At 39.1% G+C, this 64162-nt stretch overlaps 3 protein-coding genes and 1 non-coding gene across 15 annotated transcripts in view; 2 read left to right on the forward strand and 2 right to left on the reverse strand.

The window, feature by feature from the left end:
* cabin1 (calcineurin binding protein 1) overlaps positions 1-11472 on the forward strand; it is a 48237-nt gene extending 36765 nt beyond the window's left edge. For all 9 annotated transcript variants that reach the window (XM_047800418.1, XM_047800425.1, XM_047800423.1 and 6 more), the window contains 5 exons: positions 2411-2485; positions 7098-7389; positions 8654-8806; positions 8904-9091; positions 9489-11472. In XM_047800418.1, the coding sequence (XP_047656374.1) occupies positions 2411-2485; positions 7098-7389; positions 8654-8806; positions 8904-9091; positions 9489-9638 (858 nt within the window). In that variant the 3' untranslated portion in view covers positions 9639-11472. The remainder of the gene's footprint in view (positions 1-2410; positions 2486-7097; positions 7390-8653; positions 8807-8903; positions 9092-9488) is intronic.
* Positions 11473-19317: 7845 nt separating this feature from the next.
* Positions 19318-23222, forward strand: tbx16 (T-box transcription factor 16). The gene is made up of 8 exons (XM_047800038.1): positions 19318-20258; positions 20379-20481; positions 21004-21168; positions 21444-21590; positions 21683-21753; positions 21852-21952; positions 22062-22272; positions 22371-23222. Exons 1-8 carry the CDS (start codon positions 20047-20049, stop codon positions 22804-22806), a joined length of 1446 nt encoding a protein of 481 aa, XP_047655994.1. The 5' UTR covers positions 19318-20046; the 3' UTR covers positions 22807-23222.
* A 9693-nt stretch (positions 23223-32915) lies between these two features.
* On the reverse strand, positions 32916-39981 carry klhl22 (kelch-like family member 22). 4 transcript variants are annotated; one of them, XM_027167485.2, is made up of 8 exons: positions 39904-39981; positions 38641-38910; positions 38258-38423; positions 37726-38037; positions 37041-37450; positions 36725-36917; positions 36359-36592; positions 32916-34449 (listed from the first exon to the last, which is right to left on the reverse strand). In XM_027167485.2, exons 2-8 carry the CDS (start codon positions 38853-38855, stop codon positions 34105-34107), a joined length of 1875 nt encoding a protein of 624 aa, XP_027023286.1. In that variant the 5' UTR covers positions 38856-38910; positions 39904-39981; the 3' UTR covers positions 32916-34104. The 4 variants fall into 4 exon arrangements, with proteins under 4 accessions (XP_027023286.1, XP_027023288.1, XP_027023285.1 ...); XM_027167487.2 differs by having other exon boundaries at positions 38641-38906; positions 39904-39926; XM_027167484.2 differs by having other exon boundaries at positions 39510-39914.
* Positions 39982-40831: 850 nt separating this feature from the next.
* On the reverse strand, positions 40832-40904 carry trnak-cuu. The gene has a single exon. It is a non-coding gene; the product is annotated as a tRNA-Lys (tRNA).
* Positions 40905-64162: the final 23258 nt, after the last annotated feature.

A 64162-nucleotide genomic window follows, 5' to 3' on the forward strand; every position in this document is an offset into this window, starting at 1 on the left:
ATGGTTTCTGTTTCAGGACATTCTAAATTATAGTGTAAGCTATGCGCAGCGCTTATGCAATGCCACAGATTGATTTTTCCTGTTCTCTCAGCTCTGTGGTCTTTGTGTTGGTTTAGTCTTTTAAACAACAATTGCGGTCCTCACAGGCAAAACCCCGGGCTGAAACCAGGAGTAGGCCTCCAGAGCAATTACTTTGTTTGAACAATGAATCTAACAGGACCTGACAGGGCAACAAGAATTACCCGAGCGTCATGTGGTCCAGTATTTTTGACCGCTTGAAAACTGGATTTGTGTCCGTATTGAATTTTTTTTTGCCACTTATTGTCAGTCACATGGTGTAGTTTATTTACAGGTTTGTTTGAGGCGTATATAAGAATAGGAGTTCCTTCAGCCCTACAGTAACACTTAATGGTCAAAGTATCAAGAGTTTCTCTGTTCTGGGGACATAAATAAAGTGGTTAAAAAGAGTGTTCTGCTTAGGATCATCGGCAGCCCTGTGTTTTAGCGAACACCGCTATCTCTCCCACAGTAATTCTCCTATTAGCCTTTTTAGCTTAGTCAGATGCATTAGGCCCATTATAGCCCGAGTGCTACTGAGAGCACAGGGACGTGCACCAACATGTTTGCATTCGTTTTGTCTATTCTCTCTCTTCTCGCTCGCTCTCTTCCTCCCACACACCGTTAAAGGAGAGAGCAGCACGCTCCCGGTAGCTGACATAAAACAGACACTAGGGACGCCCAGACACCCCTCTCTGTTACCATGGACACGGGAGCTCCAATAAAGAGGTCTTATTAGGTCAACATGTTCCAAAACTTATTTGGGCCGTGTGTCAAAGAATTAGAGAAACCAAGGGATTTATTTTATTTATTTACTTATTTTAACTTTTGTGTTGATGATTTGCTTGGTTGACCCGACAAGCCACAAGGCCCTATTTAATGCAGCCCCGGTGGTGTTTAATACAACGACTATATAATAATTTAGACCACAACCATGATTATTACCAATTAAGCATAACATTAACACTATTAGCTGTAAACACATGGTTGCTCACATGCAATGCTGTCAGTCTGAGTAAAAATGGTCACTTCACGTCTTATTGAACTGATTGCAGTCCTTCATTAAAGTAAGTGTCCTGCAACTACAAGCCTTCATCAGTTGATTACAAAGAGCCTTTTTTTTTCCTTCTTTTTTTTTGACAACACACCGAGTCATGCTGTTCCTCTCTCTGAGTGCGGTTTTCATTTCACTACAGCTATTTTAGATAATTAATTCTTTTAGTTTGTTAATAAAGTACAGTACAAATTATGATCGAGTTTTATTTGCGATATTAGTAATACGTGCCATTTGTGATATTAGACCCCAAACAGCCATAACATTTAAAACAACCTAATATTTTGTGGTAAAACAAAACAGCTCTGACCTCTTGATCCATGGACTCCACAAGATGAAGATGTGTTGTAGTACCTGGCACCAAGATGTTCCCATCAGGTCCTTTAAGTCCTGTAAATTGTCATGTGGGGCCTCCGTAGATCGGCCTTATTTGTCTGATACATCCCACAGATCCTCGAATGAATTTATATCTGGGGAATTTGTGGGAAACTTCAACACCTTGATATCTTGATATATTCCTAAACTTATTCCTGAACCGTTTTTCCTGCAAAATGAGGTGATGGCCATTAAGGTGGTGTACTTTTACATCCACACACATGCCAGGACCAGCCTGCCTCTGCCGGCTTGCCTTCTTCCCATATTTTGCCTCCTGGTGCCATGTCTTTCCCTGGACAGTGACGAACATCTCACACTTTAACATCACTTCATGTAAAGACACTGATTCATCAGACCAGGCCACATCCTTTCATTGCGACCATGTCCTTTGTAGGTAGTTTTTCTGGTAGACGGGGTCAGCATGGGCACTGTGACGCTGAGGCTACAAATCCTTATACACAGCAAGCTCTGATGCACTGTGTTCTGACATCTTTCTGTTTACACCAGCTTGAACCTTTTCAGCAATTTGTCCTATATTAGTTGTAGTATCAGACCACACGCGTCAGTGAGTCTTCGGCACCCATGATCCTGACACCAGTTTACTCGTTGTTCTTCCTTGGATCACTTTTAGGTAGGAACTCACCACTGCATTCCAGGAACACCTCACAAGACCTGCTGTTTACTAGACAACAGACTTCTAGACCGTTTTTCCTGCTTCCGAAACGTGACCTCATAAAGAGATGATCAATGTAATTCGCTTCACTTTTCAGTGGTTTTTATGTCACGGTTTATTGTGCGTCAAGACAGAAATCAGATATTCCTGAACATGTTCGAAATGGGTTAAGTTTCAGTGCTCTGAAGTTCCCTGGTTGTATTTTAAACATCAGATGGTTCACAGACTCACCTGTTTGTATTTCTCTGCAGGTGGACGAGGACGTGGCGTTGGACCAGGCCGTGAAGTTTTGCCAGATTCAGATGGCAACGACAGCACAAAGACAGGTAACATGCTAACATTCAACTTTGCTAGGAAATATTCTGTTGTGTGTGTGTGTGTGTGTGTGTGTGTGTGTGTGTGTGTGTGTGTGTGTGTGTGTGTGTGTGTGTGTGTGTGTGTGTGTGTGTGTGTGTGTGTGTGTGTGTGTGTGTGTGTGTGTGTGTGTGTGTGTGTGTGCAAACCCTCAATTCAGTGAGCTGAGCCGTGCTTCTTCCCCTAAACAGTCCTGTGTCCTTATAGTGAGCTGCATTCTCTCTCGCTGTTCCAGAGTAATACCCCATTTAGCAGCACATACACTCCTGTCTGTCTGCCTGTTCATTTCTTTCTGTCTGCCTAATTCTTTCTTCGTCTTTCACTGTCGTCTTCTCTCTGCTAGTCTTTCTGTGCCTTCCTTCCTTCCTTCCTTCTCTGTCTTTGTTTGCTTTGCTTCATTCTGTCTGTCAATCAAAGGAAAGACAGATTCTCTTTCTTTCTGTATGATCTTTTCTGCCTTTTTCAGATGGCAACGTCAGCACAAAGTCTGTGTTACTCTCACTCTGTCTTGTGGCTGGCTGTCTTCCATCTAATCTTTTTCTCTCTGTAACTTCTCATCCCCCACTCTCGTGTTTTATTTTCTGTCATTTAAGCTCATTCGATTTCTTTCTTTCTTTGTCTTTCTTTCTTACTTTCTTTCTGTCTTTCTCTCTTTCTTTCTTTTTTTCAACGTCTTACTCTTTCTCTTTTCCCGTCCTCAGTCCTTCATTAATGCATCATTAGCATTCAGCAGCCTGTTAAAGCAGCTCCCAGGATGTCTCTGTATTTCTCTCTTACTCACTGCCTCACTTGAATGTCAGGCCTCGGGTTTCAGCTCCAGCATCATCTACATCTAGTGTAGAAATCAGACAGAAAACCTGCCTCATGCTAGTGATGTCCATTTTAATGGAGACGCATTTACGACATGTTATAAATAGTCTGCATTTTAATTGCTCCTAAACACCAACCAGATTTCTGAATCATGATTAAAATATAAAATGTTACTTGGTGAATGTTTGTGAACTGCAAATAGACATTAAATCCTACTTGGGATGGCTGTATTCAGGTCATTTCCTCCCGACTGTCATCACAACAGGTGCTTGTTGCATTTCTTTTCTTTTCTACATATCGAGAAGGAAGTTTAACAGGAACTGTGGCTGCCGGTGGGAAGCGTGGGCTTGGAGGTGGTTTGACTGAAAGAGAGAGTTGAGTGGGTGTGTGCGCATGAAAAAAACAAGGTCTCCGAGACGACACAGAATGCACAATATATCCATTATATCGCTTGTTTCAGAATATCCCTTTTAATTACAGTCTCAGTTCTGTTCAGAAGGTTGTGGTTTCAAATCCCAGCACCACCAGTCTGCCACTTGTGTGTGCTTGAGCACGTTCTTTAATCCTCAACTCTTAGCTATATCCTGTCTTAAGTAGAAAGTTTGTTCTTAGCGTTAAGACAATATAATTAAACCGCTTTACATTTTATCCAGTGCAGTCGACATGATAATCACGTCCGATGAAATCAACAGCTTTTAAGCCTTTTTAAATCCTCATATCCATAATTGCTGGGGGGACTAATGACTATCTCCCGATGGTCCTGTTTCTGTCAGTCAGGGAAGGACTTCTGTCTCTCTCAGGTATGGCGATTTTTGTTGTGGGAGAGGTGTCGTTTACTGTGTTTTTAGAGACGTGACGCGACATACAGCTAAGTACTGTGACCCATTCTCAGAATTCATTCTCTGCATTTAACCCATCCAAAGTGCACACACACAGCAGTGAACACACACAGCAGTGAACACACACAGCAGTGAACACACACAGCAGTGAACACACACAGCAGTGAACACACACGCACCGTGAACACACACCCGGAGCAGTGGGCAGCCATTTATGCTGCGGCACCCAGGGGGCAGTTGGGGGGGTTTGGTGCCTTGCTCGAGGGCACCTCAGTCATGGTATTGCCGGCCCGAGACTCGAACCCACAACCTTAGGGTTAGGAGTCAAACTCTCTAACCATTAGGCCACGACTTCACCAAATTTTAATGGATGCTTTTTAGATCTAAAATGCTTTTTAGATTTAGGGGAGATTTATAGGGGGACACTGAGAAAAAAAGTTTAGTCGAGAGGGGACAGATTGTCTGACAGGATTAAAGAACAGGTTTTAATGAACAGATAATACTGAGAATGAACTATTAATTGACTATTAACATGTTGATGTTTATTGAAGTATGGATTGAAATTAGGATTTTATTCCACAGCCTTAAAACAAGTTATTTCTCGTTGTTCTCACTCTACTAGGCTCTCCAAACATCATAACCCTATCCTTGATAAATATCCTAATAAACTCGCCGTGTTACTAAGAAACAAACCCCTATATCATGAAGAATGGCTGCCACAAAGTGCCGTCTCCTACAAGAGTGGCATTATTTGCAGTACATATTACGTGTTCAGGTCACAAGGCTTTTATAAAGCAGTGAGGCTTTAGGGAGTAAGACTTTGTCATACTACCCATCAAAATACGGTTGCTTAGTAAGTTTGACATATATTTAATGTTAATTATTTAAATAAAGCAGTGTACATTAATGTGTTCTGAATGCTCAATGTAGCCTGCCTATAAAGTATCTGTTAATAATGGGAGAAGTATCTGGTGTATCCTCTAAACAGACACCGCACGCTGTGGACGCAGTGTTTTTGCAGTTCATTGTTGTCCCGCAGAGTGGTTTTGTTTATACGAGACATTGACTCATATCAATGAGCCTCCGTACTTGAGCATTAATACATTACATCATTGTCGAGTTTCTGACCTGATAACGATTATGTAAGCATGAAAACACAGCCATGATGCTTCTACCTTAACTGTCTCCATAGTAACAGGCTGGCAGCGGAGATGTGTTGCATTGCTCCACATTTATCCCTGTACCTTGAGTTTGTTGTGCGTCTAAAGCAAAGTCTCTTCTGTAAAGTTCAGGAGATTCAGCCTCATTTGAAATCTAGGCTCTTACGAAACACTTTCTCCTGTACCAGAGTTTATCTAGTAGGCCCTCTAGTGGCTAAACCACAGCACAGTGGTTTTAGTGGTTTTCAGTTCCTCTAATGGTTTGTGACTTCATCCAGAAGAATGAACAGCTCTTGAGTGTAAATCGAGAATAAATTACACGGTACACGCTTCTAAACTTGGCTGTGACTTTTACATTAATAATAATTTAACTTCAACTACTTATGAGTGTTTAAGTTGTTCTGGTTTTTTTTGGGGTTTTTTTTGTTTGTTTTTTTAACCACAGCCAAAGGTTCTGTTCTCTAGTAAGAGCATAAAAGTCAGACAGGATGAGGAAAAGGAGTGAGGGGAAAAATAATCAAGTGCGTGGTCGCTTGATCAGCTATTGGCTGAGTTTGGTTGCGGTTGCCGTGGCAACAAGCGGTCCTGTTGTTGTCGGGCTTGTTTGTGGTCATCTAAAGACACACATTCTCCCTTTTCCACACATACACATGCACACAGCCTCAGGGCCCTGGTACTGATTTGTCTGTGCCTTGTGTATTGAGGCATTGTGTAGGGGACTGATGAAGGACAGGCACACAGGTAGGCCTCCAGCCAAAAGCTGATTTGTTGCTGTTGAAGTTTATATTGGCTTGGTCATTTTTTATTATTTTAGCTGTTAATTTTTAGAATGTGGGCAGTTCTGACTTTGAGAAGTTGTTTACTTTGACAGACTCTGTGACACGTATGTTTTGTTTCTTTTTTTTTTTATGTGCTTGTATACAGATCCTTCTGTACCAGTTAACCTTTATTTTTTTGTATTTTTCTGAGGAAGAGATTAATCTGCCAGAGATTAAAGTCCATGGAAGATGTTTATGACGACTCTGTTGATGTTGTTTAAAAATTGTAAGGAATAACACTCGAGGTTGTGCGATAAACAGAAAAGTAATCAACAGTAGTTTTTGTTTTTCCAATAACAAGACTTCTTGAAGTGTCTTATTTATTTTAAACCGCAGCACTTTGCCAGCGAGTACAAGTTATTCAACAAACAAAACAATACAATAGCTACTGTTATAGCAGCTATAAACAGTCGTACCCTCACTGCATTATAAGTTTACAACAAATAGGATTAAAATACAGCTTGAAAAATTTCTTTGTCTTGATTCAAGAAAACTTTAAGGTACGGCTTTACTTCAAATTAAGTATTAGCTACAAAGTACTAACACTGGAAAGTTCGTCCAAAGCTGCTAAAAGTTTCCTCTCCCCCACCCCCCTTTTTCAGGTCATGTGCAGCTTCCAGTGTATTGTCAACGATGTTACTATAGTGAAAGTAATATAACGAGAGCAGTCCTATCAACCTGCTGGTATAGAACAGTAATCCCTTTTTTTTACCAATCAGATTTGAGATTTCAGCAGCGTAACTGATTTGTGTTTGTGTGGATAGAAGGTTTCATTTACATATTTTCTATTTGGATTTGCTAATAACATAAATGAATGCTGCGTGAATGTCTTCACACTGAACCATGGCACAGATCTGCCCCCCCCCCCCCTCTCTGTTTTAATGACCCGATGATGCAAATCCATTTCATCGCATATAAAGTAGATAATTAAGACTCATTTTCCTTTTGCTTTCGCAGAATTCCACTGATGCACCTGCCACCCCCAAGTTCAGTAAAGAGCAGAGAGACATCTTCTTCCCTCAGTCAGTCTCCACTCAATGCTTTCACACACACACGCAACCTTTACCTGCCCTGGAGCATGAGACCAAGCTGAGCAAGAATCCACGGCCTCTTCACACACACTCGCATTCTCACACCCCCGGCACACCCACGCAGATGTATTGCCCTCCTCCGGGCCAGCAGGACCAATCACAGGCCCAGACGACACCCAGTCAGCCAGCAGCAGGCATGGCATTCTTACCTCACACAGGTACACACCACTTTTCAAAGTATGAAGTGTTTTGACAAATAATCTAGTAATGTGTCGCTCCAACAGTAATGGTGGTTAATGCAGTTTTGAAAATTTTATTTATGAACACTGAGTCACAGACAAATAGTGGGCTGCACTTCCATCATCTACTCATGTCAGTGTGTGAGGGTGTGTGTGTGAGGGTGTGTGTGAGTGTGTGAGGGTGTGTGTGAGTGTGAGAGAGTGTGTGTGAGTGAGAGAGTGTGTGTGAGTGAGAGAAGTGTGTGTGTGTCTGTGTGTGAGTGTGTGTGAGAGAGAGAGTGTGTGTGTGAGAGAGAGAGAGAGAGATAGTGTGTGTGTGTGTGTGTGTGTGTGTGTGTGTGTGTGTGTGTGTATGCGAGAGAGAGAGAGAGTGTGTGTGTGTGTGTGTGTGTGATAGTGTGTTTAAAACAAAGTGTGTGAGATGAGAAATGTGGGCCGCACACACACACACACACAGATAGTGTATAGGTGTATATGAGCGTGAGTGGAGTCTCCCTGAGATTGCCACGTTTTTCTGAGCTCCACGCTTAGTTGCTAGGGAACCAGAGATGGAAAAGGAGTAGGATATTTCATTAGGCGTTTGCAAGTATCCATGATACACACTGCGTAGTATGTGTTTTCTGTGTATGTGTGTGTTTGGGAGGCCTACTTGAAATGTGAGTATGACAGAAACACAGACACACAAATAATAACAGCTGCTATTACAATAACATCACATTCAACTGTGTCGTATGTTCAGTGGGGGTTTATTCAATACTGGAGTCTCACAATATTTATTTGGTTTCTTTTCTGATCTTATTCAAGAACTGTGAAGATTATGTAACAGTTAAAAGAAGGAAAATCAAGAAACTGGTTAAAGGAAAGGGCTACAGGATAAAACATTTGTGCTGTGCTGTTAAAGGAAAATAATCCATTTTGTCCTGTTGTGTTTTACAAAATATTCAAGCAGCTAAATAATACTGTGATGAACTCTCTTGTTGTTTAGTGCTTTCTAACTTCTTTCTCAGAAAAGTCTATCGTGTTGCACGTTATTGTGATCTTGTTATTAGTGCGTCAAGCATAAACTGATCGCATATCATTCCTGTACATATGATGTCTTGGCCACCACTACACTGGGTGAACTGCAGTCAGAGCAGAAATTAGAGCTAGATCAGAACTAGCTGAGTTTATGCACTTGAAACTTTTTATCTGATTGAAAAAGATGTATTTAATATTAATTGTGTGTATGTGTGTGTGTGTAAAGACAGAGAAACCTCTGCTCCAGAAGGTCTGGCATATAGACAGCAGGAGTCTCATTTGTGTCAGCAGATGAAGATGGCCACAGTTTCCCAGAGTCACAACACACAGGACTGGAGCAGTCATGAAGCTGCTACCTGCTCAACACACGCAGACACGGGTAACTTGTGTGTGTGTGTGTGTGTGTGTTTGTGTGTGTGTGCGCGCAACATTTGACTGTAAACAACATCCTGAGTGTTTTGTTTATGCCTCTGCAGAAAGTTCTGATCAGTCGAAGCAGGGTGATTCAAGTCGGATCCGCTCCCGAATCCCCCCCAACATGCCCAAGCTGCTCATCCCCTCCACCGCCGCCAAATTCCCCCCAGAGATCACGGTCACGCCTCCGACTCCCACACTGCTCTCACCCAAAGGCAGCATCTCGGAGGAGACCAAACAGAGGCTCAAAGTAAGTCCACACCGCGGCATCAGACTGTCAGAATAGCAGAATCCATCCTGCTTTACTAATGCTGCTACTGATCTTATAAAACACTGGTGCTGAATTTATAGGAATATAATCAACTACAGCATGATGTGATGTAGCTCAGCATGAAGCCATGTGACCGTTAACATACCAGAGTTGATTATATTTCAATAAAAGCACGTCACAGTGTTTTATTCCTCATCTGATTTTTTTTTTTTTTTTTTTAATCGGCAAATAAATCCAATGGCTACAAATTTGTATTAATCTGAAGGAGTATTTACAGCATTGTTGAGTCTGACTTCAGCGCTGTGCTAACAAATTTAAACCCAAATCTAATTCTGTAGTAGTACCTCCTGTCATTTCCACTCTTTCTCTTTTGCAGAACGTGATCCTGGCATCTCAGTCGGCAGCTAATGTGAAGAAGGACACGCTGACTCAGCCGGCGCTGGAAGTACAGGAGACGTCCAGCCAAGAGTCGTCCCTGGACAGCGAGACGGACGAGGAGGACGACTACATGGACGTTTTGAATTAGAAGGATTTCTGACCGTCTCTCTTTCTTTCTCTTTTTTTTTTAAATCTTCCTTTTGTTTAGTAGCTCGTTTATTCGTCTCGAATCGACGGAACATTTGCATCCGTGCACTTTGTCTCTTCGTCCTGCAGCATTATGCACGTTCTTAAAGCAAAAGGGCTTTTTCCTCGATGCTCAATGATGTCCTCTCGCTACAAGTGCACTGTGTTCTCCCTTTCTAGCTTTTTTTGCGCTTTTGTTAATTTATTTTAATCTCCGGAATGATGCTGCCAAGATTCACTCCAGTCCAAACAATAAACCGTGACCAGCGACTTCGAAACCCCGGTGTGTTCCATGCGCCTGCATCAGAGGCTTTAAGAGCAGGGGTCCTATGCACACAGTTAGTCTAATGCAAGGCATTTATAATTACAGCCACGGGGCATTAGATCAGAAAGTGTTTCCCTTTTCCCCTTATTTTTTAAATGAAATGAGTTTACATCGAATAAGGTGCTTAAACTCATGACATTCCGACGTGGATGTGTGCTCTGATGCCATCAGCTGTAGGTGGACATTTCCTACCCACAGTGAAGCCTCTTGCTTTGAGCATGGTTGCCTTGCTTGTGTGACGTGTCCAGTCCAACAGCAGCATGAGTTTACACTTTCCTGTAGCGCCAACCACCTTTTAATAAAACGAATTTCTACTACTCTGTTTTTCACCAAAGTTTACTTTCGACCAATATGTGTATCCTCGAGTTCATAAAGCGAGCCACTTTGGCCTCTTGTAGTCCATTTCTGAAACCCCTCTTTTCATAAAGAGACTTCTTTTTGGGGTTTTAACATTTCAAACATGTTTTTCTGATCAAAGCAGCAGCTCTGTGACTGTAGTCAATTTTGTGTGCATTACGTGGAATCGTTTTCCGTCTTCAGACGCAGTTTCTTTCGTGCCGAGTCGTAGCTAAGCATGAGCGTTTTAAGCACGCGGGTTTGAGTCCTGCCACCAGCACTGAGCCGGAGATACACGTATAGTCATGTTCTTATGTAACCTAATTACACAAAGGTATGTCATTGTTTGCTTTAAAGCAATGCACCTTCTCATGATCAAGTGTCTGGCTTCATACTAATGTCAACAATAGTGGAATTTATATTTTAATACATGAAACGGGGGAGAGAGGTTACATTAGCACGATCCTGGATATGTGGCATTGCAAGTCGGTGCATCACTCTTGAAGCTGTAGAGCATCACATGCATGTTTAAAGAATAAATGTATATTTTTGAAAAACAGAAAGCACAAGATATGTCGTGCTTTGCCTTCCCCTGGACAGAACATCTGGAGATCACGTTGACCTCCTTCCTATACAGCTGAATGTTGTTATTGTTTTTTTTTTGTTTTTTTTTAAATCATCATACAGTACTTTTCTACAAATGGATGGATTCATTTCCTCCTGTATTTTTCTGGTTATTGAATAAAAATAGTTTAATTTTTTGCAAAAATAAGGAAAAAGCTTGTCAAGAGAAAAAAAAAACCATGAGGAAATGCAACGGATGTCAGACTCGTACGTACATCAGACCAAACTACCTGTTAATGGATGATGATGTTTGTATTTTTCTCTACATTGTAAGAGCGTTGTGTTGGTAGGGTTGTGTTTTGGGTTTTTTTTTTTTTTTTTTGTATGGCTCTGCTTGGCCTTGTAATGAGAATGTAACTTGGTGAAGGACGGATGGTACGAGCACTGAGCTTGAGCTCTCCCTGCTCACACTTGTTCTCCTGAGGGTTGATTATTTCTCTCAGTTTTTGACTTGCTGCATTAAAAACTTGTCTCAAAACCAAAAATAACACTTAATGACACTTTTACCCTGCACTGAGTTTGACCCTTTTTTGTCTTTGGCACTCATAAGAATGTACCTGTGCCTCACACACATCAATACATGATACATTTCTGCTTTTAAAGTCAACAGAAAAAAAACACACTTATAAACTTATAAATATAAAAATAGGGTTGTTTTTTTTTTTTTAAACGAGGGACAAATTTTTTTATTTTTTTTATCCCTTAACATTCAGCGTATTTCAGACTGTCTTTAACTGTCATTCAGACGCGTGTTAATCTAACTATTATTTCTATCACAGCGCTGTTGAAATGCATGAATCTGATATCGGTGGTGTTTCTATAGTAACAGCTCCTTCAATACGACTTACATGACAGATGCTCCATGTAATCTACAACTAATAATAAGCAGATTGATACTGTGCTGTTATTTAGCAATGAAAGAAACGTACAACAAATAGTTGACATGTTGTATGTAATAAGACTGTTTTCCTTCTACAGAAGGAGTCTCCAGTGTCAGCACCGACACCACAGGAAACTTTAGACAATTTTAACATTGGATATTGTCTCAAAGCTGCTTTACAGAACATAAGAAACATAATACAAAAAGTGTAATATTAAACAAAGAACAATAGTTCAAGATTAATATTAGAATTGTATGTTAATGTGTTTGTTTTTATCCCCAATGAACAAGCCTGAGGTGACTGTGGTGAGGAAAAACTCCCTTAGATGGAAGACAACCAGACACAAAAGTGAACCTCATCTTCATTTGGGTGACATTGGAGGGTGTGATTGTAAATATATAGTCCAGCAATTGTGTATTAATGAGGAACTTCTTGTCCTCAAAGACCACATGGAGATAGCATCTAATCTTAGAATGTCCGAACACTTCGTAACGTGGAATCCAACTCAAGCTGGAACATCTTTAGATGCCCTAGGATCATCACAGGGTTGGACGGTTGTCAATGAAGGATCAAAATCTTCATGACACGGAACACAACTGGAGCTGGTACAAAGTCTGGATGCGTCGAGATGGGTAGAAAGAGAGAAGCGGTGGAGAGGAATGAGCACAGCTGCTGTTCAGAATATTATCAAGCACTAGATGATAATGTACATTTGATAAGATGTACTAGAGCACAAGATTATGGGAAGTATTATGTGCATAATGTGACCAAAGAAATAGGTTTTTAATCGACATTTAAACTGGGAAAGTGTGTCTGAGCCCCGAACACTATCTGGAAGACTATTCCAAAGTTTGAGAGATAAATACAAAAACACTCTACCACCTTTAGTAGACTTAGATATTCTGGGAACTACCAGAAGTCTTAAGTTTTGTGATCTCAGAGACAGTGAAGGATTGTAACGTGTTAGAAGACTAGTTAGATAAGAGCCTTGTACGCAAGTAGCAGCATTTTGTAATCAATTCTAAACTTAACAGGTAGCCAGTGTAGAGATGATAAAATTGGGTTTCATTCATTCATTCGTTCATTTTCTACCGCTTATCCGAACTTCTCGGGTCACGGGGAGCCTGTGCCTATCTCAGGCGTCATCGGGCATCGAGGCAGGATACACCCTGGACGGAGTGCCAACCCATCGCAGGGCACACACACACACACACTCTCATTCACTCACACTCACACACTACGGACAATTTTCCAGTGATACCAATCAACCTACCATGCATGTCTTTGGACCGGGGGAGGAAACCGGAGTACCCGGAGGAAACCCCCGAGGCACGGGGAGAACATGCAAACTCCACACACACAAGGCGGAGGTGGGAATCGAACACCCAAACCTGAAGGTGTGAGGCAAACGTGCTAACCACTAAGCCACCGTGCCCCCCCCCCCCCCAAAAAAAAATAATTGGGGTTATATGATCATATTTTTTGTCCTATACAGTCTGTAGGTCATGAATGCATGAACTACTGTAGCTTCTCAGCATCAGATACAGATAGGATGTTTTTTAGCTTAGCAATAAGGTGGAAGAAGGCTGTTTTTGTATTATGATATGATTTTATAGACATGTTGCTGTATAATAAAACACCCAGGTCTTTCACTGTTGAGCTAGTAGTTACAGTAAATCCCTCTAAATGGATCTTTGGGCAGATATTTCTGTGGAGCGAAACGTGTTTATTGTCTTGTTTATTATAGTAAGTACTTTTGTATCCCAAGGAAACTTCTTAAAGCTTTTAGGTTAGCTGTTACTTGTTCTAAGGGAAATCTCTGGTAAATCTGCATGTAGTACTGAGTGACAGTATGAGTTTCATCCAGTAACCACTGATTTAGACTCCATTTCCTATCCAGAAAACCCCCCTAAAATATTAGCACATTTTGACACTTGTGCTGCTGAGAAACGTTTTCCTTGAAGGCAATCTGAGAATAAACAACCCCAACAATTTAATAGCTTTAGTGTGAAAAGGTTTGGACCAACCTCTTTGTAACTGTGACCCAAAAAAAGCTTGCTAAGCACTTCCCTAAATTGGAATCCTCATTTCCCTTCACTTCTGTTTGGATCTTCCAAATCTGACCTGGATAAATGTCAAGCTGTACCTTCGAACCGCTGCTGTGACCACATATAGACTGTCTTGAGCTCATTCCAGGATTTATAATATTCTTAGTAAACTATTGAAATGAACGTGAAAAGCTCTTACAAATAAAAATTTACTGAGTTGAGTATATGAAGGGTTCGGTATAGTCTTTGGAGTATCCAATATTGTCTTTGGTTGATTCTAAGCTGAATGTTTAATGAAGGAAGAGAAGGAGACGGTTAGAAAGAGCTGTTTTGAGCTCTCTTGCTCGCTCTTTCTGGCTCTCTGGCCTGTTGCCGTTCTCCTTTTGCTACTGGACCACCCCGTCTGCGTTAGGCAGGCCGTGTTAAAGAGAATGACCATCGGGGTGTGAAGCCCTCAGACTTGAGGCAGGACATTAGGGCCCATTAGCAACTCCTAGAGGATTCTTATAAAGTGCTGCCAATTTGTCATTTGCTCTCTTTGGCAAGCAAGCTTCAATTTATAGACACCCAAGGTCAAATGTGCCAATGTGTCAATCTTCACTAAAGGAACATGCTATAACCTAGTGTTGGATTACGATTTGTGTATTTATCACTGATTATAACGCGATGCACTGGGATCTTGTCTCGTCTTAAAGTGCATCTTAAACGGCAGAAACATTCTGGAGCACATCTTGTGCTGGTTCATGTGCCTTTAGATGCTGATTTCCAAAGTACCGTGTGTCCAGACACAGCCAAGCTCTACCGTCCTGTTGATGGCTCGTACCTGAGGGCCGAAAGTGGCCAATTAGAGCATCAAAAGGGAGCATTGCATGGATAATGCCAGTGAAAGGTGTGAGATTTCTCGTCGGGTGATGGAGGGGGGGCTTTATGGAGGCCTACAGCCGTCTGATCACGGCCCAGAAGTGCCTGTGTATTGGCAGCTGTTAAGCTATTGAGTGCTGATGGTATCCATGTGAAGCACAGCAAATGGTGAACCTGTCGATAACTGTAGACTTTAGCCAAAAGGAAACAAAATACTTTTTTTTTAAATGTGCTTCGAATCCAGTCTTTTAAAAAAATGGGCTATTGTTAAAGAAAAAAAAGGATAGCTTCTTAATTTTAGTCATTGTTTTACCTGCTAAGCGTTTATATAATGACGATAGCAGGTTAGATAAACTGGAACAAATGCATATAAATCATTTAACTGCCTATAATAAGCAGTGTTATGACTCACTCATGACCATGGCTTTGAAAAAAAAAGCTGCTGATCTGAGGCCTGAGTTTCCTCCATAAAAATCAAAGTTCCTAAACAGCATGAGACAAAAGCTAAGTTGGACTGTGTGTGTGTGTGTGTGTGTGTGTGTGTGTGTGTGTGTGTGTGTGTGTGTGTGTGTGTGTGTGTGTGTGTGTGTGTGTGGGGCTCTCTTGATCTCTGTGGGGTCTTCAACAGGAAGCCGCTAGTAATGTTTAGATATGACACCTCGGACAACTTTACATTTCCTCTAAAGGCACGCCATGTGTTTCCAGCAACGCATTAATGATATTTTAACCACATCAAAGAGCATATGCATAATTTTATGACAGTCTTCACAACTTGACGAGGTTAGCTGGATGTCGACTAGCTGAAGGACCCAAATTTGACCTTTTGGAGATGGAATTACGGATTGTGAAGTTGGAGTTAAAATCTTGATATGAGGTTTTGAATAAACAGAAAGATTTCAAGAATCACATTTATCAAATCACTACAATTTCTTCATCATCATCATCATCATCATCATCATCATATTCGTCTCTAAGACGTTCAGAAAATAGTTGTTTCTTTCTCCCCACCTCATGCTCCATAACTGTAGAATCGTGTGTAATTTCTAACTAGACAAACACCCCTTAGGTGTTAATAAGCTACTTAACCTGGTCAAGTGTCCGAATCATCGAGCCTGAGCTGCTAATACCGACAGCACTGCACGTGCTTCGATGCTTGTACCTCCTCTGTACTGTTGTAATCCTGGATTTCTGTTTCTTTTTTTTTTTGCTCCAGAGACCAAACCTGCATGCTATAACATTCGATTCCTGCAACAGTACAGTGGATCTGTGAATGTGATGCTACAATGGCTGAAAATCTCTTTTAAAATCTCATATCTAATGATTCCTCAATCAAACGCCATAAGTTCAAACTCCATAAGATGGCCTGAAGAAGAAACCTGGAGAGGAACCAGACTCAAAATGGAAACTTGGAATAGTGTGACTATAGAAATACAAGTAAGCATGTTGAAAGGATGTTCACGCTGTCTATGAATGAGTGTTTACTAAATCAGCAACAGATCCAAATCTACATTATGCAGCTAAGATGATCCACTGAAGCACGGTGTACACTTCAATACAAACATATTTAATATGGTTGAACAACCAAAATTTCAAATTCATTCTCCTAAAATGTTCAACACTTCACACACCAGGACTGAAGTGTGTCTGTGTGTGTGTGTGTGTGTGTGTCCACAGTGTGGAGTGACGCCAACAACGCATTACGTGTGCTTATTACCAGCTTTTCTCAGGTGAAAGAACTCAAACTATCACACCTTCATTAGAGAAAAAAGAAACGAGAAAGAAGGGTCCCGAAGAGGCCACTTCATGAAGTCTGTCATAGAGGTGTGAGAGGATCTTTGGCCATTCTCTGACACTCTGTATGGATGAGTTTGTCTTATAATACCAATATGCATCCCCTTAGCCTGGGCTGCATTCAATACTTTCGCAGCTAGAGAAGGCTTTCAACTCGTAAACACACAATCCTGTTGTAATCGCGACTCCCTTTATGAGTAGTTTGAGTCTCGTTTCTGTTGTATAACCTTCAAAAAAACCCAAAAAAATACAGGTCCATCATTGTCTCTATTTGCTATTGATTGTAACTGAGTGGAGCTCTTAAGAAACCAGGCGAATCACATTAAATTCCCTTAAGGGCGTTCAACCGACTCAAGTCGAAAGCTGTCAAAATGGTAACCCGCTCAAATTCCCTTCATACTAGCCTTGGCTTTTGAAGACTGTTTTTTTTTTTCAGTAGTATCGCTAAAAACTAATCCAAACCTGATCTAAGGTTCCTCAAAGGTTCCTTGGAAGATTTTCTGGTTCTAGCATATTAAAGAGGATTAATATTTTGTATGGTGTTATAACATAGATTAGTGACATACACGCCATGTCAATACGTTGACTATGAATGATGTATAAATTCGTGTCTTTTTTATAATCGAGTTCTAGGATAGATTTGTTCCTCAGCTGTAAGGTGAGGTTTATAAAGCCCGATAAGGACGATGTGTTTTTATGGTTTCACATTTAGACCTTACGGAATTGTGAACTGAAACTACTAAAGTAAATATATTAAACATACAATGCTGATAATATGCAAAAAAAAAGTCATCGTGTAACCTGGAAAAAGCTGCTTTCTCCCCCGACCCCCTTATCTCTCTTCATCTGTCAACCTCGTCACCGTTTGTAATGGTCCTAATGTAAGTGCTGTTGAAACGTACACCTCGCTCCATCACCATTTTACACGCCACAGCTGCACTTTGGTGTGGGGAGATCAAAATCTTTGACTTATAATCTACAGCATGTACAATACATCTATTAATTACCTAGAGGAAGATTTCTGAGGGATTCTCAGTGGCACGGTTGTAAGCGATTTATTCTTTCTACTCATTTACACGATATAGATAAAAAGTTTTATCTAGAGCCATGATGCTCATTTTCAGTCACGATTCTCTCTTTATATCTAAATGTTATTTGTCTTGATATTTGATATTTGTCACGACCCGCCTTGACATTTATTCTCCAGTTCTTATAGTTATTAGTCAGTTTGACCGGATGCTGGATGAAACCTATAAATAACAACATCTCAAGAAAATTGTGCTTGAGTGAAACATTAAAAAAAAAACCTCTGGAATTGATTTAAATACACATTTAAATACCAATTGCCAATATTTCAATAGCTGGATTATGTTCATGGGATTAATTAGTTTTATGGGGTTATGGGTTTATAAAATATTTGAGAATCGCTGATGTAAATGATTCTTTTGTAAATGATTTATACGACTTTATAAAGAACACTTAAGATTTCCTTGAGCAACCCTTTGCTTTTCAACAGAGCAGCTTCGAGAGATTTTCCGTGAAATAGTAAACTCGTGACCAGAAAGATTTGTAGTTTTAAAAAGTAAATTTCACCACTACACATTTTGGAACATGTCTATGAAGAGGCTCCAGACTCCAGACTGACTCCAACGCTTATTTCCTCATTTGTGAATACAGTAAGTCAAGCACACACATCAGGTTGCTTTCATTTACAAATGAATACGAATAGTTAGTAATGCCTTCTGAAAGATTATTCACCCTGATAAACCCACTCACACTGTTTATGTGTTTGTTCTCTGTAGCTGGAGGCCTGATTGTGCGAACAGCCTGCGAAGTATCGGGCCATACAGTCAAAGTTCTTTCAGTGCCTCACTGCCATTTCCTCCCTCAAACCTCTTCCGCTGCGGCTGGATCCGTTCCCTGATTATTCTTTGAGTTACATTCGGTGTCGTCCGTCTTCTCGTTCTTCATCTGGTTCTCCAAATCCATCTCAGTGTGGTCTGTCTTTTTTCTCTGCATGAATAGAAAACTTAAACCCACATGAGGAATGTGGTGGTGCTCCTAATGAGATTAAGTACCGAAACATTGTCACGTCTAGACACACTGAATCCACAATACACAACACCCCACAGCTCCTCCACACACACACACACACACACACACACACACACACACACACACACACACACACACACACACACACACACACACACAGGACAAGCTGTCCTTCAGGTAAACTCACCTGAACGTTTGCCTCAGGGCCTGAATTCTGTCATGACTCTATTAATGCTTTATGTCTCTCACCTTCAGTCCCTATAATGGATGTGATTTTTTTTTTACTCCAGCTTCAGCCGTAAAATGAATAGTGAAGAGTGTAAAATAATGAAAGAAATAAAAACGTTATTTCATCTAAACTTTTTCCTTTATTTCAGTTGAATTCGTTGTCTCAAAGCAGCTTTACAGAAGTGTAGAAACAGAAGAGCAAAAACAAAATAAATATAATAAGAAGAAGAAAAATTTGAAGAATAATGTTTCTCCTTTGGACATAGAAACATCATTTATCATTATTTATCTAAACAAACTGTACGTAAATATTTAATGTGTCTACTGATTCATGACAATATCAACCTTCTGAATCTCTAGTATTGTAATATCAGGGTAATCATTTCACATTATTTTCCATATAGTTAATCTATGAATAACCAACCAAGGAAATGTAAAAGAGCAAAATATTTTAAAGCTAATAGTGTATTTCTCAATCGTTTCTTTCCTGCTCTAAGCAATCTCAAAGTCTTCACTGCTGATACAATGACCTTGTATCCGTTGCACCGGTGAAAATGAATGGATAAGTCTGTGTGAATTAACAAACATGTCCCAAGTGTACACACTATTCTGTTTGTGTGAATGTGTAAATATGCCATTTAGACCGTGGCTCCTCTATGCCCTCACTCACTTTAACTAGCAGCATTAGCGAGATTTCATTGTTGACTTGTGCTCTAGGAAGCCCTGTGCATATTTGCTTAAAAGTCTTTTAGCAGTTCATAAAGACGGCCTGGTCCTCTTCCTGTCGGGACTCTATCAAGGCTCTGCTAAGTCTCTTTGATTTTACCCATCCTCCAATCACATCGTGACATTGACTCATCCCTGGGCCACTTCAAAGGCTGTGAACAGGGGCCCAAGCTCCGCCCACTAGCAGTGTCCCCTTAAATCTGCCCGATGTCCTCTTTGCTCCTCAGAAAGGTGAACGCCCTCTCCCTCTCTATATCTCTGGACTTTAAGTGTTTGCGGATCCAACCGAAGCTTCTGGAAATCATATGGACAGTTTGGTGCTGTGACTGAAAACGCTTCTGCAAATCACCGACTATTCCATTTCGGTTCGTCTCGTTGCAGACGGACAATCTTAAGCAATGCAAGCTATTAGAGGTAAGTTTTGTTTATTCACTGTTCATCGTGTTAAGTGTTCTTGTTATAGGAGTTAAAAATCCTACTATGAGCCTTCACTGAATGTTAAGAGGGCTCAATCTCATGCTTGCTTTTTTCCTTGTTGCCTTTCACTCAGACCTCAAACACAACTTCAGTATTCCACCTCCTTCTGCAATGGCTGGAGCAACAGATTCCTTTCACAAAGGGAACATCAGGATAACTCTGGAGGACCCTGAGCTCTGGAAATCCTTCCATGAGATTGGTACAGAGATGATCATCACTAAGCCTGGCAGGTAAAACACTTGGAACTAAAACAAGTCCATCCATTAGGTGCTTTTGAAGCTATGGATATTTCCTGTGTAGAATGGTGAATAAACGATGACCAGAATGTTATGTTTGTGTGTCTATCGCAGGAGAATGTTCCCGCATTGTAAGATAAATATTTCAGGACTTGTGCCCTATGCAAAGTACATCCTCCTGGTAGACATCGTGCCTGAAGATAGCTTCAGATACAAGGTAAGAATTGACTTTTGACCTGTCGATTACTCAAGCTTAAACCTCTATGGGCATGCATCCGTATCCTTATCAAGGATCTTACTTGGTTTTATATATGTCTAGTATTTAACCAATTTATAAGATGCAGATTTGGAAAGATGGATTGATGAATTACCCAGAATTAAATGGCCACAAAAATGTCTCTTTTTTGTTCCACTGGGCATCAGTATGCTAAAAAAAAAAAAATGGGTAGACAGTAAATTAGTGATTGGGGCAGTTGGTGCTTGTCTGTGTGTCCAGAGTCTTCTCACCACTGATTACACAACTCACACTCCACTTCAAAGGGTCCAAACTCTTCCTGTTTTTACAGGAGCAACTGGGGGTCCCCCTCCCCAAACTTACACTCCCCCTCTAGCCTTACCTTTAGCCCTTCTGTCACTGGGAATGCTGTGAATCCTCTTGTCCTTGACAGTTAACTTTGCCCTCAACTGAATGTGACCATGATCGTTATGACAAAACTAACATCTGTATTCTCGTGTCTAGTGGAATAAAGATAAATGGGAAGTAGCCGGAAAGGCTGAGCCACAGCCACCATACAGGACCTACCTGCACCCAGACTCACCAGCTCCAGGAAGCCATTGGATGAAGCAGTCAGTCTCCTTTCTCAAGCTCAAACTCACCAACAATGCCCTTGACCAGCACGGACATGTGAGTATCTTCTTCTTAACTAAGATCCGGGGATCTTTGGTTAAAGTCTTGAGAAATGAACTCGATGTAGTCAATGAATTTTTGAGTGGCATTTATAACTTTTGATTAAAGCAGACGTTCCAAATGCATAAGAAGGGCAGTTAATTATGCTGATTTGTTGTTACATCTGCTTTTTTACATGGTTATTGAATCAAAAGTGATGTTCATGGCAAATAATGGATTACATATTACGAAGGTTAGCCAGTGCATGATGCCTTTTTACTTCTGTGGTACAGATCATCTTGCATTCCATGCATCGTTATCATCCTCGCTTCCATATCGTGCAAGCTGATGACCTGTACAGTGTACGGTGGAGTGTGTTCAAGACTTTCGCCTTCCCCGAGACCTCCTTCACGGCCGTCACAGCATACCAGAACACTAAGGTTTGTCTCTCATTACACACAGTACTACATCAGGCATGGGTGCAGACAACTCTTTTGTATGTGGCTCATGGTTTTTTTGCTTCCTTTTACAGATTACTAAGCTGAAAATTGACAACAACCCCTTTGCCAAGGGATTCAGAGATGAGGGCATGAACTCAAAAAGGTGAGCAACTGCGACAACAGATCTGCACCGATTATCGATTCCTGTTTTTTGTGAGGAAAAAAGACAACAAATGTTTTGCTTCCTCTTGTCCTACACAGACGAACAAACAGAGGTCCGTCTGATACCGAGCGCCTGGCTAAAAGGCTGAACTCTATGGTCAGGGACTCAGATCAAGATGGATCAAGATCAAGCCCACCAGGTATGGGTTTGAAGCTGTCAACCCCTAAAGATAATTTAGCATTGTTCATTATTAGCTCATTATCATTTACAGCGCTCTGGATACTAATGGGAAGTTTAAAACCTTTCAGATCTGTGCCGCTCTTCCTATGAGGGTCTGGCAGAAGCACGGGCTGGATGCAAGGATGGAGTTAAGGATGAGCCAAATTCTCCATGGGAAGGAGCATCTGATAGGGAAAACAGTCACAGCCTGGAAAGAGACTCCCCTCTGGGCTCTAATGCTCGAGACGTATACAGCTCTGAACAGCTTGTGCCAGGACACAACACATACCAACCTTACAGGTACCTATTGATCATTCATTTATTAAGGCACTGTTGCAAATGTATTTATTTTTAAGTGTACCAAGAAGGCTTAAATGTTTTTATGGATCTTTTCTCAGATTTCCTGATTACAACAAGTCCCCATCACCAACCTCCTCCAGCATGAGCAGCAGCGCTGGACGCTCCAGCTTTGAATCTCGAGTGCCTGACATCACCACTGTGCCCGAGCAGGACGGCAAAGTCACTGATCTGGTTGTCCCACAGTGTCCTCCCCCTGCTACAGCAGGTGTGCAGGACTATGCTGGGGTGCTGAACGTAGCCATGGCACAGGCAAAGCCAGGCATGCTGGGACCTCATGCACTCTATGCACCTTACAGTGCTGACCAGCCCCTGACCCAGTGGAGCGGGACAAGCTCAGCACAGTACTCATCCCATCCACATCATCATCACCACTTAGCAGCAGACTATGGGACACAAGCTGTCCATCATGGCTACCACCATGCCAACATGGCTGACTGGAGCCAGTACCCGCTCTTCTCATACTCCTGCTGGTGAACAGAGAAACAGAACAAAGTGTGTGGACTCGAGGCTTGCTCAGCCCCTTTGGAGGCAAAGCGGAAATCAGAAAAGCGCACAAGAATTATGAAGAGAGACTGAGATCAGTTAAGCTTGAAGAAAATAGGGTCAAGGTGTAAAGCATTTCGGCAAACTAGCTTCTTGTTGATTTTCTTGAAGATCTTACTGTTCATTTCATTCGGTTTACTTCGAGACAAAACCAGTGCTGACTGCATGATGGTCAAATGACCTAAAAGAGATGTATGTTTAACTACTAACTGTTATGTTAGCTAGTGTTTTTTAGCTAGTTTAGCGTCCTGTGTCAGAAGAATTAGCTGCTTGCTTGATGCCCCAAAAAAAACGATTCTGGACTTTCTTTTGAAATGGCTGAAACATGGGTGTGTTTATTTATTTAGTGAATGGTTTCACTGCTGCTTAATATTATTTTTGTAAAAAAAAAAAAAAAAAAAAAAAAATTAAAAAAAGGAGTTTGTTGAAATTTGTACTACAGAAACTGTGTGGAAAAAAAGTAAATATTATGTAAAAAGTTAAACGTTGTGATTTCTTGTCTGTATCTAGGTGTCATTAATGTAAATCTAAAGACGTAGTTGCTCGTCCTATGTTAATGGGGGGATGTGGAGCAGACAGGCGAGTCAGCAGGTAGAGCTGACGAGAGTAATTAGAAGGTCTGTGTTATATCCTTAACTACTTACTCTGATCTAAGAGCTGATGGATTAGAACATCAGGAACCAGGTTTCATTTATGCTTTATTAGAAAGATCCAGTCTTGCTAGGTGTTTGGAATAGTTTATTTATATTTTCAGAGTATGCACAAAGAAATGAATTAAAGATAGAATAATTTAATTAAGGATTTATTTATATAGACACAATTTTAAATGCTAAAAAAAATAAAGCACAATATGGTCATTGTAAAAGAATTCTCCACAATGGGAAACACCTGTGGTAATATAAAGTCAGACACAACGAGACAACAAGAAAACCTAATAAGACAACAACTAAAAGATGAGTGTATACACACACACACACACACACACACACACACACACACACACACACACACACACACACACACACACACATACATATATATATATATATATATTCCGCAAATATAATTTTTTTTATATATGTTTTCCTGTGGTGTTGATTTGCTCATTCTTGTTTGTTTTTCTCATTTTCCCATTCTTTTGTTGACACTAATGAGACACCCACCCAACTCCACAACTCTTTCTGTGCACACATTCATACTAAAAGCTTTTCTGTGACATTGAAAGACTCCTAAGCAGCGTGAAAATGGGGGATGGCTGGCTCGTTTCACATCTCAAAAGAGCAGACACCGATGGCTCCACCGTCCGTGATCTCAGGTGCTAATCACTGCCGTAAAGGGTGTGTGTGTGTGTGTGTGTGTGTGTGTGTGTGTGTGTGTGTGTGTGTGTGTGTGTGTGTGTGTGTGAAACAGACGACCTTACATGTTAAGATTGGCCCGTTCACTGTCCATTAATTAAGACCATATAAGAGCAATCATTATGAGACTGGCCACATTACTGAGAGTTTAATTTCCATACTTCTAGTGTATTCCATACCACTCCATGGTACCACTTCTTTTTTTACATTATATCTTCCAATTTCTATTTGAATTAATTTCTAAAATTTAGATAAAAAATAATTTCAGTTTAGTTAAATTAAAATTTCATAACTCACTCTCACTCACTCATTTTCTACCGCTTTATCCGAACTTCTCGGGTCACGGGGAGCCTGTGCCTATCACAGGCGTCATCGGGCATCGAGGCAGGATACACCCTGGACGGAGTGCCAACCCGTCGCAGGGCACACACACACTCTCATTCACACACTACAGACAATTTTCCAGAGATGCCAAATCAACCTACCATGCATGTCTTTGGACCGGGGGAGGAAACCGGAGTACCCGGAGGAAACCCCCGAGGCACAGGGAGAACATGCAAACTCCACACACGCAAGGCGTAGGCGGGAATCGAACCCCGACCCTGGCGGTGTGAGACGAACGTGCTAACCACTAAGTTTATGATTGGTGCTGATTCGACTGCAGGTACAATTAGGGATGGAAGAACTACCGGAAACTCGAGTAATCTTCAACCAGAGCGTATGGTCAATCTAATCTAATCTATCTAATATTAATCTTGAATTTTGTATTCTATTAATCTTTATACTTTTCTTATAATAACCCTTTTATGTTTAGGTTCTGTAAAGCTGCTCTGAGACAATGTCAATTGTAAAAAGCGCTATACAAATAAACTTGAATTGAATTGAATGGTCAATGTAACAGGCTTGTTGATTGACACAAGGCTTCATTTATTTTGTCTTGTTGCAATAAATACTGCTGAAATGTCCTGTAATACCTACTGTTAAACACTTTCACTTGTCAGCTTTCCGTACCGTAAAAATGAATAGCTTTATGGCCCTTCAAAGGCTATCAAAATTGCTGATGGCCCTGGGGAGCATTTGAGTTTGGAAGCCTGTGAGCAACAATCATGTGAGCAGCCATGTTGATAAGATATATGATATTTTTGGGTTAAGACAATTTCCCACAAATTTAGAGCACGCTTTTTGTTTCTCCTAGCTAAAAGTTGGATGTAGTGAAGTTATATTAGATTCAGTCAAACTCCGAATTAATTTAATTTGGGACACAAACGTCTAAATCGGTCGTCCATATGTATCTTTGTAAACTTTATAACATGTTTTATAACAAAAATGGAGTTCATATTGTATCTAACAACTGACAAGAAAAGACAATGAAAAATATTTGTAGAGTTTGAAGTGAATATTAATATTAAGTGAATATTAAGTGTTGACATCTTATTTCCACAGCCAGGCTAAACAATAAAGAACAACACAAATTCGGACTCCGTTTCCTACATGGACACCGTTACTGTGCTTTTCCTATGTAATTAGATGTCAGATCTGTCACATCACTTTCGTATTTTACGTAATGGCAGTAGAAATGCAGACCGAGACTTCCCCAAACTCTTTCAATTAATAAGAAGGTTCCAGAACTTCAATGGATGTGGATGTAAATGCAACTTGTTAAATAGTATAGTAATGCTGTTAATGTACATGTAGTACACACCACTCAATTTTTATTTCCATTTACTGTAAAGTCTTTCGTTGGCTTGTGTTCAATATTATACATATTACCTGCATTAAGAGCAGTGATGTATTGTATGTTAATAATAATAATAATAATAATAATAATAATAATAAATAATAATAATAATAATAATAAGGGAAGTCGTGGCCTAATGGTTAGAGAGTCTGACTCCTAACCCTAAGGTTGTGGGTTCGAGTCGAGTCCATGACTGAGTTGCCCTTGAGCAAGGCACCGAACCCAACTGCTCCCCGGGAACCGCAGCGTAAATGGCTGCTCACTGCTCCGGGTGTGTGTTCATGGTGTGTGTGTGTGTGTTCACTGCTGTGTGTGTGGACTTTGGATGGGTTAAACACAGCGAACAAATTCTGAGTATGGGTCACCATACTTAGCCGTATGTCACGACACTTTAATAGGTTGTAAACATGAGGAAATGTAATTTAGCATAAACCCATTGTACATACATATTGTCTATACTGTTTACTTCAGTTGCACATTTCACAATTGCACATTTGTACATACAAATTGTATATGTTGTGTACTTCAATTGCACATTTTTCTCACACTTGCAAATTTGTACATATATTTGTACTCTATTTGTTTATGCATATTTCAACTGCACATTTCACACCTGTAAATGTGTACATGCAAATTTCGTCTATACTGTATATGTCATTCTGTTACACTGTGGAGCTTCGGTCACTAAAACTAATTCCTAGCATGTGTAAACATGCCTGGCATTAAAGCTCTTTCTGATTCTGACTGGATAAAATTCAAAAGAAGATTATTTAAAAGGAATTTTCCTCCCTTTAACACTGTACAATAAGTTGGTATTTTTAGCATATACAGTCTCAGGAGTCTATTATAAAGTCTAATTTCGGTCAGATTTGTCTGTCTATTATTAACAGCATGCAGTACAAGAACGAAAGTAATTTAATCTAGTAAATTAGACCTAATCATGTAGAAACCTGACTGTCACATCCATATGTGGTCTTTCCCCAATTCCCAAAGAATGAAGCTGTTGGAAAATTTTACTGCTACTGCATAAAATTGGGGCAGAAAAAAATTAAGGCTCTGGGTTGTTGATCGGAGGATCGGGGTTCAAGGGTTCTAAACCCTCCCTGCTCCAGGGGCGCTGTATCATATCACACTCTGACCCCAACCTCTTCAGTTGGGGTATGTAAAGCAAAGAATTCCACTGTGCTGTAATGTATATGTGTATGATAATAAAGGCTTCTATGCCCTGTTCTATGCCCCCTGTTCTATAAAGTGAATGCATTTCACTTGAACTAAGCCCAAATTTGTCTAGCATTACAAGTAGAACTCAAGTGGCCTGTCAAGAACTTTGGAACCCGCGAGCTTCCAAGGTCTATCATCCATCATCTATAGTAGACCAGTAAATAAATGATTGGTTAAAGCTTAGATCAATGGTACAGATCAGTGAATGAGATAAAACTGAATGAGAGTGTGTGTGTGTGCCCTGTGATGGGTTGGCACTCCGTCCCAGGGTGTATCCTGCCTCGATGCCCGATGACGCCTGAGATAGGCACAGGCTCCCCGTGACCCGAGAAGTTCGGATAAGCGGTAGAAAATGAATGAAAAAGGGAGTGTTATATAATCTTAGGAATGTATTCTTGAATGCTGTGCAGTTCATACAAGGTTCATAAAATATTTTTCAAAAATTGCATCATTCTTGCCCTCGTTGTTTCACAGTCCTTGCTGATGACGAGCGTCCCCACATCATGATGCCACCCCAACCATCTGTTTAGGTTTCTGCCAAACACAGCAATCTATGCCAAGACCAGAAAGTTGAATTTCTCTTTCTCTCTCTTTGAATTTCTTTGAACTCACTAGTGTAACCCCCTAATGTTAAGAGGTCAGTGAGGACATATAAGCCAACAGTGTGTCCTGGAGATATCGTGTCACTAGAGAAATATAGTGGTGTGAAAAACAGGGAGATAACAAGCAAGATCAACAAGCATGTGTGAACTTGGATGCAGGGGTGAGTTCAACAAGAGGGCAAAGAGGATCATGGGAACATGTAGTTTAATGCTGTGCTGAATGTTTAAGTTAATAGAACATTTAAGTCGGTTACAGTGAATGACTCGGTATTAACGTCCTCCAAACCAAATCTGTTATTATGTCCTGAGGTAATAGATTACAGCTTACCTCATGGGTGTTGGCGTTGTGGCTGGCGATGAGGAAACCTCTTTCTAAATGGTGTTGCTATAACTCGCCTTGAGCGAGAGACCATGATCGGTCTGAGCGTCTGTGGGTGAGTAAAACAGAAGTCAAATTGTTGTGTAAATAGTTCCGTTCGATTCAATTCCGTTCTAGTTGTATAGCACTTTTAACAATGGACATTGACTCAAAACAGCTTTACAGAACATTTACAGAAGATTGATATTATACAAAAGTTTAAGATTAATATTAGACTTCTATTTAAATGTGTTTGTATTTATCCCTAATAAACAAGCCTGAGGTGAATGAGGTGATGAAAAACTCCCTCAGATGGAAGAGGAAGAAACCTTGAGAGGAACCAGACACAAAAGGGAACCTCATCCTCATTTGGGTGACACTTGAAGGTGTGATTATAAACTGTTATAAACACCACAGAGTGTTACTATGAATAATGTCCTTTTTACAGTCAGATACAGTCCGACAACTGTGTATTGATGAGGAGGTCGTTGTTCTCAAAGACGTGCAGTTGTCATCTTCTCACACACACACACACACTCACACTCACACACACACTCACACACACACACACACACTCACACTCACACACACACTCACACACACACTCACACTCACACACACACTCACACACACACACTCACACACACTCACACACACACTCACACACACACACACACTCACACACACACACACACTCACACACACACACACACACTCACACACACACACACACACACACACACACACACACACACACACACACACACACACACACACACACACACACACACACACACACACTCACTCACTCACTCACACACTCACTCACACACACACTCACACACATACTCACACACATACTCACTCACACACATACTCACTCACACACATACTCACTCACACACACACACACACACACACACACACACACACACACACACACACACACACACACACACACACTCACACACACTCACACACACACACACTCACACACACACTCACACACACTCACACACCATCAAATAAAAGTAAAAAGTAATGTTAGGAGAGTTGCTGAACACTTCCTCAGAAGGTTCAAGATCATCAGGAAAGACTGCAGTGGGTCATAGGAAACTAAACACCACTCCACTTTTAAATTCACGCTCTGGATCAAGAGGTACTACAGATGACCTTGCAGTGATGGGCATCACAAACTAGTCCAATACAGGATCCATAGATGCACTGCTCCATCAGTTAAACTTGTTTTCATAGCAGTAAAGTGTTAAAAATGTGTCAGTATTTATTTGTGCTTGCTTTTTAATATGCTGCTTAATTCATGGCAGGTTTGAAAAGCTATATTAATGTTGACATCTTATTTCAACAGCCAGGCTCAAAAATAAGAACACCACACATTCAGACTCCGTTTCCTTCACGGACACCGTTACTGTGCTTTCCCCGTGTAATTAAATGTCAGATCTGTCACATCTCTTTTGTTATGTTACACAATGGCACTGAAAACGCAGACCAAGAACAGCACACTGGTTGTTCTGGATAGTTCCTGATTAATATGAAGGTTCCAGATCCTCAGTGGAAATTGAAATGCAACTTGTTAAACAATACACACCACTCCATTTTCAGTTACTGGACAGTGAGGACCAGGAAGTAGGAGCTCGATACAATAACCACCACTTCATCAACAAAATGGAAGTATGAAGAAAGGTCTCTTTGAAGCACATTTGTCAAGTGAAACCCAGACACATGTTTTTACGACCATCTCCTCCTTTTTTGGCTAATTGTATCTAAGCAGAAGGGGATTGAGAAGGCAGGCTACACTACAGATACACAAGTCATATGTCATGAAGACAGCAGGGGGCTTTTCAAGTGCAGAGTGACCTCGCCAGGGTTCTCTTAACTCTCCTGTCACACTCTGGCTCGAATGACCTGCCTCTTGCTCCATGAAGAGCACACACACACACACACACACACACACACACACACACACACACACACACACACACACACACACACACACACACACACACACACACACACACACACACACACACACACATATGAAACATGTGGCTCTTAAGAAATTTGTGTTCTAATGAAAGCGAGCAAGTTTTTAACTGGTGAAATCACTCCCCAGGCACCAGTATTGCAGTAATGTTTGGATGTAAAATAAAGTGCTAAGACCTCTCTTGGGTTGAGTTACACACACGCACAAGTGGGATAATGGAGCTAAAGAGGTTTTTACTCAATACGATACTTCTACAGAGATCTATAACAATAAGGTTCTCAGTGGACCATAAATTCAGACACCAGTCCGGTCGCCGTCAGTCTCTCTCTTGTTTTGGTGACATGGTTTTTTTATTAGAATTTTTTTTCCCCTGAAATTATTATATTGTATTCAAGTGTGTAACAACAACAGTAATAAACAATAAAAACATTATTTTTATTCTTCTTTTTGTTGTTGTTGTTGTTCTTCAGTATCCACTGAAACTCTATTGCTTTTTTCCTGAAAACGTAAACCTGTGGATTTTCTAGCTAATATACAAATTACTCACTAACAGTGTAAATCGTTATAAATATGAAAAACTTCTGTTCTTTTAGTAACATACATCTTCGACGCCACATGTAATACACTCATCCGTCCAGTCCAGAAGGTTTTGCATTTATCATGGGTTACAGTAGGTTTCTGTTTTTTTCCCCCTGATTATTTTCTTATTGTAGGAGTAAATTATTAAAGTAAATCTCTAAAATGTAATCGTTAATACTTTTACGTTCGGGTTATTTAAACGTTTAGTAGAAAATAATACATAAAATTTCTACATTCGAGATAGTTTCCCTTCCTATGTTAGACCTTTTTACAATGCAGTTTAAATAATGCTTAAATCCTGTATTAGAAGTAACTGCAGTCGATTTGCTGGGAGTCGGTTAAATCATTTATAACCGTCCAGGATCTCCGGGAACTCTGTCACAGAGAATTGGCTTCTCTACGAACTAATTTACTCTTATTAAGTTTGACTCACCTGAAGACGGATCACCTGTCAGAAATCCGCTCTAAGCTCCGGGTTCCTCCTGTATTTGATTACACATGAGATCCAGTTCCAGGCTTGATAGATTATCCTCTGTATGGGTGACTTCGATACAAGACACGGTCCACTGAACAATCACTTGAATAAGAAGAAGCCTGGAAGCCTTTATTTTGTCACATATACATTACAGCACAATGAAATTCCTTCTTCACATATCGCAAATTTGGAGTTTGTGGTCAGATTGTAGAGTCAGTCATAATACAGCACTACTGGAGGAGAGAGGGTTAAGGGCATTGCTCAAGGGCCCAACAGTGGCAGCTTCGAAGTGCTGGGGCTTGAACCCTAATCGTCCAAGCAACAACCCAGAGCCTTAACCTCTTTAGCCACCACTGCCCTAAATAAGACCAAGTACTAACCAAGCCCAACCCTGCTTAACTCCCGAGATCAGGTCGTTCTTGAAGCGGTATGGCAGCATAGGGTCATTCAGGGTTAAGGGCCTTATTCAGGGGCCCTACAATGGTAGTTTAGCTAACATGAACCCCATCATTCCGATCAGTAAACCACCACGTCCCCTATCACTAGTCAATTAGCACAGCTACACACATACAGTATGTACTAAACACATAATACACACGATTATTTGTCCCACTGGTATCATTTCTAACATCATTAATCTTAATGAATTCGACTGGTGTGATAACATTTTTAAGCTGTTTATAAGATGCTGACACAGCAGGGATGTGAGGAAGCACCTGCAAAATTGTAATATTCTTGTTTTCTGTAAATGCACATCATTACATGTATGTTTATACCATATAAGTTAAACCGTAGTAAACATATACAATACCATAAAAAGCAGAATCATAAAATAAACGAATCGTGTGCAAAGCTTAAATCCACTCAACATTGTTACAATGGCATTTCTATTCATACTTTCAGATCATTTCTCTTTTTTTCCAAAAATAATCCCTGCTTTCATTGTACAGGCAGTGTTAAGTTTAACTGGTCAAACAGGAAGCATTTTATCACCACGATAGCTTTGTCCGTTTTAATCCGAGCCATGCAAAGAATCCCTTAACCCTCAATTGCTATATATATATATCCCATCTTTGGGAGTTGGGGTCAGAGCACAGGGTCAGTCATGATACAGCACCCTAGAGCAGTTAAGGGCCAGTACTGGTGTCAGTACTGGGGCTCAAACCCTGGTCCTTCAATCTTAACCATTTAATCCACCATAAGAAAGGGCTATTGGAATATTGAGGACAATGGACCAGTAATACTCAAATAATGCTCCGATGTCAATACAAGCAAATATTTTTAAATATCTGGCCTAAGTAAATAAAGAAATAAACCCCGAGGACAGTATTTATTGATATGAACGATAAAGCGCTAAATGACGATGAAATCGTTCCTTCATTATATCAAGAGCGAAAGTCAAAAACGAGGTAGGGGTCTTACCTTTTTACTCACCTTACACATTTTATCCCATAACGTCCTGAAGGAAAGAGGAGCGGCGATGACGACAAGGACGTCTTAGAGCCAGAGGTACTTTTGTGAAGAAACACTCACAGTAATCCCTTAATGTAAGGGGGGAAAGTTTGAAATGAATTTCTAAACACTACAGAGTTGGACTAGTGGGGAAACTGTGTGTAACACCACTCGGCGTTCACCATTCGGGATTCTGGATTGTTCTTCATTGCGATCTGTTAGAAACTTTTAATAACTGCATCTCATTTCCACACACAATAGAAGTATTTTATTTTATTTGCAACCAGAAAAGCTCCACCTTCTACAGTCTCTCGGTCTAAACCCATAGTTTATAACCTTTTTGTACATGCATAGTTAGTTCCTTTTTCATTCTTAGGAGCCAAAGGAAACTCTTTACCCAGATAAACTCTGTCTCCAAGATCGGTGACTCGCTGCAATTCCTTAAAGAGAGGCAGAAATGTTAAGAGATCGGTTAAAAATGTACGTAATATTTTAGTTTCGTTTTTTTTTTGTAGATAATTTATCTGTGAAACCCTCAGAGTAAAAACTAGAAGTGAAGATTTCAGTGAAGAAGCAGAAGGCACGGTCAGTGCAAAAACAAAGCGCATAGACAGCAGCTTCATCGTAACAGCGTTAAAACATTCGGATGAACTTAGTGTAGATGAACACAGAACAGAAAAGAAATAAATTGTCCCATCCTTAAACATCATTAATGTAAGAGAATCAGGAAATAAAATAGTACAGGATCATATCAGAAGCGGCATGCAGTTTAGCATGCAGCCGGCGTTTAAATAAGGAGCCTCCATTTTTATCTTCTGAAGTGAACTGGAAGAAAAACAGAGCTTGTCGTGTTACAGAGAAACCAAGAAAGTCCTTTTCTTAACGGAAGACTGTTCACAATCGGTGAGATGCCTCCCAAAAAAAAAAAAAAAACCCCAAAAAAGTAAATAACAATAAATAATTAAACAGAAAACTTCATGATGTCATGCTAAAGACGGAGTGTCCGTGTTGTGTCAGCTGTTAAAACAGATAACATCCTTGATGTAACAAGCGTATTAATATAAACCCGTTCAGAGTTACGCTCAGAGCTGCTGTTATAATAGAAAGTTACTCAACACCTTCTGATTAATAAGAATAAAAAATTCCCAGCACTGAGGTACGGGATGGATTAATCTCGGTAGCGTAAGACATCGTCATGCGCTTCGCCTTCTCTGTTCGTTGCTAAAAATCAGATGTTAAAAAATCCTTTTACATGAAATCGTATCTACTGAAATAGGTTAGCAAACCTAAATATGGTGTACTGGTTGTCTGTAAGTATTGTGATATGATGTATTACATTTGCCGCATTAGGCGCACTTAAAAGTGTACTTTGTTAAAGGAGGCTACACATCCCACCGAGACGCATACGGTTACTGACGCCGTGTGATTACTGACTCGAAAACCTGCCTCAACCGTCCTCGCTCGAGTGGTCCGAATCGCCCCAGTCCACTTCCTCCCATGACGCTTTGGCTTGGCGTGTGCTGCCGCGAGCCTGCTCGAGTGTGCTTCTAGGCATCAGAGCCACGCAAGCAGACAGGCCCGACACTCGGGTGTCCAGAGACACGCCGCTCTCCCAGCAGTCATTCTCAGGATCGTAGATATGCACATACTTCATGCGGCTTCCTTTGTCATGTGACCTCCCGCCCAGAACGTAGATCCGCCCGTCTAACACGGCCATGCCAGGCTCGCCGTGACCCGCCGGGAGAGGAGACACCACAGACCAGGAATCTTCAGCTGGGTTATAGCACGCCACCTAGAGGAACATTAAACATATCACTGTCACATATCACTCAGAAAACAAGACGGTTTGATTAAACATGTATTTCTACATGTAGATACATTAAAAAAAGATTTGTGCCATTAGATATCTAATTATCTAATTTATTTAATTACTTATCCAGTCAATTATTCCTTTAGCACATTTTCTTTCTAGCTTACAGTGGCAGTCCAAATATTTGAAACATCTGGTATTTCTCATGTCTCATTACAATTTATTTTATTGCCAGAGAATAAATAAAGTTAGTAAGTTTTTTTTTAAATTTTCTAAATGTGTTATTATTACATAATAACAACATAATAGCATTTCATTTGTTGTTTTTTTTTTGAGAAATTCTTTATGATTTAATAATATTTATTTACGATAAATGTAATTCAGGTAACGTTAATAGTAATTTCTTGATTCGATCCAAACATTCGAACTATTGCTGGGTTAGATTTCGAAATATTAAAGCAGGTTTCGACAATATTTTAAAGTTTGGCTCGTACCACTTAGTCCTGTATGTCTTGTTTTGTGTATTTTGTATAATGTTTCATACATTTCTCCATACCTACATTTGAACACTTGATCTTATCTACTATTCTGTATTCCCATTTAATACTCGTACTGTCTGTATTGTCTCACATAGTATGTTTTGTCTCATATAGTCTGTTTTGTCTTGTATAGTCTGTTTTGTTTTGTATAGTCTGTTTTGTTTTGTATGGTCTGTTTTGTCTCGTGTACTCTGTTTTGTTTTGTATAGTCTGTTTTGTTTTGTATAGTCTGTTTTGTCTCGTATACTCTGTTTTGTCTCGTATACTCTGTTTTGTCTTGTATAGTCTGTTTTGTCTTGTATAGTCTGCTTTGTTTTGTATAGTCTGTTTTGTTTTGTCTGTTTTGTCTTGTATAGTCCAAGCTAAATGTATAGTATAGTGTTATTTATGGCTGTACTTTTGAGAGTCACAAACACCTTGTGTGTTCTGATTCTGTTCCTACTGTCACAAAGGCTTTGGACAATTCCCTGCCAGAACACCAGGGGGCGTTGCGTTCCAGCACGGGTTTATTTAGGTCTTGTGCCATGTGCTTTTGTTTATGTTCTGTTTTCACGTGCATTTGCCCTGTCCCATCCTGCCTGATCATTACGCTTTACTAATTACCTCCTTTATTTATACCCGTTGTCTTGTGTGTGTGTTTTTTTATGTCTTCGTTGTCCTTGAGTCTTTTGTTACCCGGTGTTCTCCAATTTATGTTTTGTGGTTTTTAGTTTTATTTCCATATCTTGTGTATTTTAGCCTCTCAGTTTTTCCTCTAGAGTTTCCCTGTGTTTGTTGGTTTGGTTATTTTATTAATAAAGCCCCTGTAGGTCTATCCCTGCATTTGTGTCTTCTGGGTTTTCAGACACCAACAAGTTCGGACCATTCCACGTCCCACCGTATTGTTCGTGGGTATTTGCACTCATGAAGATATTTTTCTGAAGCACGAAACTCTCGACTAATGTGTTTGTTTGCTTGCAGAAAGCAGCCGTAAATGAACGGCCTGGATGTGAGTAAAAATGATGTCAGTCATCATCAATGTGGTTCTGTCTGTGATGGGACAACACCGAAGCTTGACGAGCAGACTATCTGCTGTTAACCCAGTACATGTGACATTTCTCTTGATTCACATTGATTTGTGAATAAACTGTGGGAAAGTGAGCAGGACTTCAAGTCTACATCAGTGCCTTTTCAGAGTACTGCTGAAGGAAACATCATCAGAACATCACAACGATTAAGTTCACAGACTCAGATTTGATTCGCTGCAGAGGCCTAGGAACGTTTGTTATTGTAGTAGCACAGGACAAAGGAGATCATGTTTCAATAGCATGAGCAGTGGCTTTAACATCTAATGTGTGTTAATGTTTACTAGCCTTCAGCACATCTCGTCTGTAGCCGCAGCCGTCATTGCTTCCACCGATGACGTAAGCACGGCCTCCGGACACCGCCATCCCGTGCCAAGCTCGCTCCACTGGGCCCTCAGAACATGCGCTCCACTGGTTGGCACGAGGGTCGTAACAGTAGGTCTCCTTCAGGTAGGCCATCCCTCGCCGGCCACATGCGATGTAGATCTTCCCATCAACCACTGCGCCAGCATGGGCGTACACCTGTGATCCATAATCAGCATTACATCACCATCAACATCATTTAGTATTAATGTAAATCTTTTATGATATTGTAAACAAAAAACAAAAACAAAATTACGCCTCTCCCACGGATAGCAACAAATTCACAGCAACCTCGCGTTTGAGTGGAGCCACATATTCCCAGGTGTTTGTTTGGGGATTATAGCGCTCCACACAGTCCAATTCACTGCTGTAGTCACGACCTCCAATGGCATAGATGAAGTCATCCACCACACACACACAATGGTCAGCATGCTGCTGCCGAAGAGGCTCAATATCACACCAGGTGTTGTGTCGAGGATCGTATCTGGTGACGTAAACCACACTCAGAATGTTTTAAGCACCTACACAGCACTTGGCTCAGCACACACCCTGCCATGAACTTTTCTTAAAGTATAAAACTGTTAGAAACCGATGTTTACTTGCTCACCTCCAGCACCGTGACTCAGCTCTGAACCCACTCGTGTTATTGTCTCCGCCTACCAGGTAAACAAAGTTATTCAGCAGTGCGATGCCCATGTTGGACATTCGGGGTGCACCCTCTGCCCCGAGGTTGCGCCACTCGTCCCAGGATGGGCGGAACACCTGGAAGCGTTCGCCGATGTCGGCTAGCACGCCAGTCGAGAACATGCCTCCAAACCCCAGAATGCAGTGGCAGTTGGAGCGTGGCTGGCTCAGTGGGCTCTGCATGACTGGCTGCCAAAGTTTGTTATTGTGGTAGCGAAGGGCAAAGGAGATAATGTTTCGCAAGTAGCTCGACTCCAGACGGCCGTAAAGGCGCTCTAGGGCGGCCTGCTCCATGAGACAGAAACGCACAGCTTCCATCATGTGCAGAGGCTCCTAAAGAAAAAATATTGATAGAAAGTATCAATCAAACTCACTTTATGACTCATGGCCACATTATATAATTTTCTTCTCATTTTATTTAGATTTAATCTGCATAACCGTTAATCTGCACAGTTTTCTTATCTCTGTGTGTAAACCTTTTAATTAAAGTGCTAACACAGAGATAGGAGACATACAGACCTCGGTTTATAGCCAGGTAATAAAATCAACTATTATGGATATCTAATGCATTATATTTATTATATTCTTCTTGAAACAACGTGTCTGACCTGCAGGGGTGCTTGGTCCTTCTCTACCTGCTCAGGACTGTAGTAATAGTGCAGTGCTGCCTCGAACACCTCGCTCTCCGAGCTCACCTCCAGCTCATCACTTGACAGCACATGCAGCACCTTCTCAGGTGGCAGTTGGCGGTATACAGGTGTGCGTGAGAAGGTCTGGATGTTCTTCAGGAGGTACGAACGCACCTTTTCGCCGAGCTGCTCCAGCCCGTAGGCATCAGCAAGCTTCTCCACCTCCAGGATGTTATCGTTGTCCATCCAGGAGAAGAGAAACTCACAGCAGAAGCCAATCACATCCTGAACCTGAAGAAAATGGAGGGAAAGAAAGAATGCAAGACATAAAGAAAGAAAAGAAATGTGTTTCACAGAGGATTGTCTTTTTTTTACACGCGGGCAACATCAAATAATAGTTTTAAATAGAAAATATTGATAAAACCTGATGGCTGTCAGCATACAGCTAAATAAAGCACATTCTTGAAGCTTCATGATGGTTAGTGGCAGAGACAAGAGATAAGAGCTTTACCTGCAGGAGTGTGGCAGCACACAGCACCTCCTGCACCGTGTCCAGATCCAGCTCAAGCTCAGATGTGTAGATGAAGTCTAACAGTTTGTTCATGGCAGTGTATGTGACTCCAAGAATGGGGATCTCAGTCTGCTGCATCTCCCGCAAACCTCCAGCAAACATGCCTCTGGATTAAGATGAAAAATGATATATTAATACAGTGTGACTAAACAAATAAAATATATTTTTTTTACGGCAGACCTAAAGGCAGTGTTTAACACGGTTTTTAAACAGACTTAAGGCTGTGCTTTGTCCATTTGATTGAAAGGCAGGTGAGGACAAGCATGGACCAAAATAACTTAATCTTAAAAGCTCAAAAATCCTCGAGCTAATAACCTTCTGACCTGAAGTAGTCACAGGAAGCAGCCAGGAGGATGCGGTGAGCGTTAACAGGTTTCCCTTCCACAATCAGCACCACATCAAACAGTATTCCTCCTTCACGCAGAGCCAGGAGCCCATCCATCAGCCCTTGTGAGTGTGTGTTGCTGCGGTACCTCTGCTTGACACACCTCCCAACCGTTCCTGCGCCAGCTAGGGCTGAATACATCTTGTCAGTCATCTCTGCACGACCAGACTCAAGACCTCGTGCTGCTGATCACATTGCCGAAGTCTTCCTGTGGCAATAATAAAGCAACTGCATTATTATTATGATGATGATGATGATCAAGATCCATAATGCTCTACCGGCTTCATGCCATGTTCATGTTTCATCTCAATACCAAACATACCCAACTGTTTATTTTTTTTTTGTGAGGAATATATGTGTAATTAAATCAACTCCAGGTTTCTAATCCAGCTGATTCATGTTTACTACACATTGCAAATGATCAGAGTGATCACGTGACATGACTGTAAATGATAGGCTGCATGAATCTACAGTCTGGACCATCAATTAGCCCTAAGCATCATTTCTTACTTCATACCATGCTGTTTTCTTCTGACCTTTGGTGGTGCTGTTGGACTTGGTCTCATCCTTAACGACATTTGTTAAGAGCAAAAATCTGATAATAATATGTCTAGAATGTAATGTTACACCACCACCACCACCACCACCACCACCACACAAAAAGGGCTCAGTCCTGCAAGCACAATTACACCAGCAACCCTGCTACTAACCAAGTAAGATTTCTATAGCATTTAGTCACAGTTATTACTCATACTTGTGCGTATTGAACGCATAAATGTCTCCAATGCAGAGAAAATGCAAACGTACCTGTAAAGGAAACGCAATACTCCAAAACAAAGGTGCTTGGTTACTGAAATAACTTCCTGTTTATCGCCTTTGAGGAAAATATTCGGCTGAATCCCAAATGCATAATTTTACACTTAGTGTGCACTACTTAGGGACCCTAAATAGTGCATTTGGGAAGTTTAGAATAAAGTACACATAAAAAAAAGAAAAATAATCACAGCACATCTAGTTGTATGCGGTAATAAACAATTTAATGACTTAAAAAAATAGATATTATATTTATAAAATTTATTATTGTTATTGTTATTGTTATTGTTATTGTTATTGTTATTATTATTATTATTATTACAGAAAATGTTTCACTTAAATTTCTAACTTAAAATTGAATCGAAGAGTGAAGAATTAAAGCTGGGACCTTGTGTTAATGATCAGATGTTGACATTATCAGACAGGTTCCACTTTCAGACTTCCGCGTGACGTCACGGACAAAAACAACAGTCACGTCCGGTGTGGTGGGAAATACCCCCAAACCACGCCCCTTGTGAACATACCCTGCTGTGATTGGACAGGAGGTCCGAAAAAATAAAATATGCTAGATAAAAGGTAGTAAATTACACGTTTGTAAAAAAAATTAAATAAAATAAATTATATATATATATATATATATATATATATATATATATATATATATATATATATATATATATATACAAGTTATTCCAGAACTATAATTACTATACTATAATATAATTATAGAACTATAATTTTGTCATTATACTCATACTGATTGTAAATAAAAGTGTTTTTTTTTTAAGTCCATTCTTAAATGTATTGATTCATAAGTTATTCTTCAGTTCTATCGTCCAGTGCCACTTTAATTCAGATTTATTTAGGTTTAGGTTTAAATAAATAAAACATAATATTAATAAATGATTCCATAGATTGTTTGTTTGCTTTAATTGCTTGCTTGGATGTTTGTCTACATATAAGTTTGGGTGTTTGTGTTTGCTTACTAAAAGTGAAAGTGACGTGACATACGGCTAAGTACGGTGACCCATACTCAGAAATCGTTCTCTGCATTTAACCCATCCGAAATGCATGCGCGCACACACACACACACACACACACACACACACACACACACACACACACACACGCACACACACACACACGGAAAAGTGGGCAGCCATTTATGCTGCGGCGCCCGGGGAGCAGTTGGGGGGTTCGTTGCCTTGCTCAAGGGCACCTCAGTCGTGGCCGGCCCGAGACTCGAACCCACAACCTTTAAGATTACGAGTCAGACTCTTTAAACATTACCCCGATTTGCCCCAATAAATATATGCCGCCCAACGTGGGGCTCGAACCCACGACCCTGAGATTAAGAGTCTCATGCTCTACCGACTGAGCTAGCCGGGCAGATAAAAGTAAGTGTAATTAAAAGTGCCAAAACAGCAACAGTTTCTTTCCTCATCACCTTGATGAACAACTCACCATAATTATATTTACTGCTTCATATCTATAAGTACTGTACTGCATTATCAGGACTGTCAGTCATCAAATCATCTGTATATATTACTCAAACTACTGCTGCTATATATTGTAAAAAAAATATTCACAATTCTGTTTATATTGTATCTCATTGTTTGCATTGCCTTGTACATTATAGTTTGTATAGTATAGTGTTATTTATGTCTGTACTTTTGAGAGTCACAAACTGCTGGAACCAAATTCCTTGTGTGTGTCAACACACTTGGCCGATAAACCAGATTCTGATTCCGATTCTGATAAATTAGGAGCCAGAATCGTAGTTCTTCTATTTGTCCGGCAGAGGTCAGTCTTTCCATTTTAATTTTTCCTGAGCAAACAAAACATGGAAGTCTGAAATACTTGTAATATTATATTTGAAATAGCTGATATATACGATATAAAGTTTCACTTAATTAAATATTTTGAGAGTGAGGTATCATAGGTTAAAGAGTTCACAAATGCAACCAAAAAGTGATCAAAAAGTGCAGTATTGCAAGATGAACACATGGATCATATTAGATACTGCAGCGTTGCAAAACACATTTCAGTACAGAAAGACACAGCTACTGTTAAATGAGCCCTTGTGTAATAAATTCAATAAACTGTTTTCCAACAAAAAAAGATAATTTCTTGTTAAATGTTCTCACAGTAAACATTATTCAAAACTACAAGCTACTTCATTCTATTCAAAGCACATTAGCACACAGAAAACACATTAGCTTTAATCGCTCTCAGTTAAAACAAATTTTAGAGGTCGTTAAACATTCATCGGTAGCATAAGAAAACATTTTGAGAGCTCATCTAAATAAATGGCCTCATAAATGCATTTATTGAATCCCGGCAGAAATTCAAGCACAAGCACATGAGTTCATAAAGGTGTGTGTGTGTGTGTGTGTGTGTGTGTGTGTGTGTGTGTGTGTGTGTGTGTGTGTGTGTGTGTGTGTGTGTGTGTGTGTGTGTGAGTTTTATTTAAAAATAAAAGAAACCATCCAGTTTTAGTTTGTCTTTTGCATTTAAGTTCTTCTTAAATCCATTTCAAGCAGCCGATGTGAATATTGGTCCCACTCTGTGGGCTTTTATTGCCTCATAACTAATGGGCCTTGGTGCTCCTATCAGCCCAGTGCCTACTCAGAGCAGTTATAAAAGCTGACATATGTCCCGAGGTTATGACAGGTCGGAAATCAATAAGGACCACATTGTGAGTGGTGTTTGCTATAAAAACAGGTTGGGGAAAAAAAATGGCCACATCTCTAGAGGTTTGTGCTGAAACTGAAATGGCTCTCTTTTAGCTGCTGGCTATGCAAAATGAGCAAGGTTTGTCCCAATAAATCTGTGTTTATTGCTTCAAGCTGGTTGTGCAGAAAGATAACTGCTTATTTCATTTGTTTAAATGAAAAAAAAAATCTTTATGATTAACCCGTGAACTTCAGCGACATCTACGATTTATTTCTAATGAAATTCTGAGTTGACATTTATGTTTTGTGTTGTTCATCGATTTTGTTTTGTTTCTTTCCTTCGATATGCTGGTCATTTTTTTCACTACATTGGCCACACTGCCATTTGACTACCTGCTGCTGATGGTACCAGTGGGATTCAGCTCTGGAGTCATCACTGTTTAATGGGTGTAAGTAACTCTTACTCTTTTGTGTCATATACTTTATGTTTGAGCTTGTTCAGATTTCTTTTCCTATTAAACATCATTGGAACTGTGCTAGAAATGTCCTTCTGTGACTCATCGTGGCACAGAGCTGCTACTTTCTCACAGGAATCATAAAAATACAGCACGAACTAACTAATCAACACCAGGGCCCGTCTTCATAAAAATTTTTAGCGTAAAGTGTTTCTCGTAATGACGAAATTATTAGAAATGTGGGCGTTTCCCTTTAGAAATAAAGAAAAGATCCTAGTAAAGCTAAAAGTTCTTCATAAAGCATCTTAACCTTTAAAAGAGATCATAAGATCAAAAAGTCCTAGGAGTAGTGAGGAGGACATTTAATAGTCTTAAGAGTTTCTTTATCAGAGGAGAAAATGGCCGATAGGTGAAGAGGCAGAAGAAATGTGTTGTATACGATGTTTAATAATGATAGTGAGTTAATAAGATGATACAGATTAGATCATGTAGGGATCTATTTTTGTGACCAATCATATTAGAGATAACATCTCAGACACAGAGCTGAAATGTCATAGCGGCAGAAATGATATAATTTGCCTCTATGACATTTCTATGCTGTGTCTGAGATATTTACATTTACATTTACAATACATTTATAACAAACGCAATTCCTACACCATATAGTCTCAAATATCATAACACAGAGACAAAGTGGAGGTTTATAAAAGGCCTGATTTTAAAAGCCTCCCCTTTTTTAATGGACAACCAATCAGAGTCTTTCAAATAATGTATCATACCTAGTAACAGTGTTAATCCCCGCATCCCCTCCAAGATAAAAGTGTTTGTATTTTCCTTGCTCAGATTTGCTCTGTGATTGGTCTTGAATCACTCGATAAGATTCCTGATTAAATTTTTTTAAGAGAACTTAGGAGCTCTCTGAGATCATTCTTAAAAGCTTCATGTATTCGAGCCCAGAATCACTAGTTCTATGTGGCACGAAGCTTTATAAAGCGTTGCAGTTTTCTCATCAACTGTGTTGAGGTTGTTTTCTTTGAGCGCATGGTTACATGCCAAAGTTGATTATTTTCCAATAACAGCATGAAGTGTTAGACAAAGCCATCTCTAAACAATGCTTCGGTTTAGCCAGGCATCAAGGCCTTCTCTACACACACTTTAAACATCCCAGCATAATTTTCTCTCCTGTCAATCAAAGCAACAATACACTGAAAAACAGTTCAGGATTAAACTAAGGTTAAACTGCTGTCTTAGCCGTGAGTTAACTCGAGATAAGCTTTGTTAAACCTCTTAGCAAAATTTCACTTCAATATCCAAAACTTGTCATGACAATTACTACATAACTCAATGAGGATGTCGTATTCGTTTATGTCCGTTTACTTAGCAAGATTTGAAGTTTCAAAAAAGACTCTGTCACCATCAGCAAACATACCAATGTAGACTAATTTTTATTACCGAGAAAAAAGGGTTAATCAACAACCAGAGGACAAACAAAGATAAACGAGAACGGAACGCGTTCATTCAGCTGTGATTTTAGCCGATCGCCACCTACTTTATTGGAAACCTATCACATTTTTTATAGGACCCTGATTACTTACTATCCACATATCACTTTCTCATTAGGATGGCTGATGTGCTGTGTGTAATTTGATGTCTGTTAGTGGTGTGTTACTGCAAGCCATTAGCTCTTAATTACCTACAAACTGTAATTCGTGATAAGCAAAAAGCACTGTTCCTTTTTTTTTAAGTAGATCGCTCGTGATGGTGTACAGGATTAAAGACTCTGATAACAAACAGCTTCAGCCTGTGGGTAAATATAGCCTAATCATTTATCTATCCATATTTCTCTCTGTCAAATTACCCTTTTAAAGAAGAGTGATGTCAACCATTTGCCACAAAGACACTGGGATGCCGTGTAATGAGTTTTTACCAAGATAAGCATAGCGCTATTCTGTCCTATGTTAATGACCCAAGAGATCATTGAATTAGCTTTGTCCTCAGAGACTGTGTTCATAAAGACAGAGGGAAAAAAACAAGCAAACAGGTTAAGCAGGCATCAGTTGAGTCACACAGGACTTAAACTGTTTCCTGGTGTTTATTTTCGTCTGATTGTCACTCCAGACAAATCTCTCTTCAATATGAACTCTTCCCTAGACTTAAGAGCACCTTGTGAATGTTAAACTCTGTTTATTAGCATGCAGAAGAAGTTCCTGAAGGTATCTCTTGGCTCTGGGTTTTTAGTTGAGAGGTTAGCTGTGATTAAACAGTTGCAACATTACTTCTGACACAAGTCTACATCAGGCTGAACATTTATTTGGCTTAAATTTATTTCTCACTTTTTTTTTGCTCAGTACAGTCCTGTGTATTGATATGGAGATCAGGGGAAAGTATCTACAGAACAGAATTTAGTGTTTGTTTTGAGAGAGAGACAGAGATACATAGAGAGAGAGAGAGAGAGAGAGAGAGAGAGAGAGAGAGAGAGAGAATAGATCTGCAGATCAATCGAGTGAGTGAGCGCGAGACGATAAGTAGAGACTCGTGAAGAGATATACCTACGAGACCCAATGAGCTACGATAGAAGATCATCGATAGAGAGCGCTGAATAGGATCAGAGCTCCTGTAGAGACACATCCATACATCGTGATAGATACATAGATACAGAACCAAGATATACTGGGGGAGAGATATGAGATAGCATGATATTGAGCAGAGAGTATCTATCTCTCCTCTTGCTCTCCTCTCCTCTCTTTCTCTCGCTCTCTCCCTCTCCTTTCCTCCTCAGCTCCCTCTCTCTCTCGCGCTCGTCTCATCATCTCCAGCCCCCATCGCTCATAGTAGCAGAGAGAATACTCGTGAGCTGATATATTAGACAGAGATAGAGAGAGAGACGAGTAATATCCCGAGCCTCCAGCAGATACCTAGCGCCTCATCCGCGAGCTGCCCAGCTTCCTACTTTCTCTCTTATCTTCTGCTCTATCTCTCGCTCTCTCTGATAGCTCTATTTCTCTCTAGCATCTCTACTCTCGCTGACTAGCCATACTAGATCGGATCGCAGCGCGATGTCGGCAGCTACACTCTAGTCCGTTTACTATCTCTATGTCTGCGTCTGCTGCTCTGTTTTCGTCTCCTTCTCTGCTCTCTTCTCCTCTACTCTCTATCCCGCTCCTGGTCTTATTCTATTGCTGATATCTTTTATACCCAATCAAACCCTCTTAATTACTGTTCTCTAAATACCCTACCCTTCACCCAAAGTGTTTTCGTCCACAGCGGTGCGTCAAAGTTTTGATTTATTTTTTAAACCATTTTAAAATATTCTTATTTGAAATCTAATAAATTGATTCTGATTAGTGACAATATGTGTGTCTGTGTGTGTGTGTGTGTGTGTGTGTGTGTGTGTGTGTGTGTGTGTGTGTGTGTGTGTGTGTGTGTGTGTGTGTGTGTGTGTGTTTAAATCTCAGCATAGTCCAGGACATCAGATCCAGATGGCACATCTCGTCCTCTGGTCTTCCTCCAGCAGGAGTCACGACACTTCTGTTTTTATTATGAACTTAAGATGAATTTATATCTTCATGGACTCATAAAGTGCCGCTTTCTACATCGTCCTTGGTACACAAACGTATCCAACATATTTTATGTGCTTCTGATTGGACTGGCAAAAACACAGGGGACACAAGTCCCTTCTCACGCATGATGGGGTTATAAATTCTTCTTTCACACTAAACTGCTTTGGATTCACGCACCCTGGTTCTTCTGAACAGTCTGCACTCCTGTAATACATCATGCACTGGGATGTAATTGGTTTTAGATGGAGCTGGACGATTATTTGTTCCAGACACTCTGGCAGCTTCTTTCAAAAGCTCAGGTTAGATTGAGCAAACATGGAAAGCTTTTGCATTTCACTCCTAGTAATGAAGCAATCAGATATATAATTTTAATTGTTTTGCTGTTGATTAGTTGACATAAAATTAATAGCTTTTTTTAAACGTATAAATTCACATACATTGAAATCTAACAGCAAACATATGCGGACCAGACGATCCACTGTGGCGACCGCGGACAACAATTTCCAAAGCAGCCTTCGATATGCATAATGCGCTAATTTGTAGCGGTTCTTGCTAACTCATCAAGTTCACAATTCTTGATGAAACTCTTTTCTGTTCTACCATGTCATGTGTTTATGTGTCCACACAACTAGCTAGCTTTTCTTCTTTCTTCTGTCACACGTTAGTAAAAAGCTATGAAAAGTAATAAAAAGTTGAACCGCTATGCTAGCTTACTTCATAGCGAACATTTCTAAGGCTTTTAATAACAAAGGGCTATCAATATATAAGGATATATTGGTAGCATTTGCTAGCATTTGGCCAATACACGGATATGCTAGCATTTGACTAATACCCGGTAGTGTTAGAAATGTTAACATGAACTACTTAGCTTTTTAATTGTAAGCACAGTTGTTTAGGCAGACTTCATTTTTGGCAAAGTTTCATGTTATTGTTTGATGATGTATTGTTCTTGGTGTTGTAATTCGGTGATACAGTATCGCGCGTCACACCATAGCCCAAAAGAAACAATTCCAGATTCTTAAAGACTCTTGGCAGTGGAATCTTTTCTTTCTCAGCACTCACTCCTGAAAGCTGTGCTGTTGTGCCAGGACTAAACTGAATATTATTCTCTTCCAAACTCCAGATTCTTGGTCTTTGCAGTGTATATTTTTGGGTCTTATCTACACACACAGACACAAATGGCCTCTCTGCAATTGTATATGTGTAACAAATAAGAAGACAACATAAGTGAGAGTCAGACACCAAAAGGTGATGTTGATTGGATTCAAATCATAAACAAGTTTAGTTTAGAGAATAGGTTTTCATCTAGTTTTTTTTCTACCACATCCTCTACGTAGTCTTCTGCTGTTGTAGCTCATCCATCCTTCTGAGATACTTTTCTGCTCACCGTAGTTGTAAAGGGCGAGGATTGAGTTACTATACTACATCCTGTCATTCTCTTTCCCGTCAACATGGTGTTTCATGCGTTTTATGCTTTTAGCACCATTCTGTGTAAACTGTAGAGACTTGTGTGTGACAATCCTAGGAGATCAGCCGTTACTGAAATACTCAGTCACAGAGATCATTCCATTCTGATGTTTGGTGTAAATGCATAAACAGTCTGTTTTGTCATTCATTCATTTTCTACCGCTTATCTGAACTTCTCGGGTCACGGGGAGCCTGTGCCTATCTCAGGTGTCATCGGGCATCGAGGCAGGATACACCCTGGACAGAGTGCCAACCCATCACAGGGCACACACACACACACACACTCTCATTCACTCACACAATCACACACTACGGACAATTTTCCAGAGATGGCAATAAACCTACCATGCATGTCTTTGGACCAGGGGAGGAAACCGGAGTACCCGGAGGAAACCCCCGAGGCACGGGGAGAACATGCAAACTCCACACACACAAGGCGGAAAGCATCAGTTGCTTGGCAATTCATCACACCACCTTGTCTTTGAATATTTTATAATAATAGCACAATTCCTCAATGTTTTATTTATTTATTTGTTTGACTATTTCAAATAAATTATTAAATTGTCAAAACAATCAAACCTTCGTTTATTAATCACTGATTGAACAAGTTGTTAAAAGCTAGTTGTTAAAAGCTATTTTGATATATTTTTATCTATAAATACATAAATTGTTTTATCTATTTTAGTTTTTTAATGGAAATCGATTTTCAATCAGTATAAACATTTTTATGGCTTCAAGCCTGATATAAAATAAAAGAGACGTGTGTTTTTCCCCTCTCTTGGAAATCCTTACAGAGAATTTTAATGGTTGCACATTACACCAAATTTGATATACTTAGAAACTTGTGCAAAAGCACTTGGTGCATCTCAGAGAGTAGAAATGGGTTTGATACCACCATGTACATTATAGATATAAACATATGTGTGAGGAAAAAATAAGTAACTGTTTTGGATTTTTGGGGATATTTGGAATATTTTACTCCTAGTATGCTAAGAAAAAACAGAAATACGATTCTTATATTTTCATCGACTATAGAATTTTTAGTCAGGTTATTCCAGAACAGTGTCCTCTATACTGGGGATACAATTGCAAACCCTGTCTATTGATTGCTATCTTTGGACTTCCAGATGAGAAAGAAAGTTAGTAATTAGTTTCATTATCAGCCAGACGTCACCTTTTCCAGCAGTCGAAGTCCTCTGTCCCGCCTTCTTAATCAGATATAACATTTCTTCTATACAGAAATACTGAAATGGCAACCTAAATATTCTTGAAGCACAGGTGTCTACATTCATATGAGACATTAACCACCACTGTGGAGTGTGACATGACAAATAAGTTCAATAGTGAACATGGACATGGTGAATATTTATTGACCTCTGGAAAAAATGAGTTCATTGTTAAAACTCAGCTTGAAGAGTTATTAAAAAATGCACATTTCCAAAGCTGGAAAGAAACAGGCCCATCAAATATTAGCAGTTCTTTATTGTTATCTGCATAAAGACTCTCAAATATACTGTTGATTCTTGACTGACAAAAACTTGTTTCTCTGAACCTGGTAAAGCAGCAGGTGAACCAGATGTCTCGTGATTGTCTCCATTTAGGAAGAATGTGTCTAATTAGGGGACAACAGCATTAATTAGCTCATAATCAGCATTGACAGTCATGGTGGTCCAGGGGGTGGACAGTTTCCATGCCAACTGTTCCATCTGCCACAACCCGAACCACAGGGTCACTCGAGAAGGGAGCGTGTCAGTAGCCTCGGGCCTGAAGACCTCGTCTGTCACCCTCCCTGATTATCTTCAGTCGGTGAAACGATGTGCCATAATACTGTAAGTCCTATCTTACTGACACCCAATCCCCATTTTCATTTTATCTCTCATTCACATTTGAAGAGGCAGACACCCTTAAGGCTATCTAGCGAAATCCAGATTTATATTAAAATCCTCATAAGTGCATTGATGTGTTCATTTCTATTCAGAAAAGTGATTGAAATTAGAAAAAAGGCTCCAGAGTTGGAGTGGAAGGAAATAGGAACAGAATTCCATTCCATTCTCGAGACGGAATACCAATAAACTTTGAGTTACCTTCATAGGTGGAAAATAACATATTCCACATAAATAAATTAATAACTCTAATAATAATAATAATAATTATAATACTAATATTACTAATAAGAGTGTAAACAATAATAAAAGGGTTCCTTAAGGGTGATGCTGATAGTTAGGTTCTGTCTTAAGGGTTTTTTATCAGAAAAGGGACTTGATTCCCCCTTAATATTACTACAAGGTATGGAAAGTTTTATTAAGGTATGAAAGCCACCAAACATTAGAACATAACATTTTTAGTTAAAATTGATTTTAATTTGTCCCAATTTATCCCTAATTAATTCCAAGCCTGTGGTGATTGTAGCAAGGAAAAATGTCCTTAGATGATATGAGGAAGAAACCTTGAGAGGAACCAGACTCAAATGGGAAGCCATCCTCATTTGGGTGACACTGGAGGATGTGATCATAAAATATTTTAAACAATGGAGAGTGTGAATTGTGGAATTGTATATATTCTATATATTTAATTGTGGAATTGTTTATATTGTATATGCTTAATTGTGGAATTGTATATATTGTGTGTATAGAATTGTGGAATTGTATATATTGTGTGTATATAATTGTGGAATTGAATATACTGAATATGTAATCACATAATCTAAACTCTATTTTTATTATTTATTTATTTATTTATTTATTTATTTATTTATTTATTTATTTATTTATTTATTAAGGATTAATTTTTTTTCACCTGTAATATTTATACACGTGATTCACATGTGATAGAGATAGAAAACAGCCTGTATATAATAATATACAAAATAAAAATAATGTATAAAATAATATAATAATGTTAATATAATATAACTTTTTATTTTATTTTATGAATTTTATTTATTAAAATAATTCATATGTTTTTTTTTGGAGGTCAAACCAAATAACCTAGGTTCAAGATTTGTACTCCTTTAGAACTAGTAGAAATAAAACAAACTAGTTATAAGAAATGTGATTGTTGATGTTTCAGTGTAGATGCACTCCTAAACACACAATACAAATATAATTAGACGCTTCTTCACATTGCAATAATCACCATGAACCATGTTTCTTTGATCTGTCCCGATTTATCATCTTTCTACACAAATACTTTCCTGAGAACTGTCACATTATCTCCCACTGATATTTGCTTCAAACTCGTTACTCCGTCTCCGTCATGTTGACTAAGTGGGCCACCGGTTTTGCACCAAGCTGTAGTATCGTTTATTGATATTAATTTTTTTAAATAAATTAATACCAAATACCAGAGAATGACAAATGAAATTAAATAAACAATTAATTGAAATTTCTTACAAAATAAATTTTATTAAAATTTTTTTTTTAATTTTATTTATTTGACTTTTAACAAAAAAAATCACATGAACTTAATGTGAATCATGTGTATAAATATTGCATGTAAAATATTGAAAAAACCTTTGTATAAAAAGATAAAAATAAATAAATAAATTAAAAATAAATAAATTAAAAATAATACATATTTAATTTCATGAATCATGTATAAAATAAATACACTTAATGATAATAATAATAATAATAATAATAATAATAATAATAATAATAATAATAATAATAATAATGAAATAAATGTATGAGATAACATTTGAAGTGTCTAAAACCCATATATATAATGTATGTGAGACTTTTCTGTCTTGAACAGACATTCGATATACATATTCCCACACAAAAATAAGTCATTGGGTGAGTTGAGAAGAAAACAGAATTTTTGTGCACAATTTCACCGCATATATGAATCATCTGTGGATGTGGCCTTCATGGCCGAGTGACCCTGACATGAGCGATTTTGTTTCTGCTCCTCACCCAATGCCACCGTGTCATTAATTTTCAGCGACTGACGGGTAAAAAGAAAAGGCTACAGTTAGGAGAAGCTGACATTTGTCAAGGGTTCAATACTTAGTCTTTTCTGGCACTTTTAGACTAAAACGAAAGCCTTACTTTCTTAAAGACTGACTAAAGAATTATTTTTTGCTCTGTTTTTAAGCCCAGATCTGCTATTTTATTAGGTTAAGCTTGTTATTACCAAAAGCAATTTGTGCTGAAGGCCAAAATGTTTATTTTTTTCATAGGTGAATATGAAAATGATGAGCTTCCCAACCAAGGCTCAGGTAACCTTGCGGTAAAAATGCCAGAGGCAGAAGTAAAATGATCATCTCCACCCACAGAAAAGCACAGATATTAAGATAATGGGCATGCCATGGGTTGTTCCATGTTGCACTTTCATGCTGAAAAGCTCTACAGAGGTCGGGTAGTTCAGCTGTGTGTTCCAGATTATCTAAAGACTCTTCTGTTGTACAGTTCAAAGCCAAACATGGATCCTTCTGCATCTCCCTGATGATCATTAAGCTATGGCCTTAATCAGTGGTGCGCACACAGTATCTTGGAGAATTATTATGGGTAGAAGTAACTTGAACTTAGTGGAAATTTAGTGGAATTAAAATGGAAGTAAAAAGATTTAGGATTAGTTCAGAATATATGTCATAACCCTGCATAAAATAGCCATTAAAAATGTACAAGTTGTGATTGCCTTAAATTTTTATTCTGTTTATATACTTATGCAAAGCTGCTTTGAGACAATGTGAATTGTTAAATGCGTTATACAAATGAATTGTATTGAATCAAATTATTAAGTAAAAATCAGGGTTTGGTAAAACTATTCCAAATTTTTAACATCATTAAAAAAAGTCCAGATCTACCTGTAGATCTATCATGCTTTAGTGCTCAATGCCAAGCCACGTAAGTACAGTTCAGGTTGTATCACCGGAAAATGTGGAATCACTGAAGAAGGTAAAAACTTATGCAACTCATAGTATTTGTTCAAAAGTCTGCATAGTCCGCATTATTTCTGCCGCAATGCCAAATACAATTTTTTAAATTATTTAATTAAACTTTGACTAACTTTAACTTTAACTAAAACTAAAATGTCATCTTATCATACACCATGATATTTTAATCTTTATATTATTCTTTATAATAACCTTTCGTTCTATGTTTATGTTCTGTAAAGCTGTCAACTGTAAAAAGTAACTGTAATATGATTCCATATTATTGCAATTTGGAGATATTTATATCTAATTTGTTGTGCTGATGTTGTTAATGTTGTTTGGTCTTTATCAATTTTCAGTAACACTATTAAATAATTATACATCTTTGTTTGAACAATGATAGAAACTATTTTTAGGTCATAAACAGATCATATAAAAAGCTTACCTTTTTTTTTTTTTTTAAAAAAAACAACAACAACCAAACTAACAAAAACAAAAAAAACCCAACATTGTTTCCACAAATTAGTTCAAAATTCTTCTAAAATAAACATTATTGTGGTCAGTAAAAAAAAAAAAAAAATTAGAAAGAATAATCATCTGCATATGATATTTATACTGTCCATTTTAATGCTGTAAATTAAGTACTGTCAAATGTGATAGCCTTTTGTTGCTAGTTTGTTTGATATACAGTATACATACAGAACATATATGGCACTTGATCCTGATTTTGCTTTCTGGATCTGGTGGTCACAATTGTCCTCTTTCCCCTACATTGTTTCAGCTCCTTGTTTTTGCTTTTTTTGTCCCAATTCCAGAAAACTCACTGTGAGACAGAGGACTGAGATCTGACCGTGAGAACTCTAGCCCTCTCTGTAAAGGCCAGGGAAATTAAATAGGACACAAGAGAATCTGAGGGGACTGTGGTAAATACCAGCGTCATACTTATGAGGGACCCATAAGTCTCCTGACCACAGACAGAAATACCAGCACACAGAGTATCGTTGTCAGATATAAATAAGATGTGACTAATATGAAGTGGCTGTGCAGCTACATTGTAGTCAGCCTAAAGACAGAATGTTTCATCATGTTGTGTATAACGATGACTGATATTAAAATTGAATGACATTATTTGTGGGTGTATCTGTTACTGGTTAGTGCTGCAAATATCCATATATGTATTCCAGGTTTTTTTTCTGTATAAAAATGAACATCAAGTCAATTCAAATCAAGTCGAGAAGCTTTTATTGTCATTTCAACAATATATAGCTGACGCAGTACACAGTGAAACAAGACAACGTTCCTCCAGGTCCATGGTGCTACATAGAACAAAGACAGAGCTACATAAAACAACAGAGATCTAAGGACTTAAGTAAGTTAGTCCTAGCCACATAAAGTGCATCTGCACAACCTGGTGCAAACAGTACAAGACAAAATACTGTGCAAACAAATGATACAAAACACTCCACGATAATACACAAAAGAAAATGACCAGTTTACATACTGTATATTCTATCGGAAGTCGTGGCTTAATGGTTAGAGAGTCTGACTTGTAACCCGAAGGTTGTGGGTTTGAGTCTTGGGCTGGCCATGACTGAGGTGCCCTTGAGCAAGGCACTGAACCCCCCCAACTGCTCCTTGGTTGCCGCATCATAAATGGCTGCCCACTGCTCTGGGTGTGGGTTCACTGCTGTGTGTGTATATGTATATATATATATATATATATATATATATAGCTAGCCATGTGACATATTTAGCCATATGTCACTTAATTTCTATAGTACATGTGCAAAAATACTTGAATGGACAATAGCAGTAGTTATATGAGGTATTGTAATGAATTGTGCAAAAGGGTAATTGACTGAATGTACAAAGATGGGTTAAGGGCCTTGCTCATGGGCCCAACAGTGGCAGCTTGCTGGACCTGGGAGTCAAACTCAGGTATCTGTTGCATATGTTTCTCAAAATCGGTTCACAATTTGTCTCAAGTAGTTGGAGGTTTTGTTTGTACCTAGCCACAATAATAGTTTCAAATGAATTCACTGCTTTTCCTTTTTCCATTTCCCATTATTTTTCAAAATACCAGGCAGAAACAAAATATAAATGAACGTTCATGTTAATAATTCATTAAAGTGCTGTCTAAACGTTTGCTCATGCTGGGTTAAAGTAAAAATCTCACACAATTTTTGCTTTGTTCCAGGATCCCTGTCACAAAGCTCACCTCGTATTTTTCTGCCTTTCTGAAATAAATAAATAAATAAATAAATAAATAAATAAATAAATAAATAAATAAATAAATGCTGTTTCATTAAGTGTCATATAGCTTTATGAGCTACTCTTAAGTAAGACAGTTCACTTTTTTGTTTCCCAAATCATGTACAATATGTTAATCTTGCTAACATTTCTTTTTTTTTTTTTTTTTAATTCTTTCAGTCGGCGAAATCTCTGCTGAATCAAACTGAGCTTTATTTGGACATGACACAGGCCACCTCGGAAAAGCTCATTTGGCATGGGCAGAATTGGGTGGCCAAAGCTCCATTACCTTCTTAATCATGCGTATCTACTTTAATATTCATAGAGCATAACCTGGCTGGCAGTCAGGTCCAGATCTATTTCTTCCTATTTAACTCCTCCCATCCCTGCTTTCCAATACTAGATTAATTATGAGGAATTTCCACACTATTCTGAGGTTATGTTTATCTGTGGAGGTAAAGTGTGCCAGACATGCATTAATAACCTTGTTAGCTGTGTTTCTCTGTGCCTGTCACTTGCTGACTTCTCTTGAACTCACCGCTCATCATGAGCCTGCCCTTTTTTTCCACTCAAGGCTGATTAGCTCTGGTTTGAAATGTGGGCTATAAGATTTGCTCGTGGCCCATTGATCTGAGTAGACGTTGTTCTGATTTATACAGTCGACTGGCGGAAAGGACCCCTTTGAGGCAGAGCGGGGTAAGAAATTGCATTTCCTCAGAGAAGAAAGAATGGGAATTAGAGCTAGGTTCAGGCTAGGATTTAAAATACTATAACTTCAGGATGGAGGAAGGATTAGGATTTTATATGGGGGTCAGTTTCTGCTGAAATATCAGCCGCCGGGAGGTTAAAGACTCCGTAGGTGGGGTGTGCAGGAATGAAAGTGGATGTGAGGGAATAAATCAGTGAGTGAGGGCTCAAATCCATTTTTTATACACAGCATTAAAAACATTCTCGGTGCACAAAAATAAAATCCTAATGCATGGACGTCTAAAAATAAAAAAGCGAGTTTTGAGTCTCGAGGCCAATATCAAATTTTCACCCTGATACAGTGTTAAATTCAATACTGGAGTTTAACCCCAGGCTTATTTGAAGTATACCTTCAACCTGAAGATGCATCGATTATTACTGTTTACAAATAATAACCTATAGTGTGTATGTGTCTATTAACTACGTATAATAGAACAACCTGCACTGCAAAAACACAGCATGAAGAGTCACTGGAGTCCTTTCTGTCAATTCCAAAGCCATACAAAACAATCAAAAGCTTTCGGTTATTCAGAAGCTATCCTATTATTCCGTCCCCTTTGAGCTTTTTACATTGCATTATATTACCTGTCCTTCTGCCCTGCATGGTATTCAGGTTCTATTCGCATCTCTCTGGGAACATTTCATCTCGATCCATGAACTGTTCCAGCAAATCTACTCCAGCAAATGAAATCAGCTTTTAATAAGACTGTAGTAATGGCCGAGGCGGACAGTATCAGTGCACCACAGACTCTATCACGCTGGGATTTGTCCAGACACGTAGGCCTGTTCCTGCAAGGCCAATAATTTTCCACTTTAATGCTAGAAAAAAACATAAGAGGCCTGATCTGTTTACTTACCGTAGTCATACTGTAGGTTTGAGTAAATTCTATCTATTCATAAAAGACAGCCTTGGAAAAATACATGTTCTTATTTGTTGTCATTCAGTCTTTTATATCTCTGTTTATTTTTTTTGTCATCTCCTGATTTCATTTAATTGAAAAGTAACCTAAAAATCATTTATAAATTTTTTTAGTAGGAATGAATTTATTTGTTTACATATGCTTTTACATATGTAGCATTGAGTTCATTTTAGTTTTAATAGCACTTCAGTTGCAACAAGAATACGATTCTTTTGTGTTGTGCAGATACAAACTGCTAGAATTAGTCATGATACACAAAGGACCAAGCTGAAGTGCTGCATGAAGTGTGTTCTGGATATTTATACAGACTAAATATGTACAAGCTCCAGTTATGTTTTACTTCATGAAGATTTCAGATATTCAAAGATACTCCATGTGGTCTTTGAGGACAAAGACCTTCTAATCAATACACAATTCTCAGACTGTATACGACTGTAAAAAGGACATCATTCATAATAACACTCTCCAGTGTTTATAACAGTTTATAATTACAAACTGGAGGGGAGTGTCACCCAAATGAGGATGAGGTTTACTTTTGAGTCTGATTCCTCACAAGGTTTCTTCCTTTAAGATTCAAGGGATTTTTCCTCACCACAGTCACCTCAGGCTTGTTCATTAGGGATAAATAAAAACACATTTATCTATCTATCTATCTATCTATCTATCTATCTATCTATCTATCTATCTATCTATCTATCTATCTGTCTATCTATCTATCTATCTATCTATCTATCTATCTATCTATCTATCTATCTATCTATCTATCTATCTATCTATCTATCTATCTATCTATTTATCTATCTATCTGCTTGTCTGTCTGTCTGTCTGTCTGTCTGTCTGTCTATCTGCTTGTCTGTCTATCTATCTATCTATCTATCTATCTATCTATCTATCTATCTATCTATCTATCTATCTATCTATCTATCTATCTATCTATCTATCTATCTATTTGTCTGTCTGTCTGTTTGTTTTTCTATCTATCTATCTATCTATCTATCTATCTATCTATCTATCTATCTATCTATCTATCTATTTATCTATCTATCCGCTTGTCTGTCTGTCTGTCTGTCTGTCTGTCTGTCTATCTGCTTGTCTGTCTGTCTGTCTATCTATCTATCTATCTATCTATCTATCTATCTATCTATCTATCTATCTATCTATCTATCTATCTATCTATCTATCTGTTTGTCTGTCTGTTTGTTTTTCTATCTATCTATCTATCTATCTATCTATCTATCTATCTATCTATCTATCTATCTATCTATCTATCTATCTATCTATCTATCTATCTATCTATCTATCTATTTGTCTGTCTGTCTGTCTGTCTGTCTGTTTGTTTTTCTATCTATCTATCTATCTATCTATCTATCTATCTATCTATCTATCTATCTATCTATCTATCTATCTATCTATCTATCTATCTATCTATCTATCTGTCAATCATGCCGTTTAAATAAGCCTGTGCACAAAGTTTCTCACTTTGTGCACTTTAAGCATTGTGCAACAGAAGAACAGCAACCTGAGGAGTGAATCCTGCTCCTAAATTGTTAAGACACTGTTTACTGATCTCACAAACACTCACACTCTCTCTCTCTCAGTCATCTCACTCTCTCTCTCTCTCTCTCTCTCTCTCTCTCTCTCTCTCTCTCTCTCTCTCTCTCTCTCTCTCTCTCTCTCTCTCTCTCTCTCTCTCTCTCCCTCAGTCAAACACACACTCTCTCTCAGTCATTCTCACACTCTCTCTCTCACTCTCTGTCTGTCTGACTGTCTGTCTGACTCTCTCTCTCTCTCTCTCTCTTTTTCTCACACGTTTCTCCGCTCATTCATCTCAGATCTGCCTTCTTTCTCCCTTGTAGCCTTCACTTGTTCATCTTCTGTTCTGTTTTAAATGACAAATCGATGCCAGTATATCTATGAAACATTGCTGTCATAGTCGACTTCTTTCAGCTTATTGTCTGTTGGCCAATGATTAGATTTTTCTTCTCTGATAAAATGTCATCTACTGTATGGTAAAGGATCCTGATTCAATTGCCTCCTTACCTGGTGGGTTGACGCTCGGTGCAGGGAAATGACTGCTACTTTCAAGGGGAACGGACACATCAGGAGTAAATGCGCATCGCAAGTGGCTCTGAGGAGAGAAAGCAGAAAGAGAGAGAGAGAGAGAGAGAGAGAGAGAGAGAGAGAGAGAGAGAGAGAGAGAGGAGAGAGAGAGGAGAGAGAGAGAGAAAGGTTTGTGTTTTACATTGTATTCTATGAAAGCACCTCTAGGTTGCATAAAATGTTTTCTAAGCATATACTCCAACGAGTCATATTCAATAGAACTTATGAGATCCAATTACATTAATAATAAAAACCAATAAGTGCCATTATGTGTCTTTTCTGTCTCACAGTAATGTTTGTACCTGGATTTAAATGAGCCGTATGCCTTTCGGGAGCTTGTGGCCTACTCTAAATGCACCACTGGGTGATTCATTTATGTCTGGGACACACAATAAAAATGCGTTTATCGATACAAAAGCATTTTCCTCAATAACCTCAGCCTGGATAACAGTGGGGTTATGATGCATTGTTAGACCATTATTATGTTTCATAATTTCATGATAAATCAGACAATTTGAAATGGCTTCTTCCTTTAGGGCTCAGTGTGGCATGAGACTAGAACTGATTTTAAAATACAATTACTCCTAACACAGTTTTCGCTGCATGAAGCAGACACCGGGAGAGAAGTGTGTGTGTGTGTGTGTGTGTGTGTGTGTGTGTGTGTGTGTGTGTGTGTGTGTGTGTGTGTGTGTGTGTGTGTGTGTGTGTGTGTGAGAGAGAGAGAGAGAGAGAGAGAGAGAGAGAGAAAGAGAGAACTTTTAATAGTCATTTCTAGATGTATGGGTGCAGATTTAACGTGTCAGATCTGGAGGCCAAGCGGCGCATCCATCACTCTTGAATGTGTCAGGCCTTCATTTACCCTGTTAATTCCCTCTCTCCAGGGATTGCTGAGAATGTGCAGTAGAAACCGAGGTATTGCTTTCTCGTCTGAAACGACAAGATGACATGTTTATATGTGTGTTTGTGTGTATTGAGAAAAATAGGTGGAATAAACCATGGGACAATCACACAATCCCATCCTGGCCCTTCAGCAAAATCCTGTAAAGTGATGTAGGACATATGACTCAGACAACAGCACAGAACCATTATACCATTCGAAACACATACTGAGAGCAGATTTTTTTACTTTAACAACATTTAATTTGCATTAAACCTGATGCCCAGTTATGCAAATCTGTTTGAAAGCAGCTACTGAAAGCACAATTATATTATATTAATATTTCTCTTGATGTATTCTCATCTTTGTGTGACGTGCGCTTTCCATTACGCCGTTTAGTTAATCACCCGGGAACTAATTATAAAGCCTGTTTATAATGTTTCTCACTTTGTGCACTTTAAGCATTGAGCAACAGAAGAACAGCAACCTGAGGAGTGAATCCTGCTCCTAAATTGTTAAGACACTGTTTACTGATCTCACAAACACTCATTCGCTCGCTCTCGCTCTCTCTCTCTCTCTCTCTCTCTCTCTCTCTCTCTCTCTCTCTCTCTCTCTCTCTCTCTCTCTCTCTCTACTGCTCATTTTATTCATTCATCTCAGATCTGCATTCTTTCGCCTTGTAGGCTTCACTTGTTAACTATTTGAAATCAGCTTATGGCACATTTATTTACATTATACCACCATTAACAAAGTAAACAGTAAATAACTAGCTGTGTTAATTTAATAACTTTGGGATAAGATGTTGGCATCTCCTACGCAAACAAATGTCTTTTCCCTTGTATAGAAAACAAGTAAATAAATAAGTAGTGTACGTCTTGACTGTAAGAAACACTGAAACTGGAGACTCCTTCCGAAAAAGTCTAGAAATGTCTCCATCACTCACAAAACATCACCACACTGCCAGATTTTATATCTCACCTGACTCTTTTTTAAAAACTTTTTTAACGTTAATAAATCTTGTTAAGTTAATAAGAAACCGTATAGCACAAAGGAAAACTATCATGATGCGTTGACACTGGAGACTCTTTCCATAACTGTTAAAAAAAATTAACACTTCCTCAGGAAACTCCTGTGGTATTATGCAAGCTAACAAACATACAGTACAATAGTGTGTGTTGTTTAACTAATTTTGGTAGCTACGTAATCTAGCTAGTGTTAACGTGTTAAGTGTGACAACTAGCTAAGTAGTTCAATGTTTAGCAGAGGACATAATGGTATTCGCAAAAAACAAAAACAAAGATAATAAACAAACAAACAAACAAACAAACAAATAAATAAAAAAGAAACAAAATCGATTAGCTCACTAATTAGGCATTAGTCTAAAAAAATTATTCACTTATTATGGCTTAATTTTATGGCAATACTTTTTAACTTTTTAGAAAGACATTCGTTTTGGAATAACTTCACTGCCATGAATGTGCTACCCTCAAAGTCCCTCAAAGCTTTACTCTCTCTCACTCATTTTCTACCGCTACTCGGCTCACGGGGTGCCATCGGGCATCGAGGCAGGATACACCCTGGACGGAGTGCCAACCCATCACAGGGCACACACACTCATTCACACACACACACACTACGGACAATTTTCTAGAGATGCCAATCAACCTACCATGCATGTCTTTGGACCGAGGAAGGAAACCGGAGTACCCGGAGGAAACCCCCGAGGCACGGGGAGAACATGCAAACTCCACACACACAAGGCGGAGGCGGGAATCGAACCCTCAACCCTGGAGGTGTGAGGCGAACATGTTAACCACTAAGCCACCCCCCCCCCCCCCTTCTCTCAAAGCTTTAATGACAATTTAATTATTGGGCCACAGCATTTTTCCTTGTATCAGATAAATATTTATATATTTTTACATTTCTAATGTTTCTGTATTATTATTCAGAAACATGCTAATATAAAACTTCACAAAAACTCACTAAGACACTTCACCTAATACTGTAAGACTAATAGTAAACATGTTAATTAACAAATAAAAAACATACTTTATGTTGATACGGTGAAGTTTTCTGTAAGTAAACTTAATAGCCACAAAAAAAGTGGAAAGTTTGAATAAAATATAACATAGAATGAAAATATTAAAGTTTAAAATGAAGTTACTAAGGAAAAGGAAAGGAAAAACTCCCTGAGATGATGTGAGGAAGAAACCTTGAGAGGAACCAGACTCAAAGGGAAACGTCATCCTCATTTAGGTGACACTGGCAGGAAATAATATAAATGTAAATAATGTCCTTTCTAAAACAGGATGCAGTTGAATGAAATTAAGCAACCGAGAGCTCAACAGGTCAGTGCAATTTCTGAGTTCACTACAGACCCAACACTAATTCCTTCCTGTGAAGTCTTCAAATGATCACTGACGAAGACCCGAACACGAAGCTGACGGACGCAATATTTCAAAGACGGCGTGATAGTCTCCAAGCAGCCCTATCCACAGCAATCCCAAGCATCCTGGGCTGTCTAAGCAAAGCTAGCACCAGCAGAACGCACATCAGGTGACGAGACTCCACTCCCACCAGGGGTATGGCTTCAGGATTAATGAAGTAGGTCTGTGGTAACTTCAAGAAAGACAGAAAAGAGAAGATGTCAAGTAAACGAGAACACAATGTAACTTGCCGATGTTCCACAACATTAAATGTAATGAGGAATAAACACATCAGGATTGGAAAATAATCAGCAGCATCACAGCAAGCAACACTGATTCATTTCCTGCACAAGCATTTGCCCAAGCTTATCTTCTTCATTTTGCTTAAAGCGACTTTGAAATTTTGAACAAGAATGCAACCTTCAGAAAGTGCATGTAGGTTATATCTTGGACTTAAACTTGGCAAGGGTGGCAAGGGTTTTCCGTCTCGTTCTGTCGGCTACAACCGCTTCAGTCTTGTCCTATGAGATATGACTTGCTCGAAGGTCATCGATAAAGGTGATTCAGGGGCGTCCTTGCTTACGCTTCCCGCATGGTGGCATCCATAAGATGGTGGTCTTGGCATGCTGTTGGTGAGGTAGGCGGAAAATATGGCCGGCAAATCTCATTTAACTCAGTTTATACCACAAAATTCAACCTAATATGCTTTTTAGGAAACAAAACCCAAAAGCAATCTGTATAAAATGGCTGTTGTGTGACAGAATGGACATTTTAATCAGAATATTGCACAACCTGAGTAACAAATCCCAAAGAGAGAGAGAGAGAGAGAGAGAGAGAGAGAGAGAGAGAGAGAGAGAGAGAGAGAGAGAGAGAGAGAGAGATGTATGACAGTCAGAGAAGTGAGAGAGACAAAGAGCAGAGAAAGAACTCAGAAAAGAGACAGACACATGAGAGGGACAATAATGAAAAGGTAGAAAGAGAACAGAGAAGACAGAGAGACAAAGAAAAGAAAGATAGAGAAATAGAAGAGCTATTCAGAACTATCCAGGTGTTAAATCACAAAATTACCACAGATGGTAGACGTCATAAAAAAAAAACTGAGCTCATTCCTACAGTACAACTTCTCCGTATAAAAAACAGCTTTCAGACAGTCAGTGAGTTAGAGTCCAAGGAACTAGTCCAGAAGTGGCCCTAAGTCCTGTTGGTAAAAAAATCTGTTTAACTTCGGTTGCAAAGGCTGATGATTTCTGTCCATCGCTGTTCCCCAAATAACTCGGCACAGCTTGTGCAATTGTGTATGTACCAGATGGGCAGATGTCGCTCTGTCTCGAGTAAATGGAGATTTAGCCAGAAAGATACTACGGGCGGAATGAGCTTCCAGATGGATTTCATCAAAGGACTGAGAAGGGAATGAAAGTTGTAGTGTTGTTATGATATTGTTTGTAATTGTTTTGCTGTAAAAAAAAATCTCTTAAAATGAATGTACCAGCTGTGCTTCATTAAATCTTTTTTGTTTTGTGTTGATTATTTGAAATTTCCAAGTGATTTTTTTAATACATATTTCATTCATGTTTGCATGTAATTGCTTTTCACGATTTATTTATTTTAATGTTTTTATGTGATTTTTTTTTTAAGATTCACTCAGGTGAGCTACCTGAAATTTGTTGATCTGAACTAATGATCTGTCCAACACCACAATAAAGAAGCTCTGATCTTCTAACCTTCATTATTTTATAGTCTATAAATACTGACATAATGCATATTGGATTGTATTGTGTTATTTTTGCATGAAATGATCTGAAAAAGGGATGGATGGATGGATGGATGGATGGATGAGGGGTGGGTTCATCAATGGATCAGTGAATGATCTATGGATGTCTGTCTGGCTTGTTGGATGGCTGGATGATGATGATGATGATGATGATGATGATGATGATGATGGTGGTAGATAAATAATAATTATTATTTAATTAAATAATAGATGGATGGTGGATAAAATCATGTACATCTGTACAAAACCAAAACCCTGGAGACATTATTTGGAAATGTTAAAATAATAATAGCTTTAAAGTTCCAGTCTCCGGTGCTGTGATTATTTGAATGTGTGACATATTACTGAGCTCTTTCATTGCCCAGCTTCCCACTGTGTAATCAGATGGCACCTGCAGCCTCAAGCTGAAGCACTAGTCAGTAGGAGGACTCGCTCTGTCACCTCCATCCCTGTGCCTACTAATGTGAGGACCACAGCAGGCAGTAGGAGAGAGAGCTTCACACATGTAACATATGTAAAA

Source organism: Tachysurus fulvidraco, chromosome 14 (genome assembly GCF_022655615.1).
Source record: "Tachysurus fulvidraco isolate hzauxx_2018 chromosome 14, HZAU_PFXX_2.0, whole genome shotgun sequence".
In the NCBI taxonomy this organism is placed as follows: Eukaryota; Metazoa; Chordata; class Actinopteri; order Siluriformes; family Bagridae; genus Tachysurus; species Tachysurus fulvidraco.

What these genes read in the sequence shown, in the direction of transcription:
- tbx16 (XM_047800038.1), top strand. Translation starts at nt 20,047, where the DNA reads ATGTTAAGAGGGCTCAATCTCATGCTTGCTTTTTTCCTTGTTGCCTTT. An exon ending in AAGATAGCTTCAGATACAAG is followed by an intron (nt 20,482 to 21,003) that starts GTAAGAATTGAC and finishes TCTCGTGTCTAG; the next exon opens with TGGAATAAAGATAAATGGGA. An exon ending in GAGGGCATGAACTCAAAAAG is followed by an intron (nt 21,754 to 21,851) that starts GTGAGCAACTGC and finishes TGTCCTACACAG; the next exon opens with ACGAACAAACAGAGGTCCGT.
- klhl22 (XM_027167485.2), bottom strand. Translation starts at nt 38,855, where the DNA reads ATGACTGACAAGATGTATTCAGCCCTAGCTGGCGCAGGAACGGTTGGG. An exon ending in TGGCTCCACTCAAACGCGAG is followed by an intron (nt 36,593 to 36,724) that starts GTTGCTGTGAAT and finishes TATGGATCACAG; the next exon opens with GTGTACGCCCATGCTGGCGC. An exon ending in ACAGACGAGATGTGCTGAAG is followed by an intron (nt 34,450 to 36,358) that starts GCTAGTAAACAT and finishes ATGTTCCTCTAG; the next exon opens with GTGGCGTGCTATAACCCAGC.